Source organism: Hipposideros armiger, unplaced genomic scaffold, assembly GCF_001890085.2.
Source record: "Hipposideros armiger isolate ML-2016 unplaced genomic scaffold, ASM189008v1 scaffold_400, whole genome shotgun sequence".
NCBI lineage: Eukaryota > Metazoa > Chordata > Mammalia > Chiroptera > Hipposideridae > Hipposideros > Hipposideros armiger.
In genome coordinates this window covers 1073849-1134796 of record NW_017731750.1, presented here as the reverse complement: position 1 = coordinate 1134796, position 60948 = coordinate 1073849, and the positions used below count along the sequence as shown (strand labels likewise).

General features: G+C 45.1%; 1 protein-coding gene across 1 annotated transcript; it reads left to right on the top strand.

Moving 5' to 3' along the window:
• The first annotated feature begins 7776 nt into the window (after nt 1–7776).
• On the top strand, nt 7777–40828 carry LOC109393961 (putative polypeptide N-acetylgalactosaminyltransferase-like protein 3). Its single transcript, XM_019663716.1, has 5 exons — nt 7777–7977; nt 10379–10516; nt 18019–18114; nt 38567–38734; nt 39326–40828. Exons 1-5 carry the CDS (start codon nt 7813–7815, stop codon nt 39452–39454), a joined length of 696 nt encoding a protein of 231 aa, XP_019519261.1. The 5' UTR covers nt 7777–7812; the 3' UTR covers nt 39455–40828.
• Nucleotides 40829–60948: the final 20120 nt, after the last annotated feature.

The window sequence follows — 60948 nt, the reverse complement described above, 5'->3', positions numbered from 1 at the left end:
CAATACCACTTATTGCACAGACTGTCGTTACCCCAGTGTATGTCTTTACCTCCTTCATCACAGATTAACTGCCATATAGTGAGGATTTATTTCTGGGCTCTCTATTTTATTCCATTGATCTGTATACCTATTTTAATGTTAGTATCAAACTGATTTGATTATTGTAGCATTGTAGTATAGTTTGATATCAGGAAGCATGATGCCTCCCACTTTATTCTTTCTCAAGTTTTCTTTGGCTATTCAGGATCTTTTGTGGTTCCATAAAAATTTTAGGATTGGTTGTTCTAGTTCTGAGAAGAATGACATTGGTGTTTTAATTGAGATTGCATAGAATGTGCATAATGCTTCAGGTAGTAAGGATAGTTTAACAATATTAATCCTTTCAATCCATGAGCATGGTATATTCTTCCATTTATTTGTATACTCTTCAATATTTTTCTTATAGTTTTCAGAGTAGGGGTCTTTCACTTCTTTAGTTAAATTTATTCTTAGGTATTTTAGGCTTTTGATGCAATTGTAAATGGGATTGTATTTTTAATTTCTCCTTCTGATCATTATTGGTAAAAAATGCAACAGATTTCTTTACACTTGTTTTGTATCTTGCAACTTTACTGAGTTCATTTATTAGTTCTAATGGGTTTTTTGTTTTGTTTTGTTTTGTTTTTTTTTTGTGAGACCTTTAGGGTTTTCTATATATAGTATCACATCTGCAAAAAGTGAGATTTTGCTTTTTCCTTTCTGATTTGGGTAACCTTTATTTCTTTTTCTTGTCTGATTGCTATGGTGAGGACTTCCAATACTCTATTGAATAGAGGTGGTGATAGTGGGCATCATTGTCGTGTTCCTGATCTTAGAGAAATAGCTTTCAGCTTTTCATCATTGAGTATGTATTAGCTGTGGGTTTGTCATATATAGCCTTTATGTTGTTGAAGTATGTCCCTTTTGTACCAACCTTGCAGAGAGTTTTTATCATAAAAGGATGCTGAATTTTGTCAAATCCTTTTTTCTGCATCTATTAAGGTGATCATATGATTTTATCTTTTATTTTGTTAATATGATGTATCACATTAATTGATTTACAGATGTTGAACTATCCTTGTATCCCTGGGATAAGTCCCTCTTGGTGATGGTGTATAATCCTTTTAATGTGATTATCTCTTTTGCCTCCAGAGGCCCTGGTAGGTTTGGGCAGGCTTTCTGGTCTAGTGAATAATGTTACCATTGTATATCAAGCTACTCAAGCAAGAAATCTAGGACTCATTTTGATCCTACTTCTTCCTCCCTGCCATATCCAATCTGTTAGTGATGGTTGCCTATTAACAACCCTGCAATCTGTCCACACCCCTAGTTCTATTCTGCTGCCCTAGCCAATGTTACTGTACTTCTTCCCAAGATGACAGTTAGACCCTCCTACTTTCTCTGTCTCTCCTCTCCTCACTGCTAATATGTTCCCTACACTTGATCTTTTCAAACCAAAATCCTTCAGCATTTAGACCAAAGGCCAATTTTCTTCATGTGGCCACAGGCCCTGCTGGGGTGAACTCCACCTGTGCCTCTAGCTTCTTTTCACACTACTCTTCTCTCTTCCACCCCTGAGTTCCAGCCACATGGCTGTTCTTTCAGTTCCTTAAATATCTCATGTGTATCAGTTAAGTTTCTATAAGCCCAAATTTAGAGGCTTAAAATAACAATGGATTTGCTCACAATTCTGGGGTTTGGCAGTTTGGGCTGGGGGTCAGGTGGGTGATTCTTCTCTCTCAGTGGCATTGGCTGGGGGTGTCTGGTCCCTCCTGGCCTAGTGCACATGCCTGGGGCCTCAGCTGGGAAGACTGCAAGGGCTGGACCCCCCTTGCTCCATCGTCTTTCATTCTCAGCTCCTTCACAGCAATGGCAGATTCAGGATTTCAAGAGGGAGAAACTGAAAGCTTCAAAGCCCCTTGAGAGCTGGTCTTAGACAGTGCAAAACATCACTTTTACTGCATTCTATTAATCAGTGCAAGTCATAAGGTAACCCCAGATCCAAGAGGAGAGGAAACAGATCCAACCTTTTGATGGGAGGAGCAAAAAAGTCACATTTCAAAGGAACATGGGAGGAATTGTTGCTCCCATCTTTGAATACAGTCCACTGCACCATGCTTTCTCCTACACAAGGTCATTGTAGCTGTGCTGGCTGCCTCTGTGCCTGGGGCCCTTGTCCACTTTCTCCACTTCTTTGACTAAGTTAGCTTAGGCTAGCCCTCAGATTTTGCAGTAAGTGTCCTACCTTAGGGATGCTTTCTCTAAGCCTGTTGGCCACCTTCCTTTGTTGAATGCCAGTTTTTCTAGCACTTTGTTGCTTTCCTTCATGAAAGTTAGCTTCATTTCTGATGATCTGTGATGATTTAATTAATAAAAGTAATTAATTGAGTTTAAATAATTAACAACTAATTTAATTAATGTGTTTCCCTTGTAAGATCATCTACTTTGTGAGAGCAAGGACCTATCTGTTGAAGCTCCCCATTTCATTTCCATGCTAGAAAGTGGCTCTAAATGAATATTTTCTGGATGAATAAATTAATTAATAACTGTTCCTGGAGTTATCACACCTCCTGATGGCCCATTGCTATTTATACATGGCTCTCTTCCTACTTCCCTAGCATAGGCTCAACAAAAATTGTGCCATTGGTTCTCTGCTCCAGGGACTGGTCCCAGAGCTTAGAATGTGTCTTCCTTCTTCTGGCCCATTTCAGCCCATCTGGAGGGCCTACTCCCTCTGTGGAGGATCCCTGGGCCCGTAATGCTTTTCTAGGGGGCTAGTACCCTCTCTTCTTCCTCCTTGGCATCAGAGATGTGTCACAGTCTTTCATTCCAATCTTTCTATTTGTTTCCCTTAGACATCATTTCTTCCCATCTGTATAGGACCTCACCATTTTAGCTGATAAACAGCAACATGGAGAACAGATCCTCCAGACCCTTCCTTGGTATCAGCTGTACTTGGGACGCATGTAGCTAGTTCTTATGTGTGGCAGAAGGATAAACTAGATCACTCTCTGTTTAGGGAGCTCCCCTTTTGTTTTCACACCTCTCACGTAGAGCCAGAGGTGAGCTGAATTACCGGTCCTTCTGGAATACCCCTAGCAGCTGCCTTAGCTAACCTGTTGCTTTGTTTCTAAAGCATTCAGCCTGCTTTCTTGAATTTCTTCACTTCTACTCTCTAGGCTCATTCACTTGACCATGGACCGACTTCACATCAACTCGTTACCACTTGGAGCCAGCCCATGCCGTGACCATTCCTGGGCAACTCAAAGCACAGCCTGCTTGTCTCACTGGCTCCTTCCAGTTCCCTGTGCAGTGCTACACTGCCAGATCACTTTGTGCAGTAGAAGGCTAACCTTGACACCCCTAAAAATGACACCCTTAACCTTGAGGGTGTTGTTGGTGTCACCTCAGACCCACAGAGCTTTCTTCGGCCGTGTGTGCACACCATGTTCCCCTCGCTCACCCCGGCTACAATGCAAGTCAGAAGTGCTGACCAGGCCCTGAGTAAGGTGCAAGCTGTGGCTGAGGAAGGAAAGCGTGAGGGCCCAAGGCCACAGGTCAGCTTGGCCTGGATAGCAGGCCTCAGAGTTGCAGTGCCCACCAAGCAAGGGCTAGCCTGTTGTATGGCACGTGGCTAAGGTTGTGGTTCTGGCTCCCCCACTTACTGACTGGGGGTTATTAACAACTTAATCAATCTCTAAGACCTCCATTTCCTCATCTGTGGGAATTTCATGAAGCAGTTAGTGTTTTGTGATTGATTGTAACTATTTTTCCAGTCCCGGGATCTAGAGCAGGCAGAATGGGGACACTCGCCTCTCTGAGGGGAGTTGACTGCAGAAGTGGAGGAAGGAGATGGATAGGACAGAGAGGAGTTCTCTGGACCTGTTCCAGCGCTGGGCTGCCCCTCAGGGCCCAGGGGATGGGCTCAGTTTTCCTCCCACACTCACTGGGTATTTGTGTATGTTTCTCTTTATTTCTTTCCCTCTCTCCCTCCCTCTTTTCCTCCTTTCTTCTTTCCCTTTCTTCCTTCCTTTATTTTTTTTTTATTATTTTTTTTAATCTTTGAGTTGCCTCTTCTGCCTGATAGTTCCAGGGTGGTTTGCAGCTTGAGTGTTGCAGTGATGTCATTTTTTGTCTCACACAAGATGTGCTCCTGCTGGTTACCCATGCTCATGACCCTAAATCCAGTCTGCGTCACTGGAGGTGACAGGCTGAGGTGCAGACCTACCAGGCAGGCACAGGCTGGTAACAAGAATGTGCTCCAGGCGGAGAGGATCTGTGATGATGTTGCAGGCATCTGGGCCAGTGCCCACCATGATAATTCACTCTAGGTTTTCTGGGCCCAGTAGAGGGATGTACCTGCAAGATGCCAAATAGTCTGAGAGCCCCTTGCCACTCCTCAGACTATACTGGAAGAGTTTAGTGCCTCTGAGTTGGTGCCCACTGAGCATGCCAACTGATACCTGCGGGAGACTCCCACAGGTCCAGGGGTTCCCTCAGGTGGAGGTGGCGTCGGCGAGGAAAAGAATAAAAATGCGCGGAGACACAGGAGCACTTTTTCAAGAAGAGAAGTGTCTCACTTTATTTTTACAGCATGTCCCTTTTATACTGGGCAGTTGACCTTTTCCAGAGTTAAACTTTTGCCCTTTTGGAAGTTGTTTTTCTCAGAGCTTTTCTTCCTCCTGATGTTTCTGTTACAGGGTACAGCCTGACCTGTTCTATGCTAATGACCAACTTATCCTAACAATGTTTCCATTTCTACCAATAATGGCCAGAGCTGAGTTCCTGCCTTGGTGCTTAAAGAATGTTTACTACTTAGCAATTATTTCAAACACGACTGGCTAAACAGGATCTTAAGAATTATAAGGTGCATAACTTGTCTATCCCTAAGAATCTATCACTAAGAAACTAACAGTAAAACAGAATTATCATAATATGTCCAAAACTCACTTATTTGGTTAAAGTAAATAAAACAATCAATATAAGAAGGGGTGTAAGATCTTTATCCTACTGGGGGCATCCAAAGGGGAATTTAAATTTTCCAAAACATAAAGCAGTATCTGTTTCTCAGTCAGAGCTTCAGAATTTGTCACAATAGCAGTGCGCTTGGCCATGTCAGACACTGCGGCGCAGCCGGCTCCCAACAGATACCCACACGGCAGCACCCAGGACCAGTAGCCAGGGTCCCTGCCACACAGGACAGACATATTGCGCTACCTGCCTCCCAGCATAGAACACCTGTCATTTAAGAGGTATGGGATCTGATATAGGGTCCAACCTGGCTCCTCTTAACTCTCACCTCCACTTCTAACAGCTCAGGCCACTTGAACCCTTTTGTGAGCCTAATGGCACCCTAGGCTTTGGAACAATACTGGCCTTGCTCTGGACTGCTTACAGAGGATTGGCAGCAAGTCGGCCTGGCTGTGGGTTCTGTTTCCACATGGAGGTTGTGTTCTCATGCCTGGGTTTCCAGCTTTGGCTGAGGCCCATCTTATACGTGCATCTGTGATCCCTGCTTGGTACCCCACCGTCACAGAGCTCTGCTTTACTTTCATCAGTCTTCTGAAGCCTCCCCAACATGAAATCCATCCCTAGAGTTTCTTTTCCCCATCTCTCTGTGGATTTATTTATCTATGTGTCAATTTATTTATTTTTGTCACAGCTTTGTTGAGATATTCACAGACCATTATAATTCACCCATTTAAAGTTTACAACTCAATGGTTTTTAATATATTCAAAGAGTTGTGCAGTGATCACCACAATCAATTTTAGAACATTTTCATCACCCTAAAAGGAAACACCATACCCACCAGCAGTCACTCTACCTTCCTCGAACTCCATCCCCAGAGCTAGGCAACCACCAGTTTATTTTGTGTCTCTATGGATTTTCTTATTCTGGATTTCTCATGTAAATGGAATCATACAATATGTGGTCCTTTGTGACTGGCCTCTTTCACTTAGCATAGTGTTTTCAAAGTTCACCCATGTTGTATCATGTATCAATATTTCATTTATTTTTATGGCTAAATAATATTCCATTACATGGAAATGCCACATTTGTTTATCAATTCATCAGTTGATGAACATTTGCTTAATCCAAGGTCATGAAAACTTGCCCTTGTGTTTTCTTCTAAGATGTCTATAATTTTAGCTCTTCCATTTAGGTTTTTGATCCACTTCAGGTTAATTTTTGTATATGTTGTGAAGCAGTGGGTCAAATGCCTTTTTTTTGCATGTTTTCCCAGTAAAATTTGTTGAAAACACTATTCTTTCTTCCACTGAATTGTCCCCCTTGTTGAAAGTTGAATCTTTAGATCAATTTGGGGAATACTTAACAATATTAAGTTTTCTAATCCATGAATATGGGGTGTCTTTCCATTCTTTCCCTGAATCTTGAAAATATCAAATGTCACGTAACTGTGGAACTCTGTGTCATTGTGTATTGCCCATCCCTGGAAATTTAGCCACCTTGTTTTACCCTGTAAGGTCTCTTGCTTCTATTCCCCACAGGCATCTGGCCATATTTTGCCTCCCTGACTGGGCTTCCATCTAGTGCATCTGCCCCAACCAATGGAGGCACCTCATTATCAGGCCCCAATTCAGATTTGTCTGGACCACCCACTGTGTACCAGTCTTTTAGCTCTCAGTCTCCTCCTTGAAGAAATGAGCAAGGTGAGAGAGGATTCTTTTTGTGGGGAGAATTTTCCAGTGGTATCACTTCCCTGTGGTACAACCAGAGTTGGCAAATAGAAAAACACACACGTGAATTGTGCCACCATATTTAATCAATAAATGTCCAGGAGAGGTGTACAAATACTCAAGAGGGCCTCAGTATCCTTGAGGTGGGGGTTTCTGAGAGACTAAAGGTAGAACAGCTTGAAGTGACTCAGGTTGGGACAAGCGTACATTGTCAGGGACAAGCTGAGTCAGCTTACCAGCACACTCTCATTTATGGAGTGTATACAAAGCCCTCACAGCGGGATAGCCTAACAGGTCCTTGAAACTTCTCTGTGTCTTCTTCCTTCTCTCCCCTTCTGGACAATCAGAGATATGTTGTTTTTCCTGCCTGGGACTTAAGTAGTTGGCTGGTCCAGGGTGCAGGGTCTTGAGCCTGGATGCCTTCCATGCCTGGGCAGAGGGTGGCACATGTCACATCCTCAGGCTTTTGCATCTTTCAAAGGCAACTATCATTTCAGTCTCCTACCTGAATATTTCAGCAACAGGTGATGGCTGCACATGATCATGCTGGGGCAAATGTTTCCAGAAAGCTGAGCATCTGTGCACTTAGGCCTCCACTGTTTACAGAGCTTGTAAACAATGCAGAGTTAGACCACCATACACCTGGTGCTGATAGGAATAAAGACGGGCTGGGTTTTCGTTTGAATTTTCCAGTCTAAGTCTGTAGGGCACAGCTTCAACCAAGCAGGAAAGAAAACCTTACTGGATGCCAACCGTGCCAGTGGGAACTCAGAACACCCACGTGTCACCAGGAGCACCTTAGGTTTATCAGCCTCTCTTTCCCCGAGCTGCATTTTATTATCCTAAGCTACTGTATCTATAAACATTCCCCAAGCCTTCTTTTCTACCTGTTTTAGGTTAGCTTAGGCTGTGCTGCAGTAACAAACCAACCCTGGACCCTCACTGGCTTTACATATTAATACACATTTCTCACTCATGCAGAGTCTCCTAGCCATTGTGTTTGGGCCTTAGGGGAGGGCAGTGGCCACTGGAAATTTCTCTGTCGGACTGACGATGAAATCCTTGCGCCTCCAGGTGTGGCTCTGCGGGGGCAGCATGGAGGTCCTGCCTTGCTCGCGGGTGGCCCACATCGAGCGGAAGAAGAAGCCGTACAACAGCAACATTGGCTTCTACACCAAGAGGAACGCTCTCCGGGTGGCTGAGGTCTGGATGGATGATTACAAGTCTCACGTGTACATAGCATGGAATCTGCCCCTGGAGGTAGGGCCCGGCAGCCCTCCCCATCACCTAGAACGCGGATCCTTGTGTTTGACAGGTCACTGATCCCTTTAATAAGCTGAAGTTTCCTCCCCGGAAATAGGCTCATGCTTGCAAAATTATGAGTGCATTTTGAAGAGTCCACAGATCTCTGGGTTTTAGAATGAAACATCTCGAAATCCATTGGCAAAGATGACAAGGGTCTTATCGTGTTAATCCCAGTCTTATACTAATCTGAATGCCCCGCTCCTGAACACGCATTGTGTCCAGAAGATTCTGGTCGAGCTTCTGGCAGCAGACCCTGTCTTCTGCTCTCGCTGTGTGCCCTCCTCTAAAGCTCCAGCTCTCCCAGGACTTGTGCCTTCACTGTAGCCTTGTTTCCATGGCTATTAAACCTCCCTCCACATTCTGCCCAGAATATAGCCTAGGAAAATTCCTGTGTTACTGCAACCCTTTGAATCCCAGCTCTGCCACTTACTAGTTGTGAGATCTTGAATAAATTTACTTATATTGTCTCTGTACCTTGGGTTCCTCAGCTATAAAATGAGGGTAATAGCAGGTCCTCCTTCCTCGCATGGTTGGGAGAACTAAATCTAAAATACTGAATCTAAGTAGAGGTGACATACTCAGAGCAGTGCCTGGCACTGGACATGGAAGTGTCGGTGAGCATTGCTTGTCCTCCACAGCAAAGTGGGGTCACCTGAGCCCTGAGCCACAGCTGGACTGACCTCCTCAGCCAGAGCACCGGAAGGTATCTGAGCCATGCTTTGAGAGAATTGCTTAAAATTGCCCCCACTGAGAAATGGGATCCCCTGTGTTTCAGGAGGCTGGAGCCCAGAACAGCAGAAATGCAGCTGAATTATGTGCAGGTCTGTGGATAAAGAGGATAAAAGTGAAGCATTTATATCATTGCTGTTACAATTATAGAAATAATGTCCTAAAACACTGAAAACTCCCTTTGGCCATGTAGCACTTTATAGCTGTTACACTCTTAAGTGATTTTGCATGTTGTGATATGATAGGCAACATTTGTTGAGCCCTTACTATGTCCCAGGCACCAGATAAGTTCCTTATTTTCAGTATCTCATTTAGCCCTCATAACAACCTCATGACTCAGGAGCCATCTGCCTCAGTTTCTTCATCTGTATAAAAGAGATTATTAACATGTATCTCATAGGACTCCTGTGAAGCTAACAGTGAGGCTTAGAACAGAGCATAGCAAATATTAAGTACTCAGTCTAGCTTGATATGAACGTAGTGTGATGCCCATCTTATAGATGGGTAAACCAAAGCTCTGGGGTTAAGAGCAACTTGCTCACGGTCTTGCACCTAGCACATGGCAGGGCAAGGATATGAACTCTCATCTTGGTTCGCCTCTGCCCACAGCCTATGACATCAGTAGGATAGGGGTTATTTTTCCTGTTTTGCAGATGGGGCATTGTGACCTAGAATGGTGGTGTGACTTGCCCAGAGACATAAGAATCAGGGCTGTCGACAACTACCCCAGTGCTTTCTCCATCATTACTAACAACCTTGGTCCCTAATGCTGGTGTGCCCTTCCACGCTTTTCACAAATGACCATTCTCATTAATCACACTAAGTATATTAAAACAAAGAGTTCAATATTGCTGCCCAGGTTTGCCTTTGAATTTTAATGTTTGACATTTAAAGAGATTTTCCTTTGAAATCATTTGGCTGCCAAAGAGGAAATCTTAATGAGATAATTTGAACTCTTCTCCTCGGCCCCAACATGCTGCCTGGCTGCTGGCCTTTGTCGGGAGAGCGTCCTGCCTCTGCCAGTTCAAGACCATCTCACGGCTGAGTCTGTGGAGTCATATTTCAGCTACTTTATTTTCGCCGTCAGCACACAGCAGCCCATTACAGGTTCATTTCTGTAAAAACAGAGTGAATTATTCATTAGAACATCATTACAAGCTTTTCAATGGAAAATTATTTTCACTTCTGCATAAATGAACTTCACAAAGAGCCAACAAAGGGGGAAATTACACACGTGTAGAAATGAAAGACAGGAGGTGGTTTATAGGCATCTATTTTCTTGTCTTAGTCAAATAATTCCTCTCATAATTGGCTCGGATAGTCACTGAAGAAGTGTGGGAGAGACGGAGCTGGAAACATAGGTTCCCATCAGTGTGTCTCAGGGTTCCTTTCACACAGCAGTGATAAGGGCAGCTGACATTGGGGACTGTGTGCTGTACTCAGGGGACAACAGTGTCTAGCTTTGAGCCAGATGATCAAGTAGATCCCCTTAATCCGACCTTCTGAGCAAGCATGCAGAAAAATTAAGGTTTCTTTCTGATGGTTTTCCCGAGGGTGACACCACCTACCCTTCTTTTTGGCCAGAGCTCCCCAGTCAGTAATGCCCTTTGCTTCTCTCTGTTTTCAGAATCCAGGAATTGACATAGGTGATGTCTCTGAAAGAAGAGCCTTAAGGAAAAGTTTAAAGTGTAAGAATTTCCAGTGGTATCTGGACCACGTTTACCCAGAAATGAGAAGATACAATAACACCATTGCATATGGGGAGGTAATTAAGACTACGCATGCTCTCAGCTTAGATGGCTGTGCAATGGGTTGTGGATTGCTTTGATGGGGGAAAGTAAGGACCAGAATAATTTGTTCATTCCTTAATTCATTTATTCATTCAATAAGTGGTTTTTGATGGTGCAGTCCCTGACAGCAAGCCTCTCACCAACTGGTAGAGGGGACAAATGTAATGTTACAATGGGGCATAGGCCATCCTTTGGCCTGGGGCATGGAGTACTTGATGAGTTCTGTTTGGGACATTTTGATTTTTGAGGTCCCCTGGGACCTGTAAGTGGGACATTGAATAAGAAATTGGGCATAAAGAGAGGTGGGAACTGGGTCTTTGCCCAGCACTGTGTGCTGGAGCCATTTACCACCGGAGAAAGGGTGTAGATGCTCATCTCGGATTTTCTAGGATAACATCACTTTCCTAAACATTAAAGCAGATTGACTCTTCTATTATTACAAATGCCATAAATATGCATTTTAGGAAAATTTGAAAATAATAATAATAGCAATGGACACTTACTGAGTGCTTTCCATATGCCACACACTATTCTAAGTGCTTTCTGATAAGGAAGCTGGGACTTAGAGAAATTAAATAAATTACCTAAAGTCTCACAGCCTGTAAGTCATGAAGCCAGGATTGGACATAGGCATTCTGATTCCATAGGTAATATGTACATTATGATGTATGTTCTTCCTTACTGTGTCTATATGTATGGTTTTTTTTCCTGAAAAGATATATGTTTTATATAGGTATTTTATATAGATCTAGATCTACCAGGTACCAAAAAATGTGTATACATTTTAAGAAAGGAAAACTATATTAAAATTGTAATATTTGATATATACTGATAACAAAAGATGAATACAAGTCATGTTTGACGTCTGAATTACAAGAGGTACTCAAAGTGGTTACCATCAGTGTCCAGACACTTCTGATTACAGCGAACTACTGCTTGAGCAACGTTGACCAAAGTGTCCACTTGTATACATTTTTTTGGCACCCCCGGTATATATTACTAAATATATATATATATATATATATATATATATATATATATATATATATATAATTTACTGAAACCATGTTGTCCACATGCCTAATAATTTCAAATGTTACTCAATAATATGCAGAGAATATTTTCCTGTGTCATTAAACATTTTTTTGCCACATTATCAATGGCCACATATGATGCTACCTTTTGTGTATACTTTGTTTTGCTTGAAAACATTAACATTTATGTCGTCTCCATTTTTTAAATGTAAGCACCACTGCTGAGAAGAGGCTTGTACAGAAGCCTTGTTCCTTCCTTGCCATGTATGTTTGGATGAGGAGCAGGCTCAGGGAGCTGGGTGGGTGCTCGGGACCTGTCAGAGATACCACATTGGCTCGGCATTTGGGTTTCTTCCCAGGGCTACCTGCAGCTCCCTGTGATAACCAGGCTGAAGCTAGAAAGGCTCTTTGACTTAGAGTGTTTACTTTTCTATAACTGAATTTTCCTACTTTATGCCTGATGCCTTTATTATTATTATTATTGTTATTGTTATTAATGATTTCAAGTGTACAAAACAATGTAATAGTTAGACATTTACACCCCTCACAAAGTAGTAGCCCGCGGCCCCAATCTACTACCCCTCTGACATCATATATTGCTGTTACAATACCATTGACTATATGCCTTTTAAAGAGGTAAATCAGCTCCAGGTTAAACCATCAGGGTCTGGGCGAGGTGCCCCTCCTGAGCTGGAATCTGGAATGGGAAGCTTGCAGGGCAGTCTGCATAATGGTTAGGACATGGGAAGAACCCGGAACCAGCCTACTGGGTGACCCGTGAAGACTCTGGAGCCACCCAGAACGGCTCCTCTCGGCTCCCATTCCCTCATCTGTAAAATGGGGGAAGGAAAATGCTTACTTCCTAGGGTTGTTGGGAAGATGAAACGAGCTGCGATATGTAGAGTTCTTAGAACAGTACCTGGCACGCAGCAGTACCTATTGTTAGATTCAAACTGCCTTGTCTTTTCTTCTTCAAAATAAAAAGCATGGTTTGGAGTATTTTTGTTTGGTTGGTTTTGGTTTTTTTTGTTGTTTTTTGGTTATCAAAATAAGATCAAATATGAAGGAGACATTGAAAAATGATGGGCGTTGAATGGATTATTTGTAAGACAGTTGGGTAAACTGAATCTAAAAAAAAAAAAAGTTTAGATTCTTACAGCTGACCATATCCCAAAGTGTATTTCAGATGAACCATAACATTAAATGAAAGAAAAGAAACCATAATAGAACCACACAGAAGTAGATATGAAAGGGCTTTCTAAGAATGAAAGCCGTGGAAGAAAATACAAAGGAAAATGATAATGGATCTGAGCTCATAAATATTAAAGTAACCTATAATCAACTGAATAGAGAAAAAATATGCCAAACTGAAAATATGTATGCCATAAATATTGTAGATTAATCAATAATGCCATTAATGTATAATGAACACTTCAAATTGATTTAAATAAAAAATTTAACCTAAATAAGAAAATTTTTTAAATCTCAAAAGAAAAAATAAATAAACAAGAGAAAATACAAATAGTTGAAAAACACATGAAAATTTTAAGTTTATTCCATAATCAAAGAAATTGAAACTAATTTTGAAATACATTGAGGTAGCCTTTGTCCTACTACCAAATAAACAAATATTCATTTTTGGAATATGTGTTGGTATTTTGCCAGCAAGGTCTTGGTAATATGAAAACCCACATATCCTCTGGTGAGAGCACACATTGAAATAAGCTTTTTAAAAAGCAATTTGAACCACATGTATTAAAAGGCTTACTGATAGTCATTCCACTCTTATCCTAAGGAAATAATCTGAAATGAGAACAAAGATTTGAGAATAAAATTATTCATCTCAGTGGTTTTTTGTTTTGAATAAAAAATTTTGAATCTAACTTGAAGGTTAGTTAAATATACTATATATGTACTATACTGCATATAATATAAATACACACACACACACACACACACACACATATATATGGAGAGAAAGAGAGAGAGAAAATGTAAACACATTTTAAGAAAGGAAAAAAGTGTATTAAAATTGTAATACAATGAATGACGCTAGCATTCATTTGATTAACGCCATCTTTTGAGCGAACATTACACTACACATTGCTACTGTAATTCAATTCAACTTCGAAAAGTAATACATCTCTTAAAATGTGTACATTTTTTTGGCACCCCTGGTGTATTAATGGTTTGAAATATTTTGCAGCCATTTCAAAAGGAATGTACAAAAGTTTAATGGCATGAGAAAATATTGACAATATAATCCTCAAAAGGAAAAAGTCAGGATTATGACTTGAATTAGCTATTATTTTAAAGGGGGCAAGGTAGAGAATAGTATTGGGGAATGGAGATGATAGTTTTCGTTACCTCTGAGTATAGTAGGACAGGCAGTTTTTGTATGGGCACTTTGTCATGTTTCCCAATTATCACTAGTGTTTATGTAATATAATTAGAAGAAAAAATAACACTAACAAAGGAAGAATAAAAATGGAAAAATGCTAGAAGATGAGCAGGGCACAGTTCCACAGGCTGTGCACTGCATGACCCCAGGGCCTGCCATGCACATGAAGTACAGTGTAAATAATGTCTCTGGAGCTGAGCAGTGAGGTGGCCTTGGAGGTAACATAGAGCTCATAGTTTGATTTTTGGAGAGGGGAGGTCTTATTTTTGCAAAATTCCCTATCTCTTTTAAATAATAAATTTAATGCATACATTCTGTGGGAAAATATAAAGATGAAAACAAAACTAACTCAAATTACCTATTCCCAGATATGATCATTGTTAACATTTTCGGCATTTGCTATTACGCCTCTGTTTGCTGAGCTCATCAGATACTAAAATACACTTCAGATGGACTATAGCATTAAATGAAAGAGATGAAACTCATAAAATTAGGTTTGATAACAAAACCTACCATTATTTAGACAACTCTATTTTTAACACTCACTCCTGCTGGTTCTTTTTGCCACAGCCAGGCCCCCAAGCAGTGGAAAAAGAATAAGGCAAGTGAATTCATACCATATATATGCAGTTTGCACCCTTTGTTTTTCATCTACAATTCTGTTTGAGAATCTTTCCCCAGGCCAAAGAATATTTCTGGGTTTTATGCTCCTTGCTCTTCCCTAATTTTTTTTTTTTTACCTAGCTTCTTCCTTGGCTTTTAAAAGCTTCCTAGTCATTTCAGTTGTATATGTCTTGCTCTTGATAACATTATGGTAACCTCTAATTAAAAACAAACAAACAAACAAAAAAACCAAAAACCTCTGATTCTCCAGAATGAAAGGTCAAGTGGTATGTAAGAACTTTAACACACTTTCTCCTAACCTCTTTATCAACTTTTCAGTCTTTGTTAATATTATCTGGGATTTTAGACCCAAACGTTATTACACTTTATTTGCATTTTATACCTTCTTTAAGAATCACTTTGTAGTCAAATTCAGTTGGGTGACAAAATTTACCATATTCAGACAACTGTGTTTTAATGCTGACTCCTATCAGTTCTTGTCCCAGCACCAGACCATAGTGCAGTGATGACAGGGCAGACAGACATCTCTGAGCAGGTGCATGCCCAGCGTTTCTGCCTCACCCTACATCCAGTGTCGGTGTCCAGCCCACTTAGATAATGAGTCACTTTTGCTTCATTTTTTAAATTGTATTCATGTTTATTAGCTGGAAAACCTTAAAATAATTTTTAAAGAAAGATATTTGTATGCTTTATGTCCTGACCCTTACACGTATGAGATACTGCCTTCCCATGTGCAAAGCACTTCAGTGTGCACAAAAACACTGGGCCACCAACTCTTTTGCTCAAAATGCTGTGGTCGGCTCAGACTACCCTTATGGCCTGAACCTCCCCTGGCCCCTACTTCACTTTTGCTCATATTTTTTTTCTTTAAGTATTATTTATATGAAATACAACACACATACAATGTGCATAATGCACACACGTGCAAAAATCCATATAGGCACCACCGAGGTGCAAAAGAGCTCATTGCTGGCATCACTCCCGCTTATCCTTTTGAACATGTAGCTCAGGAGTCACGTCCCCTTAGTCTCTGAGCCTCTCAGAGGGTAAGGAGGTGTTCTTGTGCCCTGGCAAGACTCAGCCTTTGCACTGGCTCGTCCTGTGTCTCTCCCTCCTGGCCGTGCACTGCCTCAGAGCAAGGTCCTTGTTAAACTTCGTGCAGTCCCAGGCTCTTACCAGGCCCTCCATAAATGTTTATGGAATACCAAATGATAGATTGGATTGCCTAAACATTAGAAACAAAATTTAGAAGCCTAGCATTCTGAAATCATGACATGGAATATGCCATAAAATTATTAATCCCTTTAATATGTGAAGAAGCACTCTTGCAAATCTATAATAAAAGCACTTGAGATCCCAGTGGGGAAATAAACTGATAATTCTCTAAAAGGGGAATAATCACTAAACATAAAACATTCCAATTTACTATTAATTGTAAATTTATAAAATAAAGATCTTTCTTTACTTCTCCAAACAATAATATTTTAAATTCCTTTATCACCTATAATTTTTATTAAAAGCTTTGTTAGACTTCATTAGACACATTTTTATCATATTGCTCTTGTATATATATAAAAAGGAAAATACATTGGTAAAGGTAGTTCTTAAATTTCATCACTTTCAAAATCTAACTCTGAAAGTTGGTTGGCTCAGAAGTTGTCTGGGTTTTTCCACCTAATTTATCCTTTGCATCATTGAAAGCATTGGCAGCAAGCAGTCCCTTAAAGCATTCATAACAGAACTATAGCTATGGTGTTGGGCTCCTATGTTAGTTTTACAGTTCCTTAGAGATAACTGGCTTGGGGGCATCTTCGGGAATGTTATGCAACATGTCTGACTCATCACTTCTCTCTACACCCCTCAACAAACTAGTAGTACTTTGGGTTTTAAAGAATGCTCCACCATTTAATTTTCCCCCCATCGATTGTTCATTTTCTTTTTTCTCTCCAGCTCTATTGAGATATAATTGGCATATCACATTGTGTAAGTTTAAGGTATGCAAGGTATTGATTTGATGCACTTATAAATTGCAACATGATTAGCACTGTAGTGTTAGCTACAACCTCCATCTCCTCATAATTACCATTTCTTTTTTGTGGTGAGAACATTTAAGATCTACTCACTTAGCAATGTACAAATATATAATATAATATTATTAGCTATAATCACCATGATGTACAATAGATACTCAGAATGTATTCATCTTATAACTGGAAGTTTGTACACTTTGACCAACACAGTATTTTTAGATGGTGAAACTCAGGACTGATAAGTATTTATGTACCTTGTGGAAGGGAATATAAACGACTTCAAAGTGTCTAGTAAACAATTGGGCCGCATGTTTTAAGAACATCAAGGTGTCTGTACCCTTTGATATAGTAATCCTAATTCTAGGATTCTAGTCAAGAAAATCTGAAATGTAAACAAAGCTTTATGCATAAAGTTGCTTATCACAGCAAAAATTGAACAAAACTAAATTGCACCCAAATTAACGATTCTGTGAAACGACTGCTAACAATCATCACTTTCTTCTGTATTTTCCAAAATACTTCAATGAGATGGTGTTGTTTTTATAATATCAGAAAAAAAGTCATTAAAAATCTGCTTAGTTGTCTGAACCTAGAAACAATTTTGGCACACAAAGGCAGATGCCTCCAGGTCTCTTATTGATTTATTCCTGATTAGTTGGTTTCCATGGAGAATATAATCTGGAAGGGACGGTGTATATATGGGGCAGACTAACATTACTGTTTTCCCACTGGTAGAGATTGCAGGGTGGTGGGTGGGATGGATGCCAATACAGAATCACAGTGCACCTGGAGGTCCAATTTGGTAAGTTCTTACAGGCTCCCAAAGAGACATGCCCAGGTTCAGAGGTTTTTCTTGGGGGCTTTTGTTTGTCCTTCCACTGGTGCATTCCAAACACCCAGGACGGTCGGTACCTGTCATTGCGTAGGTATTCAGTAAATATTTTTTTAATATATAAATAAATGTTGCTAGAACTTTGCATGATGGCAAGGCATTTATTTACTTTTTTGATTAATGTTTTTTCATGGCTCTATGCCAATAACGACCCAGGAAGCTGACCTATGATACCCAGGGTTATTAAAACCAATGTTGGTACCAAAGCCCAGTGTTCCATTGTCCAAAAGTGTCCTGAGATCATTTTTGTGCTGGGAATGGGGGAGCTGGGTAGGTTGGGGTCACAGGCAGAGTACTGGTGCCCACAGCATCCATTGAAGGGCTCTATCTTTCCAGCTAAAGTGATCACCTCACAGACTCGGGCCTTGGTTGTTATCTGGAGTATTGTGCAGCCTTCCAAGCGAGAGGCAGGGACCAAGGCATGATGGGACAGTGGGTGGGCAGCAGCCGCTCCACCGATGAACTCTGATGGGTGATGTTTTGCCTATTCCTGCAGCTTCGCAACAACAAGGCGAAAGATGTCTGCTTGGACCAAGGACCGCTAGAGAACCACACAGCAATCTTGTACCCATGCCACGGCTGGGGACCCCAGGTAGGAGCCCATCTCTGCCAGGAAAAGAGTAAATTCACTGGCCCACAGGGCATCTGTGGGACTTCTGGTGACTTCTGTTGTCCTCTATTCTGGTAGTTGTTACCTGTTCCAAGAATGTGGGAGCTTTCTGGTTGTTTCTCTGTGAGTTAGGGAAAAGATTCACAAGTGGTTGCATCAGCACAGATCAAGTGGCATGTGTCAAACTGAAAGGAAAATGCAAATAAACTTGAGAGTCATTTGCTAATAGGCAAGTATGTGCCATGTGTGTGTGTGTGTGTGTGTGTGTTTGTGTGTGTGTGTTGTAATTATAGCCAAATATACCCGCTTACAACTTCAAAGAAAGAGTTAGCAGGTTCCCCCTGAGAGCCTGATTGGCATCTCCAGCCTGCAGGGTCAGCATCAGTTTGGTGATAAGTATGACCTGGTCTGTAACTGCTCATACAAGAGCCCAGTGCCAACTGGGAAGGAGGAAGGTGCTTGCGGTACATTTCAGAGAACACAGGTGTTCTCTGGTCTCTCAGGACAACACATAAGACAACTCAGAAAGGGCAAAATGATCAACCAACAAAGTGAAAGCAGAGCCTGGTAAATGATTTTCCTTTGATGTCTTTCTGCTAGCCAATGGCATGTATGTGTGTGCACATAAAAAGCTTAGCAGAAATTCTCTAAGATTGGGAATAAACATATACAAAAATGTCATTCCACTTGACTGTCATAAAAATTTAAAACATTTTTATAACAACCAATAGTAATAAAAGACAAACTACAAATTGGGAAAACATTTATTATTCAATTTCAGAGAAGCACTAGATTCTCAGACTCTCCTATGAAAGGAAACCCCTGGACAAAATACCCTGTAAGCTCCCATCATCTCTCTCATGTCCTATGAACACACATGTTCACAGGCACATTCATATTCATACACACATACTCACACATACATTCATAAAGGCTCATGGCTTTTCTCTGCTCAAAGTACTTCGTTTTCCCATTAAGCCAGTATCTGGAAAGAAAAGAGCTGTGTTCCTTCTAACTATTACTACAAGTGGTGCTCGTATTCTAGACCCTAGAATAGCATTTCTTCAATCCGATGGGTCCACCGAAGACCAGATAGATCAAATCCTCAATCCTTTGATCCTTGTAGCCACTCTGGGAAGTAGCAGGTAGCATGAGGAAACTGAGGCATGGAGGGGCAAGTGCCTGTTGGCCAAGCAGATGAAACCCAGAACAACCTAGAACACCGAAGCACTTAAAATTCAAATCTAATCTATTTCATTCAAGATTATTCACTGAGCCCACCACCATTCACAATTGGCTAAAAGTACCCGTTGGGAGCAGGAGAATGACTGGGAAGCTTAGACTGGCTCCTTCCAACTGGGAAATGAGCATTAGCATCAAAGACAACATGGTCTAAAGAACCAGCGTCTTCATCCATTCATTTACTCATTTTCTCAACAAATATGTCTTGATCACCCACTACAGATGCTAGTCACAATTGTATATGACAGTTGATAAGATTTCATCCTTGCTCTCAAGTGGTTTACACTGGAGGAGGAGACACAAGCAATGAGGCAGGAAATCTACAGCACAGTAAGTGTGGAAAGAGCAAGAAGCCCAGGGTGCTAGGTGCTGGGAGACAGAGGTGGCCCTCTTTGGTGGGCTTTAGAATATGAGAGGGGAGGAAGTGCTGAGAGGAAAGACCGAAGCCAGGTAGAGGCAGGCCTCCATGCCCCAAGGCACTTCAGTCAGCAGAATCACCACAGAGGCTTGTGAAGCACCAGCTCCTGGGCCCCACCCCAGAGTTTGAGTTAGGAGGTAGGGGTAGGGCCTGAGATTGTGCACTTCTAACAAGTTCCTAGAGGATGCCAGTGACCTGCGACTTGACCTTGAGGGCAGTGGGAAGCCATTGAAGGGTTCACCTGGAGGTTGGTCTGTTCAGACTGTGCACAGAGAGAGGGACGGTTGCTGTGGAGGAAGACATCCTGGCCTCTGGTCCACACTGACTGCAGTTTTCCCACCCTGGGTACTGAGGAGCTAAGTACCCTGGACGTCTTGGTGACCAGAGAAGTGGTTATAGGGAGCTGTGGTCTGCATGGGATGGTCAAGTAAGCTGTTTGAGAGGCTGCTTCTTGGAATAGGCCCAATGACAAGCCAACGATCGCCTGCAACTACTCTCGGGCAAGCTGGCTGGGAGAGGGAGATGGGGAAGTGCGGGTACTGGGCCAGGAGGGCAGCAGGAGCCTGGACACTGAGCCTGGGCTTGTCCACTCCTGAGCCATTGCTGTACGTGACCATCCTTTGGGGCAACACCGGGAGGGGCTTTAGAGGACCACTTAACTCCCAAGCTTCTTTGTCCAAGTGGCAGACCAAAAGAGGGTGCTCGCTGCTCCCCCCAAGTCTAGGGTGCATACCTATAAGTCAGCTATGGTTGTCTCCCATCAGCTGATTTTTAAAGTAAATCTAAGGTTGATTTTGTTTTACCACAGGTTCAGAATTAGAGTGCCCTCTTGGTACTGTTCTCCAGCCGGCAGGCGGCCCCTCCCCTCACTCATTAAAGTTTCTTCCCTCCCCTAAACCGCCCCCTCTAGGAGTCGTTCCCCACCAGACAGGTGCTTTGGCATCTTTCAAACTGCTTCCTAGAGTGCTGTGCATTCATTCACAGAAACTGAATCAGGGCTCCTGTAACAAGGCCACTCCAAGAAGAAAGAATTGGTGTTCCATGAACATTAGCTTAATTAATGGACTCTGTTGTCATTTATTAGCAAACAGCAATTAAAAAGAGATAAAATAGGCACTGAGGAGGGTCATTTCCTGTCTTGCAACATATATTTGTCAACAAGATGGAAATGGTTCCCAGCCTCTCCAAGAGCCTGCTTGCTCGCCAGTGTCTGTCAGGGAGCTCATGACCAGCCTTGGTTTTGTCTGGTTATCATTTGGATTAGACAAACATCCATTTCTTTTTTGAGCCTGTTTTGTTTAAAAATAGTCAAGGACACAGCAGCAGCCTTTGGTGTCACCTTGACTCTACTGAGAACAGGGTCTTGTCAAAGGAAACACAGCTCCCCACCCCACTCCGCCCGTTGCCGTCCTGGGCCTGCAGTGGGCGGGTCTCCAAGCTCCAGCAGCCAGGGTCGCCCACAGGGCCGTTGGCCGTGGGACTGGCTCCACTGCCAGCCCCTTCGTGCCTTCTTTCATCCCACCCCATCAACCCTCCTCAGCTTGTGCTTCCGACTTCCCCTGATGGCAAAGGTCAGAAAGAAGGAAAGGAGTGGGCAGTGCTACCCCCCAGGGGCTCTGAGGCACATAGCATCTTCCTCAGCCTAACTCTTCCAGTGGCTCTCAGGTTGCATTAAGCCTGCAGCTGAGCTGTGGCCCGAGGGCCCATCAGTGCAGCAGATACAGGGTGGCCCAGGGCTAAGTGTTCTTCCCTGCCTAGAGGCAGCTCTGAACATGTCTTGGGGCCAGAGGCAGGGAACCAAAATGCAGATGATGATAAACCCATTTCTGGTTTTAGTAATTCCTTTAATCCAATCATGTAAGTAATGACTGCCCCCCACCCCCACCTTCACTTATGAGAAAATTGAGATTCAGGTAGTGCTGTCCCACTTTTCAAACTAAAGGCTTGTGACTCCTGGTCTTGGCTACTCTGCAGTGCCATTTGGGGAGCTTGTCTCATATCCTGGAGCCCCACATGTTCTCTAGCCCACAGCAAGCAGGCCATGGTTGAAAGAAATGAGCGCATGGAGCCAGTGCTAGGCAAATGGAATGTCAGATCAGAGGTGTGAGGTTGAGGGGCATATGCCATGTTTGAGGGACGATAGCAGTTGGCATGGCAAGTGGTCCAGGGCAGCCAACAGAACATTGAGAACTCCGGGGTTTCCCATCCAGCATCTCGGGTCTGGTCCACGGGACTGCTAGCTACCAGGAATTCGTTGCAAATGCTGATCTCTGGGTCCCACCCCAGACCTGCTGAAAGTTGGGCCCAGGATTCCACAATCTGCATGTCAACAGTCATCTCCAGGTTTGTTTGTTTTTTATAATCAACACGATTATCGAGCATCTATTACGGGTAGACCTAGGTGTTAGGTGCACAGTAGGATGAGAGGTCTCTGTTTGCCCAGGACAGACCCAAGTTATACCTCATGTCCCAGCCTAATTTTTTTAAAATTTATAATACTATTTCAGTTTTTATATAATTGGGGTTTTTTTAAAGTAAAATTCACTCTTTATAATGTATAGTTTTGCAAGTTTGACAAACACATGTGGTCAAGTAACCCCACCACAATCAGGTGTGAAGCAGTCCTGCCATCCCCCACATTCTCCTGAGTCCCTTTGTAGTTAGCCTTCTCTCTGTCCCCAGTGCTTTACACATATCAAACTTGAAGCCCAGCTTCACTGGGAGTGTGCATGGGAACCCCCTACACGTCTGCGCATGTGTGTGCAGACACAGAGCATCCCTCTGATTCTGATGTGGGCTCCTCCCAGAGCTGAGGACCACAGCTCCCAGCATCCCATGGCATGGACAGGGCACTTCTAATAAAGTGGCCCTGGGGACTTCCTGGAACACTCTTTGAAACAGCTGCCCTCTGTAGCAGGGCATTCTTAAGATAAGGTGCATGCAGTGGAGAGGAATCGAGGTGTGTCGGGCTCTGTGCTGAGGACCTCTCTGATTCTATGGGCTCTGGGGTGGGTACCACAGGTCTTCCCTCTGTTTGTCCTCTGTCAATAAGCTTTATTCATCCTCTCCCCTGTTTTCTGAGAAGCTCACATTCCTTTCCTCAGTTAATTCATCATCAGAATGACAAATGAGAATTCTTTTATCCCATAATTAAATTTAATCCTCTCTGATGGCTTTGTCTCTGAATCGACCCATCATCCAACACCTTGTCTCGATGATACATTGTGCCAATAAGGCAGCCGTGCCCCACTGGAGTGACAGGGCTCCAGCAAGCTATCACCATGTAGGAGGTGCCTGGAAAACACCGAAGTTAATGACATCCTGCAGCCTCTTGGCTTCCAAACAAAGTCGTATAAGTGTTGGGGCTCCGGGAATGGAGCCATTGGGAGCACTTTGGAGTTCCTACCCACGGAAAGATGGCATTGGCCCCACCCCCAAAAGAGGCCTGTGATTCCAGGAAAGGGCTCCCCACATTTGTTAGGACGCAACTCCAGTAATCCTCTCCGATGCCTGGAAAACACCATGAGGTAAGCAGAGAACCTTACTTAGGCCTTGTGGGCAAACAGGGCTGGAGGAGTGAAGGATGAGATTTTTATGTTTGGAGACCCCACTGCATCCACAGAGAGACAGAGAAAGCTGGAGAGGGAACACCAGTGCTATTTACACATGTGAAGTGCATGAGACACTCCACAGGTTTTGTACTGTTCGTTTCCATTTCCCGTCCTTATGCCATATTTTAAAAACCCTCCCCTTGCTTTCCAGTGTGACACACATAAATTCATTTTGCCTGTTGCAGATAGCAGGAATATTAAGAGCCTTTTTTTGTTCCTCTGTCTCATATTCTCAAAAAATATTCAAAACATTTCTGATTTTATTATTTGGGGTTGTTAGTTCCTGCCTCCTGGGCCTGCCTGCAGCCCTGGGGCCGCCCTCTTCGCAGACCTCCATGAAGGCAGGGTCACTGGCTCTGCTTCCTGAGGCTTTCCAGAGGCTTTGGGGGACCTAAGCCTCTTTCTCTGCTATCTGCTTTCCTTCCCTTTTCTGTTTCCAATTTCCAGTTTTCTTTTTCTAATTATCTCTGAAATGGGTCTTGACATCCACATGCAGGGGTCTGGAATGATTGACTTTCTAAGTTATATACAGAAGTAAATGCACGAGAGTTGGTCTAGCTCAAGGGGGGCTCCGGGTTGAGGAAGAATTACTGTACTCTTTCTTGCCGGAACGAGCTGATGAGTTATTCGTTCCAGAAAATCAGAATTACAGTCATTAATGGTTCTCCAGTAGAGATTCTTAGTTTAGAGTTTTATATCTCCTTAGAAGTTTCATTGGTTTTTCTCCAGACACAAAAAGTGATGCAGGCAGGTTTTGTGTTAATGTGAGCCTTGGAACAAGGAACTCAGACTAAACAGTGTGGTGAGGGCCACGTTATCAGCTGAACTTTCCTACCTTGCCCAGAGCTGTTAAACTCAGAGAAAGTCACTGTAGTCTTTTTCTTTTTCACTGAAGACTCAATGGCCTTACAGTGAGCTTGAAAAAGACAAATTTAAATCATCCATAATCCTACCATCCTAAAACAACTATTATCGTTTCTGAGGCTTGCGTTTCGTCTTTGTATTTTTTTTGTTCTGAAGAAATGGCTTGGTTTTTTAGGTTAAGAAACTGCAACAACTGCTTCTGAAGGACGAAGGGGAAGGTGAAGGCTGCTGGTAAAGGTACTTAGGGCCTTAACCTCGGGGCGCAGCAGAGTCAGTACAAAATGTTAGGTGGCCGTTTAGTTCAGAGTTTTCATTTTTCTCTGGAATAGTAGTGTCTGTTGAATGATTTTTGTGAAATATGTTGCTTGTTTGGAATGGAGAGGCTCTGAAAACATGGCCAATGAGAATTAAGGGCAGACCCAGGAGAGTTCAGGGCTAATGGAGTTCAGGTCACTGGTGCAGGATGCTGGGCTCAGGAGAGTAGGTTCACGCTGTTGGAGGCCAGAGGAAGACCAGATGTGGGCAGCAGAATGCCAGTACTTCCCTCATCACACCACCTAATGGCTCAGGAGCTAGGGTGCCACGGATCAGACAACTTGCTAGAATTTCACCCCCGTGGGAACTACTGGGGGTGGCACATACACACTGTTATTGGTTGCGTGGCTTCCTCATGGCTTCCTCGTGTAGTTCCAGGGGTTGAGTATCATAGGTGATGGGACCCTGCTTTTAAGGGGCTCCTATCAGTCATCTTGACGGCCTGATACTGCTCCCAAAAGATAGGTTCATGTCTGGAATTTCTTCAGGGCCTGAGTTTGTGGCTCCTGCATGGAGACAGAAGTGTTAACCAGCCAAGAAGCCTTCCAGGAAGAATTTGTGCATAGGACGTGAGTTTCATCGGCTCAGCCTCAGTGTCTTCCACGTAAATGGTTGGTTTGGCCATGAACAGGCCGAGATTTCAGGGGAGGAGAATGAGTTCTGTTTGGGGCAATGTGAGATTTTTTGGGGGTGGGCTTTGGGAACCCCAGTAGTGATGTCCTCCAGGCAGCCAAATATTCCAGCCTGGTGCAGAGGACAGATGGGACTCCGGGGTGTGTGCAGGGGAACGCTGAGCAATGGTCCTGAGAACCCTAGTGCAACTCCATGTTAGTGGGCAACAGAGCCAGAGCAACTGACACCAGAAGGGTGAGTGTCACACCAACCAAGGAACAGTAGCGTCAAATGCTGCTGCCCAGAGGAAGCTAGATCACGCTGCATGTAGGTGTAGTAACAAAGAAACCGTGGTTGAGAGGACTCTCCATGGAGCATGGAGCAGGTACAGGGAGGAAGGAAGGTAAGGAGGTGGAGAAGTGATGGGGAGAACTCTCTGGAAGCTTGACTTTGGGGGAAAACACGAAGACAGGGGGTGGGGGGTGGGGAGGGGGAGGGGTTGGGGAGGGTGCATGGCAGCAGGCAGCAGGGGGCTGGAACTGGAGAGCACATTTAAGGCAGAGTGAAGGGGAGTGAACATCTAAACAGAAAGGAACTAATTACAGTTCTAGAACATTAGTGGAAAATCCAGGGAACACTGAGGATTAATAGTCTGTCACCTGAATTTGAGCAAAACTAAGTTTCCCCTGGGTCAAATTATGAGATATAGGAGCAGAAATTTAGGCCTTTTTTCTGAGAGAAATTTGTGAATTTATTTTAACAGAAACAGAAAATGATTGACCTTTTAGCCCAGAGGGCTGAGAATTAGCCCCCTGAAAACTACAGTTCCTAGTTCACCCTGCATAGCTTACAGTGACAAAGGCCCCACATCTCAGGGAAGCATTGTCTCTGACTGAGGAGTCTGGGGCACGTGATGGGCTGTGTACAAATGTTAGTGGTGAATAAAGAGCCCCAAAGGGCGTATGAGCTGTTGGTGGGAAAAGCCCGGATGCTTTGGCCAGGCCCGTGCTGTGGCCATGAGGTCAGCCCCGGGTGGCTGCAGCCTGGAACAAGCTCTAGGATAAGCTCCTGGGCTCAGGTGGGCAGGTGGACATGGCAGCACGAGAGGAACCAGTCTAATTGGAGAGGTCCATAGACTGAGGGAGAGGAAGCCACTGTGCCAGTGGGAGTTTTGGCTTCTGGAATCAAGAGAAAAAATATAGTTTTTTCAGTTGAAAATATAAAAGGGAAAGTGTCCCCGCTGTTTTAGGGTCATTGTCATGGGTTAAATACCATTATGCAAATGAACAGACCTAGAACAAGGCCTGGAGTATAGTGGCCATTTGGTGGTGTTCAAACCTGGACCAGAATCTCAGAGGCTGGCTCCCTTTCGGTGCATATTTACATCCACTGTCACATGTGAACGTCACACCCACGACCACGTCTAAGGCTCTGAAGTCCCAGGTGGGTGAGGCTGACCAAGTAGACGGTTTGCCTAGGACATGTCAGAGAGCATGCCTGAAGCAGAACACAGGCGCAGCTCTTCTCCCCACTGCAGAGGAGTGGAGGAGGGGTACGAGTCAGAGATGAGAGGCCATGAGAGCTAAGGGCCTGGGGCATCTGTGGAGCCCAGAGTGGCACTGTGGAGACAGAGCTGAGCACCAACAACAATCCAATGCAAGACCTCAGCCTTCTAGGAATCTGGCCCATCCCAGGCATGACACACAAGTTCTGGATCAAACCAGGGAAGTGTAGTGGGGGAGGGAAAGAGGAGGCAGGTGCAGAGCAGGAGGCAGGCTGCAGCCTTCCCTGGGTCAGGAATCCAACACAAGAAACCTCTGACCCAGCCCCGGGGAGCCCTGAGTAGATGGAAGGCTGCCTGGGGGTACTCAGCTGCCTAGCAGTATTTTTAAAGCACTTGGGGCAGCAACCCCTGTGCTTGGGGACAGACGGCTCTGGGAGAGGACAGGCAGCCTGGAGTCGCTGAGTGCCAGGAAACGCACGTCACGTGAGGCCACATGGGAGTCTGGAGGGAAGAGCCCAAGTCTTTGGTGAAGCAGAAGCAAGGCTCTGTCCCCCACTGGCATGCAAGTTCAGGGAAATAAGAGTAACAAACACACAGGGCTTAGTATCACCATGTACTCTTCTCACCCGTTCATTGAATTTCACAACTACTTGAGTAAATTTAGCAAATTCTAAAATTGTCCGCATTTTGAAGATGAGGAAACGAAGTCCCACAGGGTTTAAAGTAACTGGCCCAGGATCATAAAACCATTAAGTGGCAGAGCTTGGATACCTTCAGCAAGCTTCAGAGTTCAAGTCCTTAACCATATAACATTCTGCCCCTTTGGTGACACAGCACAAAGCCAAGGATGCTGCATCAATTGGAAAAATGAGAGCGCCAGATAGATTTAACTAAGATTGTGCTAAAAACGGAGGAAAGTGTTTGCCAGCACCTCCACTCTCTACCAGGATACAACCTTACCTTCCAATTTCACACACAGAGACAAGAAAGAAATGCATCTGTTTATTGAAAAATAGTCTGTGTTACTGAGAAGTAGGGGCTCTACCCTCTGACAGGGTGAGCTTGGAAGTCACACGTAGGAATTTGCTCCCATCCCTGCTCACCCTCCCATCCCCAACTCTCTCTTCTGACCCCACACTTAGGGGACCCTTCTCCAAGGGGCCCTAGCTCTCTCCGTAAAGCCATGTGGGCCAGGTCTTGCCACCCTCTCCATTGGCACTGCCCTGCTCCACCCACTCCTGCACCTGTCTCTGCAGGTTCTCCATTCATTCTAAGTAGCAAGTGTGTTTTCTGGAAACACTTTAATCCAGCATGATAAGTCACCAGTGATGGAAGAAGGAAGACAAGGAGGGAGGCCCCTGGGGCCATCCCACCTCCAGGAACTGGCTCTCTGAAAAAAAAACATATCTGGTTCTCTAATATGCCTTCTAAGCACCCAGGTACATATTTTAATTTATTGAAGTATAAGGTAAATGCAATAAACTGTATCTATTTAAAGTACTCATTTAAATCTGATGAATTTTGACAAGTGTATACATCTGTGGCACTGCCTCCCCAATCAAGATACAGAACATTCCCGTTCCTCCCCCCCCCCCAGGGATTCCTCCTGCCCCTTTTCTCCACCCCCAGCTCCAAGGCAGCCACCTCTTTTCCTCTCTGGATAGTCTGGAGACATTTGTTTCTGTATTCAGTTTGGGATCTGGCATGCCCCAGACAGTGACAGAAAAAGGCTATTTGTTTTTAAGAATATTCATGCACACATGTAGTCACCATAAACCATTCTTGTGGCTTCTACCAAAGCACAAACAAATTCACCCCAAAGCAGTTTTGAACCCATGGAACCCATATCTCTGTGTCCTGTGTAGAAGGTGGGTAAACTGCATTTTTCATTTAGCCATGGTTTTCTGCACTGACTAGGCCTGATTTTAAAGTGATGAGAAAGACCCTTAACGTGAAAGCAATTGCAAGCCATGATTTTATTGACAATGCGATGGATTTTGCTATGTTCTGTAGTCATTCTACAATTATCTGGCTGCTTTTTGTTTATGTGGCTATACTCTGGATGTTTCAATTTTCCTTCAAGACTGTCAAACGTGGGTTAATAATTGTGTATACCTCTTAGATAATCTCAAACAGAAGATTCTTTTTTCTCCTAAGTGAGAATTAACTCTATTTGAACTCAGAGGTTTTCCCCCTAATGCATTAGTGTTGTGGATAATGACGTTCATTTCTCCTCTTGGGCACAGCAGCCAAAACTAGAATAACCCCATTCAATTCAAAAGACATTTATAGAACATTTGCTTTTTGCAAGAAACTTTTCTTGGTCCTTATGCTCTATAAAAATGCATAGGCTAGCACTGTCCTTAAACAACAACAATAAGAACCTGTAGCAAGGAAATACACATCCATAAAATACACAGTTACGTAAGTTGAAACGGATCACACTGGGTGGGGGCTGTGGAGGCCAATGGAGATGGTAGGGCTAGGGTGGTGATATCCTCCCTATAGGGAAGACGGTTGGCTGTTTTTGAGAAATCTCAAGTCATCTGTCAGACTAAGCCAAGAAGCTAAGAGTTAAGCCTGAAGCGGTAAGCTGGAGCCCTGGAGTGGAACGTCATGAAGAGTTCACTCTTAAATCGGTGGGCAGAGGGAGAAACTGAACGCTGAGGTAGGGGAAGATCTGATGTGAATCTGCAGGATTGGGCAGCACAGATGGTAACTGGGAAGGCGTGGAGGGAGGGGCACTGGTTACAAAGCTGCTGCAGCAGTTCAGGTCCCAGGGGAGTCTGACCTGGGATGTTAGGAGAAAACATCTCAGAGACAGATGGAGGCAGGAATTGTAAGACTGTAACTTTGTGGATAAGGGAGAGGGAGGGCAAAAGGTGATTCAAGTTAACAAACCTAGAGCCTGGGGAGAGATCAGGGCTATGTGTGTATCACAGGGAGCCAGCTGTGTGTTGACCATAACTGGAAAAGGGAGAGTCAACAAGTTCTGGGCAGGCATCAACTCAGTAGAGGAAGCTTCACCCATTGGCCCCTCAGTGGAACACATGATATGTGAGTACATGCTTCTCCACCTGTGAGGAGACAAACACCAGAGAGTGGCTTAGCCATAATTTTATAGGTGAACATGCAGAGAGAAGGTGATGAGCTAGTTTCTAACAATAGAGCATGTTAGATGCTTTGAAGCCTCCCCACTACTCTATAAGTAGATTCCAGATCACCTGTGACAGATGCAATTTAAAAGCCTTTCTAAGCACACCAAGAGTGAATGTATCCATTAGCTTTTGCTGTGTAACAAATCACCCCGACATTTTCCACTAAACGAAATATGACAATCACTAAAGGAACTTGTAAGTAATGTACTTCAAGAAGGAAAATGACCCCAGAAGAAGGTTTTGAAATAAGAATTAATTCCAAACAAAGAAATTTATAAAGATATAAGTAAATCTAAACAAATATTTCTTACCTAAAATAATAATGTCTTTTTGGGATGGGGAAATATAACCAAAACACTGAACAGCTAGAAGGAAGGGATGAAGTTTTGTATCCTAATGTCCATGAATTCTATTGAGTGGAAGTGGATATTAAAATATTGAATAGCATTAGATTTTGCTAAGTTGTTAATGGCTAAATTTCAAAAGTGAACAACAGAATAACAGAAATGGAATATAATTTCCTAAGTTGTAGAGGGGAACAATGAGATATGATGACATTCCAACAAATAAACAAAAATGTAACCAATCCAAACAAAAGCAAACAGAGGAGAAAAAGGAAACAGGGAAGGCTGGACACATGGAACGTACAAAGAAAGACAGTAGAAATAAGTCCAAATATATCATTAACCACAATAAAAACAAATGGATTAATCTTTCTGGTTAAGAAACAGAGACTATTACCTCAAATTTTTTTAATTCCAGGAGTATTCTGTTTTCAAGAGATACATTTAAAACACAAGGAGAGGGAAATGTTGAAAGTAAAAGGATGGAAAAGGAAAAGGTAGTGGCAGGTGAATTCCAAAGAGTAAGTACATTAATACCAAACATAGTAGCCTTCCACACAAAATGCATTATTAAAGATGAATGGTGTCATGTCATGATGATGAAAGATTCAACTCACCAGGAAGACAGAGTCATTCTTAACTTGGATGCAAATCTCAAATCTGTCATGTTCTCTCTTCCTTCAGTGTCACCACTTGAGTTCAGTCCTTCATCAGCCCCAGGACTTCCATCATGCCCCATGTAGTTCATTATCCACTCAGCAGCCAGTGTGGCCATCCCACTACTCAGATGGGTCCTCATGATAATGCCCTGATTCTCGAGCACGGTGCTTCCCTCTGTTCTGTACCTGCCCCTCCCTACTCCTGCCCCATCACAGCCCTTACACTCTATCATCTCCTCTGATCTCTAGACCTTTGGATGCGCTGCTGCCTTTGTCTTGTCTGGTCTTCCCTCTCCTACTCGTTTGGTTGGCTTAAATGCTCCCTCCTCAGACGGCTTCTCTGCACTCCCTCTTCTGGATGAGGGCCTCTCCTGTTCTCGCTCTAAGAAGACATTTAGTATATTTCATAGCATTATTTCACACGTTGTCATCCTTGCCTCTTTATTTGCCTGCTTAACTGTGTAAGGTGTGAGCTTCTGGAAGGCATGGGCTGTGTAATTCATTTACGATGTCAACAGGACTTTATCGAGCATCTACTATGGGCCAGGCACTCTTCCATGAGCTAGGGATAGGGCTGGGGACAAAACAAACAAACAAACAAACAAAGCGTCTGTCTTCATGCTTCGCGCAGTCTAGTGGAGGGAGCCAGACAACAAACTTTATAAATAAGGAACATATACAGTCTATTAGAAGGTAATATGTGCTTGGAGAGAAATAAGGCAAGGGAGAGATAAGGAGCAAGTGGTGGAAGTAGCATTTTAAATAAGATAGTCAAGAGAAAGAATCACCAAGAAGATGACATTTAGGCAGAACCTTGAAAGAGATGAGGGAGTGAGCCACTCATGTATTGGGGAAGAGCATTCAAGAGAGAAGGAACAGCAAGTGCAGAGGCCCTGGGTGGCAGCAACTATGGCCTGTTAGTGAACCAACAAGGAGGCTGGTGTGGCTGGAGCGACGTGAGCAAGGGGCAGAGTGGTGGCAGTCGGGCTCAGGATCTATTATTAGATTGTGTTGGCCTTGTACTCTATAGTAACGGATTTGGACTTTTATTTTGAGTGAGGTGGGATGACTTTGGAGGATGTTGAGTGGAGGAATGGCATGGCTTGACTCCAACTTACAGTAATATAATTTTAACTAATATTTTAAAAGTAATCACTCTGAATGCTATATTGGAAAAAGACCAAGGGAGGCAAGGATGGGAGCTGGGAGACCAAACAGAACGCCGTTGTAGTAATCCAGTCAAAAGACGAAGGTGACTTGGAACGGGAGGTAGCAGTGGAGGTGAAATCGGGATATGCTTTGCTAATGGACTGAATATGGTCAGTCAGAGGAAGATACAAATAAAGAGTAAAAACAAAGTGTTTGGCCTAAGCAACTGGGAGGATGGAGTTGTCATTACCAAGAGGGAGCAGATGTTGGATGAGTGTCGGGGAGGGCAGGTTCCAGAGGGGAACAGGAATTTGATTTGGGTCATGTAAATCTGAAATGCTCATTAGACACCCAAGTGGCATGTCAGGTGTGGAGTTAGATATACAAATCTAGAACTGAGGGGGAAGTTTGGTTTGGAGATAGATTTGGCAGAATTAGCAAAGTTAGCACAGATGCTACCAAGAGCCCTGAGAAGGGCAAGCTAGGCAGGAGAGTGGGTGTAGAGAGAAGAGGTGCAGTCACCTGTGCCCAGCACAGCATCTGACCCATGGACTGTACCCAATACAAAGACTAAGAAAAAGCAATTGAAGTTGACAGTCAATGGAGTAACCGTATTGACTTTCAGGAGAATGACCACAGTGAATTGTGGTTGTGAAAGCCAAATTGTGAGGCACTAAGGAATTAAAGAGAGAAAGTCCAAGGACAAAACTAGGAGGTAATTAGAGCTGAGTCTAGAGAAGACTTTCTGGGTATAAAGATCTAGTTACATGTGTGGCTTGGAAGAAATGAAAGAGAAGGGAGAAATAATGACTTAAGGTACCTGCAGAGTGAAGAGATGGCAGAGACTGAAAGAAATTGAGGAAATGTGAAGAAACTCAGGTTTCGGGGCATAGGAGAGAGAACTTTTCAACCAAGTGGGAGGCAAGACCCTCTGAGAGCAGTGAAGGCCCAGGACATCAGACATCATGAGGACGAAGGACACATTTTTAAAATCTATACCCTGATGGGGTGGGAAGAGGTCACGTGAGGTGACAGACAGTTCCATTGGCTGACAGAGTCACATGAGGTAAATGAAAAGATGAGAGAGTGGGCAAGGCCCAGGCATGGTGGGCTCCCAATGGGTCTGCAGTAGTGTGGGCAGTCAGCACTGGCCCCAACCCTGGCCCTGGCCCTGCAGAAGCAGGAACCAAGGGGACTTCAGAGCCCGAAGTTCAGAGTGACCTGGAGGTACCAGGATGGTGGCATGTAGTTGGCAGAAAACGACACTGCTTGCACTAGCAATAGAGGTAAATCTATGGATTTACCTTGGATTTGGTAATGGTTTCTTAGATATGACATCAAAAGCCCAAGTAACCAAAGAAAGGATAAATTGGGCTTCATTAAAATTTAAAACTTTTGGGCCGGCCAAGTGGCGCATTGGTTAAGAGTTGGCTTGGGACGCCAGCTCTAAGCAGTTGGGCCCGGTTCAGATCCCACATTAGGGCCAGTGACACTGCCCTCTACAGCTAAGCTTGACCTGGAGATGGGCTGCCGTGAGATGCAGGCAAAAGCGTAGGCTGCAGTGGAGCTGACTGGGAGCAGGCACGAGCTTTTGTGAGCGGTCATGAGCCACCGTGAGTGGCCTCTAATGGCCGGTGAGCGACTGCCTCACCCAGGAAGAGAGCAATGATAATACCAACAGGGGCCAGTGAAGCGACGTCCTCCACAACTAGACTGAAGAAAAAAAGGACAGCAACTTGTCTGTTCCCCTTCCCCTGATTCCCCAGCACTGTTCCCCTCCCCCAATTCCCCAATAAAATCTTTAAAAAAAAAAATTAAAACTTTTGAACTTCAAAGGACAGTATCAAGAAAGTGCAAAAAAACACAGAATGGGAGAAAATATTAATAAATAATATATTCAAATATGTCTAGCATCCAGAAATATGAAGAACTCTTACAACTCAACAATAAAAAGACAACCCAATTAAAAAATGGGCAAAAGATCCGAGTAGACATTTCTCCAGAGAAGATAAGCCGATAATGTCCACCATCATTAGTTATTAGGGAATTGCAAATCAAGACCACAGTGAGATACCACTTTGCACCCACTAGGATGGCTTGAATTTAATTTTTTTCTTTTTTTTAAACTGCAATAACAAGAGTTGGCCAGGATGTAGAGAAATTGGAAGTCTGGTTCATTGTTGGTAGGAGTGGAAAATGGTGCAGCTGTTTTGAAAACAGTTTGACAGTTTCTCAAAAAGTTAAACACAGACTTACCATACAAGTGACTCAACAATTAGCAATTCTACTCCTAGATATATACCTAAGAGAACTGAAAACATATGTTCACACAAAAACTTATAGAACTGTTTATAGCAGCATGTTTCATAATAGCCCAAAGTGGAAAGACCCCAACATCCATCACCTGGTGAATGGAGACAGTGTGGTCAAGAGGAGGTGGGACACTCCCATGCCCTGAAGGGAGACATGACAGCATATGGGTCTGTGTTGTGCCAAAGACTTGACAGGAGGTGACAAGGAAGAGTTAGAAAAGACACTGTGGAATGGAGGGAATTGCACTGAGGTCCAGCAATGTTGAATGCAGAAAGTTCTAGAGAAAGGCCAATAAACAGCATTTCCAGGCAGGGAAACCACTAGAGCAAACCCCTGAAGGCAGGAATGTCTGTTGACATGCAGTAGACAGGGAGCAGAGGTCCTTAAGGAGGGAGCATGGGGGTGGGAAGTGTTGGGCGGTGAGCTAGGCAGACTCCTAATCCAGGAGCATCTGGTTGATGGCAGGTCCCAGGGCTCATGCTCCCCTGCTGCCTCATTGGGAAGAAGCAAGTGAGGTCTGGTGGCCTGACAATCTTCACGTTCCTTTCAGACGACAGCCCCCTTGCCCTGACCCTGACCCCTTGACCCGGCCAGCAGCACCTGTACACGTGGCCTCATATTTGTGGTGTGAGAAATGACCTTCCCCAGAGCAGAAATCCTGCAGGCTGTCCTCAGCTGCCCTGCCCACCCCGATGCCTGCATGGCTTGGGGCTGGTGTGTGGCCTTTGCAGGTCCTGGCAGCCTGAGTCTCATTGTTTTCATGCCCTCACAGACCTCACACAGTAGAGACTCTAACTCCCAGTGGCATTTAGCTTCACTCTTGAAACATCTGGGTCACAGATCTGTTCAGTTAATTAATGTTCTTAGCGCTGCTCATTTGCCTGCTGGTTAATAGATTGATTCATAATTTCAATAAGCAGCTGTGTATATCTTTCCCCTGAACATAAAGGAGCTTGCTGTCATTCATCACTTTGCATTCGGTGAATATAAATATATTCAGAGACATTGTTTAGGAAGGGGTCAGGGAGGGTTTCTGATTTTCTTACCATTTTGCCTCTAATAGTTACTCTGATTTGGAACTAATTTGGGTTTAAAGCACATATTAACTGCATCTTTCTCAAGGGCACTTAATAAACTCCTGTCTCTTGTTTCAGGGGGGACCAGGCGGGCTCCCCTTTGGGAATAGAGCAGAGGGTTTCTGAGTAGCTTCCACCAGTAGATGAGAGCTCCTTAACCCTTGGAGAAGAGGCGCTTGTGTACCTAAGCAGAGCTCCTTCTTACTCCTTTCCTGATCAGGCTCCCAGGAGGAGGCCCCTCGGCTGCTCAGCTGCTGGGCCAGGGCCTCCAACCACCGAGTCTCTAGGGCCCCAAGAGGAGAAACCAGGATCCAGCCAGCTGACCACATATCTTCATGCCTCGGTTTCCTCATATTTATAATGGGGCGAGTAACAGCATCTATCTCATGGGGTTGTTATGAAAATTCCACTGTTTATTCTCCGTACGATGCTTAGAAATGATGCGGAGTATGTCTTCAATACTTGCCAGCTGGTAATTCTATTTTGTTGATTTATTAGGAACCAGTTGTATATTAATGATCACCACTCCTCCCCCAGCCACCTCTCAGAACTGTGAGAACAAACGTGAAGGCTGTGCTTGCCTGTCTCACTGGCCTCACCAGCCCACACTGGAAACTTCTCAGGGGGAAGCCAGCCCCTTCTTCAGGTCCCAGAAGCCTGTCCCCAGCTGCTCACAGAGGACTCTGCAAAACACGCCTGTAGGGTTTAAATAAATAGATGGGGCTGCATTTTTTAATTTTTTTATTTCGACAATATATACTATTGTTTTATGAATTTAGAATGTACATAAGTGTTATACAATCTAAACATTTCCATACTTTCCCCCCCTCACAATTATTTTTTTAGTTTTGTCATAGAAAAAACCTGATTATTCTATATTTCATTAGTTTTTTTTTTTCAAAGAATGAATTTTTGGTTTCCTTAATGCTTTTCTTTTTCATTAGTTTCGGGAGTAAAGAACAACAGAGTGATCAGACATTTACACACAGAACAACATAGTGATCAGACATTTACACACCTCACAAAGTGATAACCCCAACAAGTCTACTACCCATCTGACATTGTATATAGCTATTACAATACCATTGACTATATTCCCTTTGCTGTACTTTATATCCCTGTGACTATTTTTTTTTCAATTACAGTTTACATTCAATATTATTTTTTATTAGTTTCAGGTATACAGTATAGTGGTTAGGTATTTATATAATTTATGAAGTAATCCCCCCAATAAGCCTGGTACCCACCTGACACTATACATAGTTATTACAATATTATTGACCATATTCTCTATGCTGTATTTCACATCCCCATGACTATTTTGTAACTACCAGTTTGTATTTCCTAATCCCTTCACCTTTCTCACCCATCGCCCCAGCCCCCTCTCATCTAGTAACCATCGATTTGTTTTCTGTATCTCTGGGTCTGTTTCTGTTTTGTTTGTTTATTCTGCTTTTTAGATTCGACATATAAGTGAGATCATATGGCATCTGTCTCTCTCAGTGTGACACACCCCACTCTGCACAATCTCCTCCAGGTCCATCACACAGTGGCACTGCATTTTTTTCAATGCTGACGTTTACCACATTTACAATGTGCTCATCCACAAACATGCTTTGAGCACTTGGCCTGTGGGTTCTCTCCTAGAAGGAATGAAATGAATTAGACACAGCCCCTGCCTCTAAAGGAGCGTGAACGACAGGTGCATGCATTTGTTGAAAAGTTGGAATGCAGAGTTTTAAACAACACAGTCAGGCAGGAGAGGGGAACACTGAGGTGGCAGGAGCCCTGCTGGGGCAAGAGTTGGCAGGCAGCACCACATCTGTATCATTAGCTATTGCTGCATGACAACTACCCCAAAACTTAGTGTCATAAAACAATATGCACGTATTATTGTTCATGAATGTATAGACTGGCAGGATGGTTCTGTGATATGGACCAGTCTCGGCTGATTTGGGCTGGATTCATTCAGGAATCTTATCAGCTCACAGGTTGGCTGAGTGCTACCCGACTTCAGATGACCTCATCCACTTGTCTGGTGGTTGACTGGCTGTTGGCTGAGCCCACGTGTCTCTCATCCTCTAGCAGTCCATCCTGAGCTGACTGCCATGGGAGCAGCAGGGTTGCAAGAGGTGGAATTATGCAAGGTCTAGTTCAGGAACAGGCACATCCTCATTGCTGCTGCATTCTGTTGGCCAAAGCAAGTTACCAGCATTCAAGGAATGGGGAACTACACTCCACTTGATGGAAATTGCTTTAAAGTCCCATGACCCCTGGTGTATAGAAGAGAGAATGAAGGATGTGGCCATTGTTGGAATCTACCACCATCTCCTAGGGGCAGTACATGGAACAGAAAGCAAGAACCAGGACTGTGCTTCACGTTTAGGATGTTTCCGCTTTTCCATCATTATAAAAAAACGTTGTAATAAATACTCTATACATAAACTTGTTCACAGTTATGATTATTTCATTGGGATAGATTTCTAAAAGTGGATTTATTGAATCAAAGGAGAGGAACATTTTAAAAGCACAAAGTATATATTTTGAAATCCCCTTTTTGTAAGTCTATAGTAATTTACCCTCCCTCCAGCCCATCTTATGCTAACCTTTACAAAAGAATAAGTTCTTTTTTAAAATGTGATATCTCATTGCTGTTTTAGTTCATTTATTTTAACACCTATGAGGCTGAATGCTTTTTAATATCTGTTTCTCCTTTTGTGCACTGCCTCTCTGGGTCCCTTGCAGCAGGGTAGCGTTAGTTACTCCCAGTTTGCAAACGAGGAGGAAATAGAGCCTCAGAGAGGTTAAGTGAATTCTTCAAGGTGGCCCAGTCAGCTGGAAATAGAGCTGAGCTTTAGAAGTCAGCTGCCCTGCTCTGTCACTTATCCCTGCTTGCCCTCGCTGGACAGAAGGCCAGATTCCTGACACACAGACAAGGACGTGCTTAGGAAAACTCAGAGTGGCCCCAGGGAATCGGTATCCAGGCTTAGCAAGCCAGAGAGCTTCCTGGGCAGGGCTCACTTGTGAGCTAGGGGTGGGGGTGGGGGTGTGACAGGCCTGAGATGGTGGCCAGGACTGCAGCAATGATAGAGGCAGGGGTGAGACCGGCAGACCCGAGCCCTGTTTCCCTTCATGGCCTCACCCCTACCTGCCACTCTGCTTTTCCCAGCTCGCCCGATACACCAAGGAAGGCTTTCTGCACTTGGGAGCCCTGGGGACCACGACACTGCTCCCTGACACCCGTTGCCTGGTGGACAACTCCAAGAGTCGGTTGCCCCAGCTACTTGACTGTGACAAGGTCAAAAGCAGCCTGTACAAGCGCTGGAACTTCATCCAGGTGAGTGCTCCATGGACAGGCCAGCACCCCAGAGCAGGTGAGGGAACTGCTGGCCACAGGGCATTCCGGCTTCCCCTAGGTTACCTGGCAAAGTGCACCAAAGGTCTCCCAGCCCTGGGCCAGGTGCGTGGACCCAAAGCATATTTGAGGGGAATTGGTGGGGTGATTTCTGTGGGAGACAGGCTTTCAATCCCTATAGCAGCGCTAAGCTGGGTTGGTTCTGATAAATCTTGGGAGGGGTGTGTGGGGGTGATTTCCCTGAAATCTGCTAAGTACCTGGAGGCAGTAGGATTAAGAAAGTCAGCCTTCAAGTATCCCTGGAAATTCCCCATTATGACACCACCCCCCACCATGGTTCATCGCCTGGTTCAGCCACTCAAACTTAGAAAAACTTATTTATTTTCTGACTTTAGAGTTTCCAGGGGAGGTCCCAGTGACCTCTCCCTCCCCCTGTGCAAAGAATTTTGGTGGGATTGTCCCCCGTGAGAGGCCATGTCCTGGGTACTATGTTGGTTAACTATGTCGGTTAAGCCTCTCTCTCTCTCTCTCTCTCCCCCCCCCGCTTCGCCCCCCCTTTCCATCTCCTCTCAGAATGGAGCCATCATGAATAAAGGTACGGGGCGCTGCCTGGAGGTGGAGAACCGTGGCCTGGCTGGCATTGACCTCATCCTCCGCAGCTGCACGGGACAGAGGTGGATGATTAAGAACTCCATCAAGTAGTTGCGGGGGAGCTGGGGACCCCAGAGCCTGGCCCCCGGGACAGGGTCTGTCTGTCCTCTGGACCAGCCACGTTGGTGGAGAGACAGCCGGGAGCCAGCAGGTGTTCGTGGGCCTCTGAGGCCTCTGCAGGCCAGCACGGGGGCCCCAGATGGAGACTTTGTGTCCACCTCAGGCACTCAGCTGCCATGAGGCTTGTGCACCCTGGAAAAGCATCCCCAACCCTTCTCTGGGAACTCAGGAGCCATGTCATCTGCAGCCCGGATGTGGACCTGGTACCAAGGAGTAAAACATTCACATCTGCTTGTCGTTGTCCCACTACCGTCAGGACCGGGACTGGCCGGGGCCTCTCCTCTGTCATCTCTACAGCAGCTTCTGAGTTCCACCCCAGCCCTCAACAATGTGTGTGTGTTTGGTGGGGGGAGGCTCAATCACATCCTAGCTCCCCCTCTTCAGAGGAGGCAGCAAGGCCCTGAGACTCAGTTTCCCCTGAGGTTGCTTCTGCCCAGGTGTCCATTCACAACTCAAGGCAGCCTCCACCCCAAATCTTTTCATCAGGTGACTGGGGGTTACAGCTCTGGACCTTTCTGGACCCTCCCTGAAATGACCTGGAAGGAGCTGACACTTCCATGGTCGCCTGAGCACACAGGATGGTCGGAGCCCTGCCTCACAGAGGCTGCTGCAGGGGAAACAGCAAGGGGCCTCCATGTGGAGCTTAAGGACTGGAGCCAGCACAGCAGAGGGGCCAGGACCCTTGAGGATGCTCTGTGCTCATCTCATTTCAGCCCATACTTGCTGGCTGACAGGGGAGAAGGCAGTCGATTCCTCTCTGAAGAGTAATAATTTTTTTCGATTGCCCTCTGGTTAGGGTGCACTTATGAATCAGAGTAATATATGGACTTGTGTGCATGCATATGAGTGTGTGTGCCCGTGTGGTGTGTGTGCTAGGGTGTGTGCAGCTGCATGTGCGTGCGTGCATGTGTGACCCCATGTGGCATGTGTGCCTGGGTGTGTGGTAGAGCAGACATAATAGTGTGGCCCTGGGCTTGCCGCTTCACAGCTCACCTGGATCAGGACGAGGCTGCCGAGAAGCCTGGGTGGTGAGCGGCGGGGATGCAGTGGCCAGGCTTCACTGGCCAGGAGATTGTGGCTCGGCCTTGTCCCATGTGGTCCCCAAAATGGAAGGCTGTCCCTTCTGCCATCTCTCATCTTTCTCCCCCCCCTCCATGCTGTCCCCACAGGCCAATCCCTGCCCAGAATCAAACCCTGTAGTTGCCCAGTTTGGGGCTCACCATCTCATTGGGTGGCATCTTGTTGGTGACCACCACAGCCCCATCTCCCACCTTGTGAAATAAATACATGTGCGCACTTCCCAAAGCAGCCTTGTTTGCTTCTTGATTTCTCCTGAACCCTGGGCTGCGGGAGTTCCTGGGGTGAGGCAAAGGGCTCCTTTGGTTTGGGGGTTTGGTCTTATTAACAGCAAAAGCCCTCATAGCTTGGAGCTGGGACAAAGCCAGCCTGCCCTTGCACTTGCCTCCCCCCCGCCTCCTCCCTACCCCTGCCCCACCCCAAAACAGGTTAGAACTTGGCATTTGGCACCGGATTACTAACCCCCTACTGACCCCAGATTAGGAGGGTCAGGCTGGCGATGATACCTGTAAGGAAGAGGAGGGTGGGGTGACCTGGCTGAGCGATCCCCATCCACCCCTCCTGCTGACAGGCAGTGACTCCCACATCGGAGACCAGGGAGCCTGTGGTGGAAGCATCTTCTGCCCCTTCTGTTGATGGAAAAGTGAAATCCAAAAAGACGCCAGGCCTCTGCCATGGAAGTGCATATGGAAAACACGGGGGGGTCCCTTGGGCTACGACAGCCGGTGCCTCTTTCCTTTGAGGCAGCCACGAAGGCCCATCTTGTTTGGTTCACACAACACACAGATAGTCATGGTTGCCATTTTTCTTTTGGGGTCTATGAGAATTAGGGTCTACAAGCACGCTGATGGAAAATGCTGTTGTTTGGAAATGAGTTCCTCATATTTCAATATCGGAATCTCAGGGTAACTGTGAAGTGAAAAGAGCTAAAGGTCAGCAAGCTCCCAAGTGGGATCCAGAGAGACGTTGAGATAATATCACAAGGTGGTGCTTGGGAAGGAGTTCTGTCCTAACCGAGCTGGTCTCCCTCCTGGCTGAGTCTTAAAGCCAAAGTTCAAAGAAAGCATTGACCATTAGCTTTGAGCCCCAGTTCCTGGGAGGTTCTCAATGGGCCCCTGTGGGATCCTTCTTCCTACAGGAAATGGGCCGAAACCACCTCAGACCAAAGAAGCCAAAAGACCTGCTCGGTTCTCCCACAAGGTCCAACTCACGTCTATGCTGACAGAACGGGAGCCCACACCTGAAGCAGTCAGCATGCTCACGGCAGTTTGGGCTCCCTTGTCCTCCAAGGCTGCACCCCTAAACTACAACACCAGCAAATGTCCTGGAACTCACAAGAGAAGCCCTCCTATCCCTCAGTGTCACCCAGCAGCAGGACAGGGTATTTGGGTGGTTTCCTTGTTTGGGGGAGCAGTGGGGGAGCTGGTTCAGGGACGTGGGGGGCTTCTGGCCTCCCGGCACCACGACGTGTGCTCCAAGTCTTGGCTCCTGCCCTGGTTCAGCACCAGGGGGCCTGAGCTGTCCCTTCCTATCGGCAGTGGCTGCCAGCGCTCACTTGGGCTTCCTTCCAAAGGCTGCCTGGGGAGACTGGCCAAGGCCTGAGGTCGGCTTCCCCAGGCAGCAGCCTCTGCTCCGCAGGGTCCTGTGGGCCATAGAGCAGTGGGGTGGCAGGCCAGGGGCCAAAGGGGAAAAGAGGAATAAATGAAGCCACAGAGGAGATGAGAGAAGAGAAACAGAGCCCTGGTGGAGCCTGGGGTTCCCTGTCCTTTGGGGAATTGGGAGTTCCAGGGCCCCGCATCTCTGCGCGGGCTGTAGGCAGCAAGCTGCAAGCCTGGGCTCCAGGAAAGTCTCCCTCGGACGCTGGGCGTCAGCGCCATCCATAGTTGGAGAGGAGACAGATGGGTCTGCGCCCCTCACTCTCACTGGTACATGGATGCGGCGGACGCAGCTGAGTCCTGACAACCTTCGCCGCTGCGGCTCCCTCTGTCCACTCAGGCCCCTCACCCCGGCACTCTCCATTCCCATCTGAGGCCCATTCTTTCTCTTTTCTCTATTTCCCCCCTCCATTTATACAGCAAAAAAAAAATCACAGATGGTATTCCTGATACATGTCCAAGCCACTGCCTCTGAATCTGTAAGTGCTGTTTCTCCAGTGTGTTCTTTGTACTTGTTCTGGTGGCTAGAGAAGAGAAAAAACAGAACAGGCTGGGAAAGCACAATTTGGCCTGAAGCCACCATCTTCAGCCACTCCAAGCCTTTTTACTTGGGTTTCTGAAGCCATTTCTTTTCATCTGGTATGTTTTTTGCCATTCTTGAAAAGTATCCCCGTTTCACAAGGGGCAGAAGCCGGGCCGGCAGAGCTAGAGACTCCCCCAGGGCTGTCAGTGCGGGAGTCGTCCCTGGCCTGCAACCTGCGTGCTGTTTCTCCTCCTCCCACTTCGCCTGAGTGCTGCTCTGAGGAAGGCTGAGCGACAGCTAGCCAAGGCAGGGACAGGCTTAGAAGGGGCCTGGAGCCTGCTCAGGGAACAGGTGGCCTGTGACGTCTGGGAACTGCCAGGTGGCCGACTCGGATTCTGATCCCTGTTCCCTGCCAGCATTCCAGCCCCTTGTTTGATCTGAGCTCCGGAGCAGCAGCTGGGCTGGCTCCTAAGCAGCTGCCCCTTCTCCTGCCTTAGTCACAAATCCCTGCCTCGTAGCCACTCTGCTTTCCCACGTAGCAGGCGAGTTTCCCAGACCTGAGTGTGGGGAGCGCTGGTGGGCCCCCAACTCTACAGGCCCACTGCAGTTCAGCTCAACAAATATATTTGGGCACATATGTATTTGGTTTACTTTTTAAGACTTTTTCGAAGGGAAGGGAGAAGGAGGTAACATACATTAAGCAAATGCACTATGAATGTGATGATCTTTAGCCTTTAAAGCTTATATTTAAGAGAAGAAAATAGACACAACATATTGGGCCTCTCCACTCCCAGAGCCTGCGCAGTCATGCAATGGGGTGTATGCCCATTGTCATAAACGGTGGTCTTGGCCTATTTGCAGATTCCGTGTTCTTTCCCCAAAGAGGCTGCAGCTGATGGCTGGATCTTGCAGCATAGCTCCCAGCTTGACTTCATCTGTTGCCTGTTGCCGTGAAATCCCAGCACTGCCCAAGCACAAAGAGCCACGTTGAGAAACTAAGAAAGCCGGCAGGGATTATTGATGCTGATGATGGCTGCAGAACATGGGAGACTGCCAGGCCTAGCCAGTTATCTCGTCCTTAACAAATGGTCAGGGGGTTCATATTGCTCCAGGATCGATATATCATCCAATGCACTCTACTATTGGATGCCCACCCACCTGTTCAGGTAAGCATCTCATATCTGCTTGATCAAGTCTAGAGACAGCTTGTTCTAGGGCAGAAAACTCTGTCTGACAGTGAGCCGAGCAAATCTTCCCACTGCCCAGCCCTCTGGAGCTCTGAGAACAAGATCCTCTCTCTGCCGATTAAAATCTACGGTTCACCTAAAGTCAGCGTCCTCCTTAAAGCTTTAGCCCTGCCAGTTGTAACTGAGAGAGAAACAACCTACATTTCATAGGCAGCAACTTTATCAGTGGACAGAGTTCAGTTCTGCTTCCTGGAGCAATGGTTAACTTTCTTGGCTAGGGAGGCCATGTCCCAATTTGCCACAGGATTGGGCATATATTGTGGAAAATGTTTATCCACTGTTTCTTAAGAAAAGTAACAGATGAAAAAAAAGCATTCCTCACAGATCCATAGGGTTGACCTAATTTATTTTTTATTACATGTTTCTCAAATATGTATAAACATAAAATGGCTTTTGCTCAAAGGCCTGTGACGACTATAAAATAAAAATAAATTTACAAGTCAATACAAACAAATCTACAAAGTCAATACAACTTAACAACATTCATTCAACCTGTGGCAGCCGTTGCTTCCTGAAACGACATTGCTGCTTCTCCGGGTATGGTGACGGCACCAACTTCTAGCAGAAGTTCTTCAGTGCCTGGTGATACCCTGACTCTGCCACCGCTTTTCTGTACTCCAGGTATTTTTAAAGTATTTATTTACCATTCATTCATTCAGCACCTATTTACTGAGCACGTACTACCTGCCTGAGGCCTGGTTAACAAGAGTGAACAAAGTAGATAGAAACCCCACTTTCTGGGAATCTATATTCCACCGGCTTTCCTGAAGGGCAAACACATTTATATCACAACCTCCATTCTCTTCTTCTCTCTCACCTTTGACAGTCACTGTAGAGCTATTCAGTGCCAATGTTATTGTCACACAACCACAAACCCATGTCCCAAGTTCATGACCAGTGCCAACCTGGTCATCCAGATAATCCAGAATATGCTTATATTTGTTTTTAGATAATGGTCAAAATGAAGACACAAAATTTGAAAATCTAATAGGCATTTTGCAGCTGCAGAAATCAGAGAACCCCCAGGTACCCATGAAGCACCAATACAGTTTGAGTCACTGCGTCTGTGTCCTGGGAGCATGTTTTGGAGTTCAGTAAGAAAGTGGCTCCAACATGCTGACAATAGCTCTCATCCCTGTGAGAAAACAGTGATTCCCACTGGGGGTTATTTCAGCTCTTTTCTTTTCTTCTGATTGCTTAGCTTTGAGTCCTTCTCAAGTTTGCTTGTTACAATATGTGGAAAAGAATGAAACCTCCTAAGTGAAAAGCACAGGCTTTTTTTTTTCCAGTTTTCAATGTGAAGCAAAAGCTCATCGGGCAGGACTTTGGAAAGCTTTGGTCAGAGTGAGGTACGGGAATTCTGGGTGAGCTTTATCAGAACATCGTTAGCTAACATTACAAACCCTCTCTCTGTCCCTGGAGTCTGAGTTCTCATCCGGAATGGAATCCAACTTGGAAAGGCAGGAAAAGTGGGGCTTCCGTGGGCACATCTCAGGAGGAGATGGCAAGCTTTGGACATCAGCCTGAACTTTAGATGGTGAGGTTTCTGCAGAAACAGTTCCTAACGAATGCTGTTTATAATCTCGCCATGCAGATAACAAAAAACAGTGTGCACACTGCTCAGATTTTACATTTTCCCCAGATTTGTTTTACCTTTGAAAACACACACAGGAAAAGGAAACTTCCCCATCCTGACCCAAGTCACCAGACCAAATTTCTGGTGCCCAAGTTCACATCTCTGAATTTCTCTGCATCATTACAAGTCACGACCTCTATAATTCAGAATTCCTGATACGTGAGTTCAAGTTGCCCGTACCTTTGCCCAAACAAAAAGGCTTAGAAAGTGAAGAGTTTAAACACAAAGCTATTTAACTCACAGTTTCTAAGTGCTTCAGAGACACCCCCCTCATATGCATTACATCACTCTGTGGTTTATATCCACTTCTTAGACACCTCCACCTGGTGCCAAGGTGGAAACCAGAGGGAAGTCTGGTCCCAGGGCGCACTGAAAGTGCACTTCCTTGCCCCAGTTTTCTAATTCAACTTCCCTTTGCCCCACAAGCCCAACCCTAACCTACCATGAATTTACCAAAATTAATGAGATGCCAAGTGTTTCTCATGGCTGCTTCCAGACTTCTTTCAGAGGGTAGACAGGCTTGCTGCTCTGGCCCCTGGAGGGAACCTGCATTTCTTCCTGGAGAACTTCTGTGCATTTCTAATCAGTAAGCAGCACAGTGCTGGACTCAAAGCAGGTGACAGCACCAGGACCTGGTGGGGGTAGGGAGGAGGGTGAGAAGTCCAGAAACCCCCCTACACATCAATGCTGTGCTCAAGCCATCCACCGCCTGGCCCTGGCCTGACCCTGACTCTGACCCTGACTCACATGTAACACCTGTGTCCTCCTAGGCTCTCCCAGTGCATGTAACAGTCTCCCAGCGGTGTCATATCAGACAGGGCCCAACTCTGGACCGTTGAGAAGTAAACCTGAGCAACAGGAGCTTGGTGGAAGAAAGCTGCCGTCTCCAAGGGGGAAAGAGCCAGTGCTTTTGGTTGTTGTGATGAGAATTTATTTGTTGTTTTTGTTCTTTGGTCTTGCCCCAAGTTATCTGCTTTTAAAAATCTTTCTTACCCCCAAAGAATTACCCAGAGGGGTAAGGAAGCGGTGCCCCAGCAGCTAGAAGTTGCCAAAGATGAGTGTAGGGGAGCGTTTTTCTCAAACACAGGGTGGGTTTCCTTTTTGTGTTGGTATTTTTTTGGTTTTATTGCTTTCCTCGGATTGCTATTGTTGATGGGTGGGATATGCTGGTAGGACAGAGCCAGCACCATGCTTACAGGGTATGGGGCAGAAAAGTCTAATTATCACCATAACGCTAACCGCCACCATTATTTGAGCACAGACTGTGTGCCAGGCATCACCCAGAGGCTTTTACAGGCATCCTCTCCCCTAATTCTCCAGGCGAGCTCACGGCAGGCACTGTTGTTTTCCTTCACAGACAGGACACCGAGGCTCAGAGAGATCAAGTGCCTGTCCTAATACAACAAAGCCTGTGAGTGGCAGGTATGGGTTTCAGACTCAGTCTGTGTCAATCAGAAGTACCTGTTCATAGCCCACTGCCTCTCCGGAGGCTCTGTTCTATATGAAAGCCTCAGGCATGAGAGGAGGAGGAGGATCAAGCTGTCACAGGACTACGTCCAGCTTCTCCACTGTGGATCCTTAGATGGCAGAGAAGCAGAGACTCCCCGGCTTCATGGAGCACGTCCCCAGGCTGGGGGACCTTCCCAGGGAGACAGCAGCTGATTCAGAGCAGCCAGTGCTGCCACACGCCCCGGCCTCCTGCTCAGACGGCTGCTTCCGCCTTGTCGGCTTAAAGTGCCAACCGGTGTTTGTGCTTTGAGGCTGCACAAGAAAGAATGGTCACTTCTGCCAGAAACAGTTCAGTGGGTCTTCAGCAGACTAGGAAAATAGTCTTGCTCAAACAAGAGCCCCCAAAAAAGATTATTTTGGTAATTTACAAATTAATTGATGGTAACTAAGTACAAATAAGTAATGACAGAAGAAAAATAACATGAATAATCTCACCATCTGGTGATGTTTATGATCATCGTTTCCACACTTGTTCTTTAAATATAGAAACCTATAACTTCATATATATACTACATAATGGGGTCACAATATGATTAAATTTAATGGGATAAATGGAAGTTCCTGCACATTGATCCAAAAAGTTGTACCAATGTATGCCAGAGGAGTATAAAATGCAATAGGCTTTATTTAATTTGCCTCAATATGGGTCAGCAATCTCCAAAAGAAGCCAATGGGATCTTGGAGCAGAAAATCCAGGATGAAGTGGTGGTCCTGCTGCCTTGGAGTCCACACAAAGGAGCGCAGCCGGGTGGTGATGGCCTGAAAATCATGTCTTGTCAAGGAAGAAACCAAGTGTGTTGAACTTGGAGGAGTTTGTCACTGCATTAAAGATTCAGGGGGCCATGGGGAAGGGGAGGGGGTGGGAGAACAGCTATGGTTTGGATTTGTTCTTCATGACCCAGAGAGCTAGAACAGGGCCTAGTGGATGGAAACCAGGCTATGGCTTTGAGCTGGGTATAAGAATCTGCTTTCTAACAGAGCTATCCTCCCAAAGCTGGGGTGGAGGTCTCAGGGGGAACTGAGTTCTGTTCCTGCAGAGGTTCAAGCAGAGTAGGTGGCCTTCAATGTCACTGTCAGTCCTGTGCTTATATGACTCCTCTGTTCTTAAGTAAACCGTCTGGTAGGCATGTGAGCAGTGTGCTGACATGATAGAAGTGGGTGTCAGAAGAGCTCCTCTTCATGGAGATGCACGTGTCAGCTGGAAGATGAAAGTTTTACTTGTTACATGTCACTTTTGAAGAGGAGGACCAGACTTGAGAGTTCATAGTTTATTTAACTGGATGACTTACAAAGAGGAAAATAAAAGACATCATTTTTTAAAAAATGAATATTTAGTCATGGGAAGAGTCAAAATGTGCATCCCTAAGTTTTTGTTTCAGAAAACTGCAACAGGCTTATTTTAGGTCTAGCAATGAGAGGAGAAGAAGGAACTATTTTATTTAGACTCTTGTAGTTTTAAAATGTCTCCTTGGGAAGGGGCAAATGTCATGTGCAGAAGAACTGCAAACAAACTGTGTACATACTTCACTCTAAAGAGGAAAACATAACTCCCCCCTTCTTAAATGTGAATTCCTTCCAAAGAATAGAGTATGGAAAGGAGGAAAAAATAACATACAGTGCAGAAACCTGGCAAATACTGTGTTAGCCAGGTGCTCAAGGTCAACATCAACAGCCATAAATCGTGTTGATAGTATGTACCACTGATATGATGTGATGAAAATGGCACTTCACCTCTGTGGTCTTCCTGCAAAAAACCCATAACCCCAGTCTCATCATTAGAAAAACATCAGACACATTCCAGTAGAAGGGCAGCCTGCAAAACACCTGACCAGTATGCCTCAAACTGTCAAGGTTGTCAAAACAAAGAAAGCCTGAGAAAATGTCAGTCAAGAGGAGCCTAAGGGAACAGAACAACTAAATGTAACATAGTATTCTAGATGGGACCCTGGACCAGAAAAAAAAGGAAGTTGGGTAAAAGAATTAAGGAAATCTGAATAAATTATGCACTGCAGTTAACAATGATGTATCAATATTGATTGATTAATTGTAACAAATGTACCATTCTAATGCAAGATGTTAACAACAGAGGGACTATATGTGGGGGCATGTATTATGAGAACTCTTGTTTTCTACCTGCCCCCCCCCTTTTTTTGTAAATCTAAAACTGTTCTAAAATAAGTCTACTACTAAAAAAAAGTGCTCAGTGGGCACTGTCTCATCCAGTCAGCTCAGGCAGCCCTAGGCAGTTCTGGATGCCAGGGTCTGGGAAAGGGCTGTCCACGTGCCCAGCAGGTGGCATGGACACTCTTGCACTCAGCCAGTCCTGGCTGTGATGGAGGAACCATGGCCTGGGGGCATTCTTCAGCTGAAGCCATACAATTACAATGATACAGACAGTTTAGTCGATACCATTAGTGGCTGCTATGGAAAAGCCAGTTGGGATTTGGATCTGTGAGAATCCATCTTTCTGCTCCCTAAGGTGAGACTGCTCCCTGCTAACCTAATATCCCCCTCTTCTTTGGTAAGAGAACCTTCAGATTTCCAGGTGCCCAGCTAGGAAACTGTATTTCCCAGCCTTCTCTGCAGAGAGAAGTAGCTGATGAGAGGTAAGTGGAAGTGACTGGATGAGCCTCTGGGAATGTTCTTTAGAGAGGTACAGCTTAGAGCTATACCCTTTGGCCCCTGCCTCTCCTTTTCCTGCTCCTAGAGCATGGACATGATGACTGGAGCTGCAGCAACAGTCTTACAAATGTAGGAGGACTTTGAAAACAGTACAGCTGAAAATAAAGGTGAAGCTACCATGCTAACCCTGGGTCACCTATTTAAGGATTTTGTCACATGAGAGAAAAGTCAAGTGAAAAATAGATCTTTTGTTTATTTGGGGTTTTATTTGTGTTTCCTCCTGTATGCCACTGAATCTAATCTTTACTGATTCAGAAACAAAATCTCCGCTGATTCAGGTAACACTGTCATCGGAAATGTCTGGAGCAATGGCTCAACTGTGAAGGTGAAGATGTAGTGTGGTGTGGGAACCTTCTGAAGCTCATCATTTCACAGGTGAGTTCAGAATAAACCAACCAGTGCAGAATACAAAGGCCCCTCCTTGAAGCAGGCCAAACACTACAGAACCCATGACCTGAACAGAAGCAGGCCATAAGGAAGAAGAGACTCCCAGGCCTTGGTGAGACAGCATTAGGGTACATGGACTAGCAATGAGATGAGAAAGGCAGGAACTTCACAGAGACAAGTCCCTGACAATTTCAGTGTCAGGAAAGGTGGCCTGAAGAGCCCAGGGCCAGGCTCTCATTGACTAGTACATACTGAGTATTAGGCTAGGACTATACCACCCATATCTATTCTCTCTCAGGTTCCAGCCACCATGACTAGATAGAGTCTCTTTTGAAAATAGGTGGAACCGTGCAACTAAGTTTGCTTCAAAAGAGTGTGAGTGGCCGTGATGGGTGTGTCCTTGGGGCTGGGCTTTCTCGGAAGTGGGATTGCTTCCACCATGTTCCTTTTCCCCTTCTGGGCTGGGTACAAATGACAGCGGTATCTCAGGGGACAGTGGAGCCACGAGGTGGAAGGATTCTCAGTCCCTGAGTGAGGGCATGAACGAGAACCTCTCATTGACCTGAATACCAAACCTGAATTGTTTTGTTGAGCCATTCCATGGTTGGATCTACTTGTTTGTTACTGCACTAAGCCGACCCTAGCTCATACAAGATTGTTTACATGTTGTGTTAATTATCTATTGCTGCAAAAGAAATGATCACAAACCTGAGTGACATAAAATCACAACGTCCATGAGCTCCTAGTTTCTGTGGGGCAGATTCTGAAGGCAGCTTAGCTGGGTCCTCTCACAGGCCCTCTCACAGGCTGCATCTAAGATGCTGGCTACAGCTGGAGTCATTTCACAGCTCCACTGGGGACAGTCTCCTTCCAAATCTGTAGTTGTTGGGATGATTCAGCTGGACTGGGGGCCTCAGTTCTTTGCTGGCTGTTGGCCAGAGCCCAGAGGCCTCAGTTCTTGGCCATGTGGACTTCTTTATAGGGCGGCTCACAACATGGCAGCTTCATCAGAGCAAGCAGGCGAGAACACCAGAGCTTGCAAGAGCTAGAGAGATGGAAATTCCAATTCTGTGTAACCTAACCTCAGAAGTGAAATCCCATCACTTTCCCCACATTCCGTTTGCTAGAAGCAAGTCACTAGGTCTCGCCACGATCAGGAAAAAGATACAGAAATGATGCCAAGAGGTAGCAGTCACAGGGAGCCATTCAAAAGCTGCCTACCACCACACATATTAGACCTCACAAGAGCCCCACTTAAATCCAATATTTAATCTGATTTGATGAGGCCCATTTAAATAAGAAAACTGAGGCCCAGGGAGGTTATGTAGCTTGTCCAGGATTACTCGGGTCCTCAGTGGTAGATGGAGACAGCCTGTGTGGTGCCAGCACCTGTGCCTGTCTCACCACACCCCCATCCAGGCTGCAGGTGCATCCTGTGTGTGGTGTGGCTGCCTGGGGGAGCAACCAGTCAGGTGGGAGCCTACAGGAGCCGCAACCCACCCCCAAAGAGCTGCCTGCAGCCTTAGGAGGGAATTGTGAGGGTGTGCGTGTGTCTGTGTGTGTGTGAATGGGAGAAAAAGGGGGAAGGGAGAAGGAAGAAGAGAGAGAGAGAGGCAGAAAGGGACACACACATAGAGAGAGAAGAGCGAGGGAAAGAAGCACAGAACTACAGGGAGAATTAGAATGGAGGGAGATAACAGAAAAACATTCAGAGAGAAAGACAAAGAGACAGAAAAAGTGAAAAAAGATAGAGACAGAAGACGAGAGAAATAAGCAGACAGTGGGAAGAGGCAAAAAGAAAAACAGGCAGAAGGGAACGGGCTGGCCACCTCATTTCTGTCTTTAAAGGCAAATCTTTTTAGGGAAGGAGAAATAAGTGGACATTCCTGGCACCTGCATACCTAACGCCCCCTGGTGGAACTCTGAATTGCGTTCTTCAATGGCATGGGCCACGCGTCCCTGTACCTATGCAGAAGTCAGTAAACAGTGGAGTTTGAAAGGACAGAAAATTGTGAGCCCTCTGGAGCTGCCCACAGCTCGGTTTGTCCCTGGTGTGTGGAGTGGTTGCCATGGTTGCCGAGGACGGTGGCACGGTGTGCAGTGGGGCGGAGCGGGGTGTTAGTGGTTGGATGTGTGGAAAGATGCCCTCCGGGTTCTCTGGATGTCGGGCCTCACGAAGGCCGCTCAGAGCCAGGCGGCTGCACCCTCTGCTGGCGCCTCACGTTGATTTCCGCAGTCCCTTTCCTCTGAAACGAGTTCAAAGAAAACTCAGGGGTTGTGACACTGGAGTGATTCCTCAGGGATGGGGAGGAGGAGTGGGGTCAGAGGAGTCCAGAGCTACCTGGTACCTGTCGGGTTCGCTCAGGCCTCTTGTCTAACACATGGTACCACCCTGGGTGGACCCTTACCTCCTGGCATTCAAAGGCCTGCCAAGGGCTTTTTAGCCTTTTCCACGTCATAGAAACTTCCAGCAGTCTGTGGAAGCCTACAGGCCCCTTCTTAGAATAACGTTTTAGAAACATGTAAAATAAAGTACATAGGTTTACAAAAAAAAACCCAGTTATATAGAAATACACAAATTTATGATATAGAAATACATACAAATACCTTTTACTGATGCATTAAATAAGATATAAGTGATGGGTTTAATCACCATAATTTCAAAGTTGTATGAATATAGATATTACAAAATTTCTGCCACAATTATAATTTGACATGAAACTATCTGTGATTTCTGTTGATGACAAAGGTACACATATTTTTCATCTACTATGGTTTGTTGTCTACTTTGATAATTGTAGCAAAAGCTAAATTTCATTTAGAGGTGAAACTAAAAGCACAATTTTCCCCCATCCAAGTTCACAGATGCCCTGCATTCCACAGATGGAGGCTTCAGGAGTCCATGGACCTGAGGTTAAGAGGCTGCAGAGGCAGAGTTCTTGCCCAGATCTTACCTTGCCAAGGCACAGCCTGCTGCCAGACGGGGTTCTTGGAGTCAACACCCCAAGTGAGTTGAAGACACATAGAGATTCAACGGAAGGATCCTTGGTCATCAATAATAACAGTAACAGTGATCCTTTAGAAAAAGAATGATGCCCAAAATGTCTTATGTACCAGCACCATGCTTTGGCTGTATCTCATTCAATTTGTCCACCCCAAGCCCCACAGCCAGCCCAGATGCCCTGCAATGTGCCGATTTCCTGGGTCACCACAACCAGTACCCGTACCCAGGTCCCTGGAGTGGGCAGGCCGGAGGAGGTCTGGGAAGCTGCCTCTCAGCCTGCCCTCAGGATTCCTCTGCAAGACGCTCGCAGTCTGAAATTTGTGGTGGTAACTGCCTGTCCCCTGCTGCTCCTTGCTCCCAGTTTTCTTGGTTCTAAATTCCATGTTGCCACACACTGGGCCAAAGATTCTTGCCTATGTCACTTACTTTGATGACCTTTTTCAACATGTTTCTCTGCCTTGGCCTCAGAAAGAGCATTGGCCCCACAGTCTCTCTGCATACTTTCACAGAGGAATTACTGTGGTCCTTCTCTGGGACACACGCACGGAAGCTGGCGCAGCCTTTCCAATCAGGCCTTCCTGCTGGCAGGGAAAGATTACGAGGGTAACAGATGCTGTTGGTGGCCTGCCTGTATCCCTCAGGCCCTACACTTCAGAGAGCTAGGGCTGCCTTCCAAATGCAACACTGGCATCTCTGCCTGGGGGCCTCTGACAACCACCAAACAATGCCTGACAACAGTCGAGTATAAATATCCAGCTTCCTTCCTGCTCAGGTGGGGAAAATCTGAACCATTAGAATTTTGGGAGGCCATCTATGCCATTTCTCTGAATCTCTCTCATGGGATTAAGCTCCAGTCACTCACAGTGATAGCTGGCTTTATCCGTTGCCTTCCTGTGTCTTTGTCACTTCCCTAATGGTTTCTTACACGTCCCAAATAAACAACCTGCACTTGAATCTTTGTCTCAGCACCTGTTTCTGAGGGAAACCAAGCTAAGACAAATGGCCACCTCCCCATCTGGAAGGCTTGTCTCTTGGGAAAGGAATTGTGGTTTGGGGGCATAGCTGGTCCAGAGTCCTTGGCGATATGAGGAGGAGGATCAAAGCTAGCCAGTCCCAGCATTGGACCCCAGACTCAGGCCCTGAAGCCCTCTGTAGACACTTTGTGAAGGTTAATGTGCTCTTTGGTAATGAGCTCTTTCTAAAGCTTCCATGTATGTGCTCATCAGCTGAGGACAATGTGTGTATATCTACAGATCAGGAAAAGGGTTCCCAATACTTAAACCATCTCTAAGTCTGGGAAAAAGAATTGTTCTCCTTTTCCATGCCTTTAGAGATACTTCCCTGTCTAAGTTCTCCCTGCAGGATAGCTAGTGAAGACACCCCCTAACTCCACGCTCGTCCCCCACCATGAGCTCAGGACTTTACAAAGGGTGAAAGCAGTTGGCTTCTAGCACTTCAGTTAATGGCTTGCCATAATTCTCCCATAAGGCTAAGGTGTAACTCACCTGCCAGAAAATACAGGGGAAGCTGGGTTATCCAGCTATGCAAACAATGTCCACATCTGTGATCATATGCTTTGGAGACAACAGATCAAAATTTGGGGCACAGAGCAAGAATCAATTCATATGGCTACAACCAGAGTCCCAAGGTCACTAGGAATCCAGGGCTGGTAAATTCTTCCCATCAGGGCACCCACCAGAGGCGTTACTATGCCCACAGCTCACAGGTGGGCATGGCCAGGAAAACCCTGACCCTTGTAAGATTTCTGCTGGGACAGAGTAATGTGCTCCAGAGAGCTCTAAGGTTAGAACTCAAGGCCCCGCAGACACCACAGAGAGAACCTCAGGGAACACACCCTGGAACAGAAGTTTGACAATGTTTTTTGCTTCCTGGGTCCTGCCTGGGTCTGAGAGCATCCTTCCAAAAGGTTTCAGGAGCAAACACTGCGGCAGTGCCATCTAGTGAGCAAGAGACAGAGGGTCACAACAGAAAGGCCCCTCAGATTGGGAGGGGAACCTCTTGCTTCAGGGCAGAAAATGACCTAGCCCACCTTTACATTGCCCTCAGCGCAACTTCAAACAGGCTTCTGACTCTAGACGCCGGGCTTTCTTTTTCATAGAGTGCTTACTTTAAAAAAACTTGTCATTGGAAATTCTTTCTCAGACCCTTTGAAATGTATATAAATCTTCTCCAGCCTCTTGTCAATTTTACAACACAGGAAAATCTTTCTTAAGGGCCTGGAGCCATTCTTTTGAACTATAATCATCAAGGAAGACAGTGCCCTTCTCTCCCAGTTTTTGGGAGAGACATAGGAGCCTAACTTAGATGGGTGCCAATTAGCAAACATAGATGGCCTGAACACAGGGAAAACTATTTGCAAACTCAAGACTAACTCGATGTGCTGAACACATTCCATTGATCAACCTCCCCTCTCCACCCCAACATCCTCCAGTACTTTTCTATCAGCTCATCCCAGCACTTAAAAGATCTCCCAACTTGTGTTTCAGTAGAGTTCAGTTCAGTCTCTCTCCCCTATTGCAATCGTCTTGAATAAAGTCTTCCCTGCCTGTTCAGCCTTCTCTGATGCGCTTTTCCTTTGACACAGCCCTTCTGAGGCCCCCTGCTGAGGGCCTGTAGCCTGCCCCAGACAGCTCTAGTATGCCTCAGGAGCAGCAGAGCCCCCTCCTCCCACTCATCAGGGTGCATGTTCTGCCCACTCCCAGCTCTCCCAGCTCTTCCTGACCATCCCCTTGCCCCAACTCAAGACATTGCCTGGCAGGGAAACCCTCTGCCTAGGTTATGAAAGTCTGGAACAGAGCTTATGGACTCCTCTGGGAGAAGCTTTCATTGACTAGGAGTCTTTTTTTTTCCTTTTAAACTGCCCATGGGAGTCCTTGGAGCTCAGAGTGGCCACTTCCCATCTAACCTGGAGGTAGAAGCTTTGCTGCAGGCTTCAAGTACAGAGGTAAGTGCTGCCCCTCTTAGAATCTGGCCCAAATGAAAATGGAGCCTCAGGAGAGTGAAGAAGGCACTGTCTCTGGGCACGGTGTGCTGAGCAGTGATGTCTCTGAGGAGCCATGTCATGCATGAGTGAAGCGGGGATTCCCCCAGAGCCCTGATGACTCAGACAGCAGCTCCGGTCCCCACTCATAGCCTCATGGGGCCCTCCACTGTTTTCAACAGTGCTGCAAGAATAGGATGAGGAAAACGTAAAAGGAAAAGAGGGTGTTTTTCTGTCCAAACCTACAAACCCAACAGAAGACCTTGATGTATTCAAGTTTGTTTCCATGAACAGCGATTTGACTTTTATCCTTAAACACAGTGGATTTTCCTGATTTCAGTGGAACTGGAGTTAACCAAACAAGTTTGCATTTTACTTTTGCATCCAGTTTTGTAGTTTTCCACTATAACCAAGTCACCTATTACAGACAGATCACGACACTGGGAAGGCAATCAGAACAAAGCACCATCCCTGACTATTGTTTTTATTGTGTTAGTACTTAGCTCCTCTAGAGCCATTTATCTTGCACAACAAAGAAAAATCATACAGCTTCCACCTACTTTGCAAAGATTTTTGTGAAGTCTGAAATGTTTGCTACACCTCAAAGCTGTGCTTGAACAGACTCACAAGTGAATATATGCTAATATCAGATGTCAAAAAAAAAAGGCTCAATGAGGACCTCCTCTGTTATTCATAAACTTCTGAGTGGAATGAGGGTAGTCAAATGTCAGGCCACCCACCCATGAGCCCATTCCCACACCAGTCTACTCAAGTGGTTCCTTACTGCACACAGGGGCTACGATCCCCTTCTGTCACCCACCACCTCTTGTAAAAAATATTCACCCACAGTCTTCAGCTTCAGGTTTCATGGCTCCTAGCCTCATGTGTCAATCATAAGTAATAATTCTAAAGATTAGGAAGTTGAGAGTTCTATGAAGAGACATCTCTAATTTCCTCAAATATTCTAGAGCATTTCTTTGTCCTCAGGGGTCAATTTGTGGTATTGTGATCACTGATAAGTTAGAAGACAATGGCCCTGTCTTGACCCCCTTTACAAACAGAGCAGAAAGAAATGCAATGCCAGGCAATGAGAGCTGAAGCAGTGTGGACTAGGCCAAAGTCTTACTCAGGTACACATGGGACCTGGGTTTTATTCATTTCACGTTTTAGGAGTGAAATCTATGCATATGTTTTTGTGTGGATGGCTTTGGCTGGAAGGAAGTTTGAGTCAGGAAAACTGTTTCTCTATTTTTCCATGTTTGCCTCAAACCTTCTTTGTAAAGCATGGCATTATGACTTAAAGGCTTTCCATAGTTTGTACTTGTCATCACAGTTCCATGAATGAGCTGAATTTTATAAAAATAGAGTAGGCTTGAAATCGAGGGTCTCAGAAGTGCAGAGATTCACATTATTTTCTCTATTCAACCTCTTTTCGCTCTGGAGCTCCAGTGCCCAACAGGAGGAGTGGGTGGGCAGGTGACAATAAACATGACAGTTCACAGTGACATAGTTCCTTCTGTTCAGAGCAACTTTTTTAAAGTAAATAGGTAATTCAAGGTTCAAACTTCCTTTCTCTAATATTTTTTGTCCAGTTTTATTGAGCTATAATTGACATACAACATTGTATTAGTGCAATGTATACAACATAATGATTTGCTATCTCTATATATTATGAAATGATCACCACAGTAAGGCTCGTTAACATCCATTACATCACATAGTTACAATTTTTTTGTGTGATGAGAACTTTTAAGATGTACTCTCTTACCAACTTTCAAATATACAGTACAGTACTGTTAACTATAGTTACCATTCTGTACATTATATCCCCAGGGCTTATCTTACGACTGGAAATTTGTACCTTTTGACCCTCTTCAGTTATTTTCCCCATTCCAGAAACCACTAAACTAAGTGATGGACACTTATGTTGTTTCCATGTCTTGGCTATTGTGAATCACACTGCAGTGAACATGGGGGTGCAGATACCCTGTCAAGAGAGTGATTTTCTTTCCTTTAGATATATTCCCTGAAGTAGAATTGCTGTATCATATGGTTGCTTTTAATTTTTAATTTTCTAAGGCACCTTCATACTGTTTTCCATAGTGGCTGCACCAATTTACATCCCCACCAGCAGTGCACAAGTTTCTCTTTTCTCCACATCCTTGCCAACACTTACTATCTTTTGTTTTCTGATAATAGCCATTCTAACAGGTATGAGGTGATATCTCATTGTGGTTTTGATTTGCATTTCCATGATGATTAGTGATGCTGTGCATCTTTTCATGTACCTGTTGGCCATTTTTATGTCTTCTTTGGATTCAATTCCTCTGGCCATTTTTAAATCTTTTTTTGTCGTTGTTGTTGTTTGTTTGTTTGTTTGTTTGTTTGTTATTGAGTTGTATGAGCTCTTTACATATTTGGATATTGACCCCGTATGTGATTTGCAAATATTTTCTCCCATTCCGTAAGTTGCCTTCTCATTTTGGTGATGGCTTACTTTGCTGTGCAGAAGCTTTTAGTTTGATGTGTCTCATTTCAAACAGTCAGATTTGAATATTTGCAGGGATGAAGGGGGTAGGTGTCTCTGGTCTGTGTGCAGTCCTTGGGGGTCACTGCTGACCTCTCTAGGGATGTAGCTCATCCTGTGTCCTATGAATGGTCTCAGTGATCAACTGAGTTACATTGGGATCCAGCTCTGATAACCAGAGGCACCTTCTGGGTATACTTTGTGGCCATTTTATCCTGTCTCCAGGCTTCTCCTGTACCACTGGTCCCTTTCACTGAGTCCAGGTCACTACAGTGGTGCCTACAGAAACTTCTGGACTTCCTATGGGCCTCACACAGGCCACAGAAGCCTACCCTGCCTCACTGGGCTGGGCTCTATTTCTACAGTACTCTCTGGCTATCACACATTGGTCCAGGGCACCCTGCATAGAGCCTGTTTTCCCACTAAATTCCAAAGCTCTCTCTTCTTTGGCTTCTTTAGTCTTCTCTCCCCTCTCTCAATCTGTCCCACATAATTGTATAATAAAAGGGGAAAGGGGGCCTGCTCCCTATCCTGTGGGGCAGGACCTCCCTGCACTGACAGCCACGTGAAAGTCTGACACAGACCACTCAGCTCAGCTCTTGCTCTGCAAATGGGCCTATAGATTCTAGAAATTCTTTTCTCTGTCAACAAAGCCTTCAGCTTTATTGACTCAGAAAAAAATGTGATTTGAAATATAGAACTAAATAAGGTCTCCGGTGCCTCAGACTGCATTCACTCTCTCTTTGAAGCAATGAACTTTCTTATTTAATAGGTGAAGGAGAGGCCTGCCTCAACCAAGAATTAGGAATAAGTGGGAATGAAAATATATTGGTTTATCATCTAAGAAAATGTGAGCCCTTGTTAAACAAAATTTTGCATGTGTGTCAATTGGTGGGGAAAAAAGATTTCATCAAATTCTCAGAATATCAAATTACCAAAAAGTTAAGAACTGTTATTTTAAGGCATCTATCTGGTTAGTCTTGACAGCAGAATTTACCCTGTACATTTGTAAAGCATATCACAGTTTCAATTTATAAAAATTAATAATAATGATCTTCTTGTACATTGGAGTCCTCAGCATCTCTTTGTGGTACACAGGGCAATAGTACTGCCCTGATTTTACAGATGAGAAAGTCAAAGCAGCTCGTGCCTTTGGCCAACTTCAGAGAAGGCCCCAAAACCTGGAACACCAGACGGAGGAGGGCCTTGAGGAATATCCTGGCCCATCCTGTTGGTTTTCAGGGGAGGAAATGAAACTCCGAAAGAGGAAGGGACTCGCCTCCCCACACACCGTCACCATCGGTACAGGAACAAGACTAGGTGGACTGTCAGCCTGGTGAACAGAACAGGATCAGCCCTGGGGAGGGGGCTACCAGAAACAGGTGAGCTACCATCCTACAAACAGACGAGCTTTTTTCTGTACCTGAAAATGTTGTTGCTGACCGTAAGAGGCAAGATCAAGTTTTGAGAGAAAAGTAAAGATGGAGGGGATTAAAAATAACATTAATTATGTATGTTTAAAAAACAGCTAATAAAAATTCCATAAGGAACCTTTTCTCAAACAAGTTAAATTCCGTGGCATTAAGACTTTTGTCTTATAAGTAATCCTTTTCCTGAATCACTGTCTTTAATTGTTCAGTAAATGCCAACAGCATCACGATCTGCTAAGGCAAATTTTCCTACTAGTGTTTCATAAAGCACAGCAAACTTCTCTTCCTCCTTCCTTCCCTCCCTCCCCCTTCCTTCCTTCCTTCCTTCCTTCCTTCTTTCTCTTTTTCTTTCTTTCTTTCTTTTTCTTTCTTTCTAATATTTATAAGAGTCCCTACTGATTTGAAAGTTAATGTCTTGTCAGTTGCATTCTCCTCTTTCCCCTCCCTTCCTTCTGTGCTTCCCTCCCTCCTTCTTTCTCTCCTTCTCCTTTTGCTTCTTTTTATTTTCTCCCCATGCGCCTCTGCTGTGTTGTGAACCTGATGTGGGCTTTCCATTAAGTACTGCAGTGTGTAAGTTCCTGTCTCTCGGCTGGGTCTTGCCACCACAGATCAAGGGCTTGCCGCCTAACACACCTGACACCTAGTCCTTCCCACAAGCCCCACGTGGTGGCAAGCAGATTTGCTTGTGAATGTTTTTGTTTACAGGGACTAAACTGACTTAACTATAGGTGTTTAAAAAACAAAGAT

Coding starts and splice junctions, on each gene's coding strand:
- LOC109393961 (XM_019663716.1), top strand. CDS start 7,813: ATGGAGGTCCTGCCTTGCTCGCGGGTGGCCCACATCGAGCGGAAGAAG. Junction 10,517..18,018: donor ACACCATTGCATATGGGGAG/GTAATTAAGACT, acceptor CTATTCCTGCAG/CTTCGCAACAACAAGGCGAA. Junction 18,115..38,566: donor GCCACGGCTGGGGACCCCAG/GTAGGAGCCCAT, acceptor TGCTTTTCCCAG/CTCGCCCGATACACCAAGGA.